The sequence below is a fragment of the Lutra lutra genome, chromosome 16 (genome assembly GCF_902655055.1).
Source record: "Lutra lutra chromosome 16, mLutLut1.2, whole genome shotgun sequence".
NCBI classification, from domain to species: domain Eukaryota; kingdom Metazoa; phylum Chordata; class Mammalia; order Carnivora; family Mustelidae; genus Lutra; species Lutra lutra.
Genome location: NC_062293.1, coordinates 21,692,132 through 21,744,066, shown reverse-complemented (window position 1 = coordinate 21,744,066; position 51,935 = coordinate 21,692,132). Strand labels below are relative to the sequence as shown.

The window sequence follows — 51,935 nt, the reverse complement described above, 5'->3', positions numbered from 1 at the left end:
GGAAGACCACACAGGAAGCTTTGGGGAGAGCCGGGCGGTATCTCACTGGAGAGGGGGTACATGTGGTGGGAGAGAGGATGGCTCCAGCCTGGTGGCTGAGAAAGGTCACTATCAAGAAGACTAGGGCTGGGAGCAGCCTTTAAGTTCTTCTCCAGTTCACCCATTACACAGATGGGAAATGGAGGCTTACTGGGGTCTGTGACTGGCTTGTCTAAAGCCATAAAAGAGCTGGTGGCAGAAGTGGATTAGAACTCAGGGCGATATTCTATTTGCACCATCTCCTAGTAAGTGCAGGGGGAATGTTTGGGCACCTACCCTTTCCATAGGAAACTCTTCAGATACCAGAAAGGAGAAGTTAACTAAGGGCTCTAGTTGAAGAGGAAGGAAGGTGGCCTGGGGGAAGATTCTGGGATTCTGGGTGGGAGATTATAGGGGGACATGTGCCACTTTCCAGGCAGGAAGGAGGAGGGGTGACTTTGTCAATATCCTGAGCAGCCTGGGGTTGGGGACCTAATCCCTGATTTGAGAGGAGGGGTTTGGCCGAGACACCAGAGGAGTGGCAGACAGCCCTATCCTGGTGTATGTGGGGATTGAACTTGATGACCTTGGGTTCAATAAACTCCAAATATCATTCTTATTGTCATCATCACCATGGGTTTGGGTCCAGATTGCTTGGTCAAATCTCAGTGTGCTACTTATTATGGTTGGACCCCAAGAGGCTGACTTAGTTTCTACTCCACAGTTCCATATCCATCAGATGAGCATAAATAATAGTACTTATACAGTATTGCTGTCCAGGTTAAATGAGATGGGGTGCCTGAATGGCTCAGTTGGTTGAGTGTCCGACTCATGATAAATCATGAAGCTAGTCAATGGCAGAGGGGACCTGCCACCTACATCTGCCTGACCACCCAGGCTTCTAATTCTTGATGCAGAAGAGGGAAGTTGTGATGTGTGTGTGTGTTTGTGTGTGTGTGTGTGTGTTGGTGAGAGCGGCGAGAACTGGACAAATGATATGTCCCATCTCAGTGTTCACGGGTGTCACATCTCATGCTGTGGAGGATAGAACATCTGTGAGGCACATGCAGACCTCTTCTCCATTCCCTGCCCAGCCCCAGTATGGCTAATGCTGTCCTGTTCAGCAGATGTTTGGTGAATGAGTGAATGAGGTGAATGAGTGAATGTTTGGTGAATGAGTGAAGTGAGTAACATTCTCCCTTCTCCTTTCCCTCCTCCTGGCTCTCCTCCCTGACCTCCAGGCCTGCAGCAAGCCACGCTCCACTTGACTTCCTCAATAAGACCTGATTGCAGAGAGGTAAAGGCTGAGATGCCTTCTAGGAAGCAGAAGCTTACATAACAAGGCCCTGGCTGCCTCTTAGGGCAAGGTTCAGAAAGAAGACAGCCCTGGCCCAGCCAGCACAGGGGAGCTATGGGAGTGGGGGATGTGGCTGGGGCAGGATTGAATTGTGACCCTCTAAATTCATAAGCCCTAACACCCAGTGTGATTGTATCTGGAAATAGTATTTTTAGGAATTAACTAAAGTTAACTGAGATCAGAAGGGTGGGGTCCTAATGCTAGAGGCTTGGGGCCTTGTTAAGAAGAAGAGAGATTTCCCTCTCTAGGAGCCCATACTGAAGAAAGGCCATGTGCGCAAACAGCGAGAAGGTGGGCATCTACAAGCCGAGAAGAGAGCTCTCACTAGAACCCAACCATGCTGTCACCTCAGGCTCTGGAACAGGGACAAAGTTTAGGCATCTGTTGTTTAAATCATTTAGCATTGCATTATGGTGCCTGAGGAGACTAAGACCAGGGGGACTGGGAGGCCCTGGTCCTGCTTTTTCCCACGTGGCCCTTCAGGCCTGAAGAACCCAGGACCCAGGCCTAGATCAAGCAGACTCCTGTCCCAGCCTATCTCCTTAGGCTCTTATCCTTTTCCTTGCCTGAAGTTCCAAGTTCTCACAGCTTTCTCTTCTGATCACACTTCTCCTCAACCCAGGCCTCAGGTCTTGTCTCCTGCCCCACAGCCATATTTCTAAAGCACAAATCTGGTCACTTACTCCTTAGCTAAAAAGCCTCTGATGTCTCCTCGTTGCCTACAGAATGAAATCCAAGGAAGGTGCCATGTATGACTGTGCATTGCACAACCTATGCAACGGTACATGAGGGGTCTTGAGTTCAACCTCATTCATTCATTCACTCACTCATCCATTCATTTAACAAGTATTCATTCCCTAGACATTCTCAGCTTAGAACCCAAGGTTCTTGATAATCTGGCTCCAGACTCCCCTTTGCTTCCTCTGTCACTTATTTCCCTGGGTACCATATACTTTAGCCACACTGAACATGGTACTGTGTCATACCTGTGTGTTTCACACACAAATTCATCCATCAGCTTGTCTGAGACTGCTGAGGCAGCATGGGCCCAGATCAGGAATCCCATTTCTCTGCCATTTCCCAGCTAGGAGAATATGGGCAAGTTAACCCTCCAAGCCGCAGTAAAATGGGATTAAACATATATAATGTGCCTCACATTAGACTTAGCACATAAGAGCCTCCCAATAAAAGTTGGTTTCCCCACTTCTTTGTGTGCTAAACTCCTTTTCATTCTTGAAGATCCAGCTCGAATGTTACCTCCTTGGTAACATTGCCCTCATTCCCTCCAAATGGATAAAGTTTACATTCCCTGTTTCTACTTTTCCTGCCAGTCCCACATGGCACTCACATACCTCTGTTAGAATGCTGTTGTACTGATCTGTTTTCCTGGCTCACATGAACAAAGCATTCAGCCAGAAAACCCTTGTTGCATGAACAAAGCACCAATGTCTAGGTTGGGAACCCTTCACCTCCCAGGCCTGTCCTGGCTCTAAGCCCTGAGCCTGTTGGATAGCTTGAGAGTCCAGGACAGGAGGCAGAGGATGAAAGAGAAGAGATGGGCAGACAGAAGAGGGGGTGGGGTGAGGTTTGGTAGAGGGGTGAGGGTGTTTCAGCCTTCTGGGGAGGTTACCCTGTAGCCAGAAAGGAGGCAGGGCTCAGAGAGGGTGGCAGTCTGAGGCTTGCAAAATGGTTGGCAGTGCAGGTAGCTGCCCCTGTTCCTTCCCATTGACTTGAGCTAGGCTTTGCTGTGGGTCCGGCCACCTGCGGAAATTACAGGGGACAAGAGGGAGAGGGAGGAAGGTTTTTCTGTAAAGAGGGAAAAGACAGGTTTGAGGCAGGAAGGTCAAGAAGGAATGAGTTGGAGAAAGATGAGGGAGAGGAGAACCTGGGGAGGGAGGATGAGGGAGGACTGGGTAGGTGGTGTATGTGTGTGTAGACAGCGGGTTGCAGAGAGCTAGAAAGTTGGGAGGGGTGACATTAGAAGGTACTGGGGAGGGAGGCTTTAGAACAAGGGCTCCAAAATCTTGGGGTATGAAGACTCCTCCCCTCCTGGCTCCAGGCTTGGTGGCTGTCCTTTCTCTCTTCTGCTCACCACCCCCCCCCCCCCGCCCCCCCCGTATCCTTGCTGGGCTGGCTGCTCTGTCCATCGGCAAAAGTCTAAGTCAAGTTCTTTCTTAAATCTTCCTGGAGGGAAGATGAGTTGTTGTAAATGTAGCAGAGATATGACCTTCCATGGACTGGGTCCATGGCCAGGTCGAGGGGGCTGGGGTGGGAGGATGGAATTCAAGTTTGGTCGTGGGAGGGGAGGCAGTCTCCTCAACAGCCATTCAAGGTCATTGGGAGGGTCTCTTTGCAGGCCCTCCAGGGCAGCTCCTGCCACTGAGTCACAGAACCCGGCTTAAACAGAAGCAGCAGCTCTCCTTCGTAAGGCCCTTCGGAAAGCAGATTTCCTGAGGCCGCTTTATACCACTTGCCAAGGCTTGGACTGCCGGCTGGCAGAAGCTGGTGGTACAACCCCCAGGCCCAGGGCAGGATGAGGAAGCCATTGTCTATTTCTCTAGGGCTGAGCTGGTAGCTTAGGGCTCATTTGGGTTTGGAGACCCTTCCCAACTCCTGCCCATGTTTTTCCTGCCTCTCCTAGGCCCTCAGGGAGCCCAAGTGAGACCTTGGAACCTGACAGGGGGGCCACACAGACTCACCTTCAGCTCTGGGACATGGGCGAGATCTCAACTCGTCTTCCTGGCAGAAAGGCAACCAGGGAGTCACGAGGGAGAAAACCGCGTGTTTGGGCCATGTGGGGGCACAGAATGGTTTGAAGAGATGGTTTACGAAGGGAAGCCAGTGCAGACTGTACTGCTGTGACCAGGGGTGTTGGAAGGAGTGTTCTCTACGACACAGCCACCGCCTGCCAACTCGGGTCCCCTCTCTGTTCAGGTCTCCACCTCTGAGCGGGCTGCCCTGAATGTCTCAGAACCGATTGTTTTGTCAAGACAGACGCTTTATTTTCCACGGGAACTACACAGCCACCCATGGGTAAAAGGGGGGCTCTCTGCCCGCCTCCTGAATATGACCTTAAGAACCTGTCTAGTGCTTTCTACTCTCCAGGGATGGGGCAGTTCCTGAGCACAGGCTGGGTGGGCTTCTCTCAGCCAGTTGCACCAGCCCAGGGCAGCCTCAGTCTGTTTTGGTTTCCTGGGTTGAAATCACAATCCGCCAGACCCAACTATGGCCAAAGATAATGATAACGATGGGTGGCAGGGCCCACAGCTGGGAGGGGGCAGGCACTTGCTCCTTGTAGAACAAAAGCGGGCTTCTTCTCTGAGCCTTCTCTTCCATCCTCACGGTATGGTTTTCTTAGGACCCCAGACCTATTGCACAAATGATTCCAGCTTCTTGGGAATCTTGATGGAAGTGGGGGTGGGGGAAAGACCGCCCAGCTTCTCCAAACTTCTTGAGTTGGCTGCCTGCACGCATTCATGACTCTCTGCTGCCCCCGTGTGGCTGTAAGGACAGTAGATGCCTTCCTGTTGGGCCTGTCTATGTTGTCTAGGTGTGTGTTTTGGAGAGTAGGGGACAATCAGCAGGTCTGGAGCTGAGGCAGAACCAGAGAAAGCTGGTCCTTTTGTCTGCTCCGGAGAGCGGGGGGATCTCCCTGCCCCCTCCTACCTCTTGTGGGTTACATAGACAGCACGAGGGCCATTGTGACGCCTGCTGGGGGACACTTGCTACCCAAAAAATTGAGAGAAAAGATGGGGCTGATACTCATTTGCAGTGGTGGGGGTTAGACATCAAGAACGTGAGGGCAGCTGGGTGGTCTCTGACCTTGGGGACAAGTTCCCCCTTGCTAAGCTGCCCTGAAAACCGTGTCCACATTGTCTTAAATAAGAGTCCAGGGCAGACAGATTCTGCTTTGTCCTGGGAACAGCTGCCCAAGAAGCTATTATGGGATTGGGGAAAGGAACAGATCTGGAGGGAAATAGAGTCCATCTATCCATCCTTCGGTCGATCCTTGCATATCACCTCTCCCAGGTCAGCCTTGTGTGAGGGGCCCATGGGTCCTGACCCAGCACCTGCTGTTCGCCATGATAGAGAGTCACAGGTCTCTAACTCTGTGCTATGTCGGTAGTGTCCCAGCTGATGGAGGCAGGCGTCCTCAGAGGTTGTTTCCATGCAGGGTCCTCAGATGTGGGCATGCTTCTGAATCGCAGGGAGCTTGTTAAGATCTCATCAAAGTCTGAGAAGCATAGCTGGTCCTGTCTATTGGCCTCTTTTTATGGTTGAGGAAACTGAGACAGCTGGGTCTGGATGAAGGTCACTGCTGATGGTCATAGGGTTTCCAGGGTTTCACTTGATACCGTTCTCCTCCAGCCCAATAGATTAGCTCATTAGTGTGGCCACAAGCTCCTGCTCAGGGGTTCCAGCCCTCTTGGGATGTCAGGGAAGGTGTGCGGGCAGCTCCCTTCCTCTACATCCTTTCTGTGTCCTGCAGTAGGGCACCCACGAGGCTGATGACCTGGGAGGCTGGCTGGACTGGGTCGTACTCCGCAAACAGGTGGCACACATTCTCTTGTGACTCTGTCTGGCTCTTGGCCACAAACCCGAAGATCCTGGTGGGAGAACATAGCCTGAGTGAAGTGGTGGGTCTCAGAGAGGCTGGGAGGGGTGAGATCAGTTTGGTGCTCTGCCCTACCCCTTCCCCAGCTCTCTGAGGGTGGGATGGACCTCCTCTGTCAGACTGGGAGATCCCTGAGTTTAAGACCTGGGTTTCTCTCCTTTCAATGAGAGCTCCCTCAGGACAGGACCTATGTATTCCTTATCAGAGTAGAAGCTTCCTGAGGGCAAGGACGTGTTTTGACCATCAGACTGCAGTATCCCCATCAGTTAAGGCTCCCTGAGATTAGAGACTGTGCCTCCTACCTAAGACCAAGGGCTCCCAGGCTCATGTCTCCCCCTTCAGACTGGAGGATCTCTGAGGACCTATGCTACCCCCATCAAACCATGGGCTCTCTTAAGGTCTTAAGAAGGGCCTCCCTCCTTCCCCGAGTTCCTTCTCTTGTTGGGTCCCAGTTTCTGGCCCAGGGAGACCTTTCAGGGTGACTGACAGGGTGACTGACTGAAGGCCTTACCAGGAGGGCTTGCAGTACTTTTGCCACCTGTGGGAAAGGAAGATGGACAGGAATGAGTACTGAGGCTTGTCTGCATTCCACAGGACTCTGGCTGAGGAGCTGGAGACAATGGCCAGCTGTGACCACGCCCCACCGGGTCCCCTCCCTTCATCCTGTTGTTCCTGGCCACTCGAGGTTCACAGGCTTTGTCTGTGACCCCAGTCCCAGAGTCAGCAAGAAACTTCAGTGGGCAGCTGGGCCCTGGATGGCTTTTTGAGCTTGGCCCAGCCTTGAACTTACTTCCGTTGCTCGGGGTCCATGCCACAGAAGCGGAGGGTAGTGAGGGGGTAATGGCGCCGGAAAAACACCCTGGAAGAGAAGGACAGCTGGTGAGAGTTGGTCCCAGTGCCATGTCCTACCTCCATCATCTCCAGCTTTCCCAAAGTTTAGATGCCCCGCTCTCCAAGAAGCCTCCCAATTAGACCCCTTACAGCCTGGTACATACTTTCCTACTACTGGGCCCTGGGGCATATGTTTGCACTTCTCTCTTTTCTTTTCTTTTTTTTTTTTTTTTAAAGATTTTATTTATTTATTTGACAGACAGAGATCACAAGTAGGCAGAGAGACAGGCAGAGAGAAAGAGGGGGAAGCAGGCTCGTTGCTGAGCAGAGAGCCTGATGTGGGGCTCAGTCCCAGGACCCTGAGATCACGACCTGAGCCAAAGACAGAGGCTTTAACCCACTGAGCCACCCAGGTGCCCTTCCTTTTTTTTTTTTTTTTTTAAGTTTTTTTATTCATTTGAGAGAGAGAAAGAGAGAATTCAAGCAGAGGGGTAGAGGGAGAGGGAGAAGCAGACTCCCCGCTGAGCAGGGAGCCTGGCGCAGAGCTGGATCCCAGGACCCCGACATCATGATCCGAGCCCAAAGGCAGACTCTTAATGGACTGACATACCCAGGTGCCCTGAACTTCTGTCTTTTCATGGAGTGACTCTGCCTTGTGTCTTATATATTTAGGTTTTCTGCCCTCTCTCCGCCCTCTGCCCACGGTGTCATTTAACGGCTTGAGGATGGGAATGATGTCTTGCTCATCTATTGTTCCTCTAGCCCAGGACCAGGCGCCTGCTAGACTGGGAAGCCCTGAGCCCTGGGAAGGAGGGATTCCATCCACTGTGTCCCAGTGGGCAGCCAGAGTCTGGCCTTCTGCGGTCGTTCCATCAGGGGATGCCGATTTAACCAGTACCCAACGAATACTGGTAAATTCCATCTCCATCAGTTTCGGGGAAGGGGGACTTTGGTAGCAGGTCATTGGCATGAGGCCCAGAGAGTGCAGAGAACTTGTCTGGAGTCACTCAGCAAGCCACCGACCATATGGAGTCCAGGATCCTGGATCGTACCTTCTTTGTGATCCACAGCCATCTCAGCTATCCCCTCCAGATCCCCCTGCCCTGCCCAGCAGCCCCAGGGCAAGGGAAGTCCCTTACTTCCTCTGGACATCGGTCAGGGTGATGCCTTGATCAGTGACTTTGAAGTGGACCACAGTGGGTGTGGGGAGGACGTCCCTCTCAAAGGTGGTTGAGATGGCCTTCCGCACGGCCAGGGCTCCGCTCAGGGTCTCCACGCTCACAGAGGTCAGGTACAGGGCATGGCAGCCTGTGGGAGGTAAACGCTGTGCTCAGGCCTTGCCAGATCCACCATGCAGGGGCAGGAAGCGTTCCCCCTTGCCCTGGTCCTCCCTCTGCCCAGAGCCAGGTGTCTGGGCTCTTCCTTGTTCAGGAATCAGGGATTCCTCTGAGCCACCAGGCAGGCAGGCAGGAGTTGTGGAGTTGACTGAAATTCAAGGCCAACTCCAGTGGACGTTGCTCTGCATTGCTCTGGCCTCTGGCCCTCTGGGGCTGAGTAAAAGAGGGGCTGTTGCTCTCTGTATAGGGATGTCCAGGCAAATCTTCCTTCTGTCCAGAAGCATGCTTAGCCCTGCCACCACCTCCTCCACCCACCCTGCGGCCCTGGTTCATTGTCAAGAGAAGGTGCAAGACAAGAATGGGGTGGAGGCACTCAGACAAGCGCTGGTCTGTGCCTGGTGTCTGGCTGTGAAGAGGAGCAACCTTTCCCCTATTGAAACCCCCAAGACTTGGACCCGACACTCCACAGAGGATCCCGGACCCAGAGATCTCCTCTAGGGCAGGTCCCTTAGAACCAGAGAGACCCCAGCACGTACATATGTGCCCATGTGTGTCCAGGATGGGGTGTAAACCCACCAACCCCCCCTCTCTTGCCACCTCTGCACTCCTCACCCCCAGGCTTGCAGACTCTCACCTCTAGGTTTATAGGGACGGGGAAGACCGCAGGGCACCTCTTTTAAGGACGAAGAAACAGAGCTGGAGTGGGAACATGTGTGGACCTGTGCATGCACGTGTGTGTGTGGGGGGGCTGGGAGGCACCCTCCGGGGGTGCAGGCAAGCCTGGAGCCTCCCCAACACCGCTCACCTGCAGATTTCTTCAGGCAGGAGGCCTGGCTGTCTGTAGTGTCCGAGGAGACTCCACCTCCCAATTCTGAGCCAAAGCAAAGTAACAGGCCCCAGAGGGGGCGGGGTGGGGGGGGGATGGAGTGAACGAAGGAACATTAATCCCTTTGAACATCTCCCACCTCTGCCCCCAGGAAGCAAGCCATTGAGAAACCTGGTGTGATTACCCTAATTAGACAAACAGGGCCACTTGGGGCTCCCCAGATGCCTGACTTGCAAGCCTTTTGATCCCCCCCGCCCCCACACTCCTCCAGTCCCAGGACTGGGCAGTCACCTGGTCCTCAGACGCCTCTGATCCTTCTTTCAGACCCCACCCCAAACCCACACCTTTCTTTGCGGAATGTAGGGAGGCTTTCCCCATCACTACACCGGGGGATCCCCCTGCTCTATGTCCTCTCCCAGAACCCCTCAGTTGCTTGTCCTGGACACTCAGAGATTATCTACTCTGGCTGCTGGCATGGCGGGGCTGGGGGCTCAGGATGGGACTTCCTGATCTTCGTTTGAGGTCTGATCTGTGTGTCTTTGGGCAAGTTACTCAGCTCCACGAGCCCTCCTTTCCTCATCCATGAAATGGGGATAACACCTATTTGACACAGTTGTGGTGAGGAACATGTGAATGAGGGAGCGCCCAGTAAAGGCTGGATCTGGGAGAAAAAAACCCTGCCCTCTCCAAACCGGCTGCTTTATGCTCCTTTCATCCTCTCGAAGAAGGCTCCTGTTTATCAAATATATACTCTGTGATAAGAGCCTTGCCTGGACCAGCTCTTTTAACCCCCAGCCAATCCTGTAAGTAAGTATGATGATGGCTGTCTTCACTTCATAGAAGAGGAAACAGAGGTTCATAGAGGTCGACATTCTCAAATTCTCAGGCCAGGAAGTGGAGATGCTAGAGGATGCTAGGCAAATCACTTTTAATTGTGACACTAATCCATAAATAAGGTGGGATGTGACCACTAGGAGTCTTTCTAGTGCCCTGGTGTTGCCTCTTGGGGGCCCAGACCCACCTTTCTGTGGGATGGTGAGTTTGCAGGGTAGGGCCAGGGCCATGATGGAATGCTGACACACAAAGGCAGAGAGGCTCCCTGCAAGGAAACAGATAGCCCTGTGTGAGAAGGCATTCCCCAGATCAGTCTCCCAGCTCAGAAGAGCGCCCCCCCCACCCCCAGTGGCCTGCAGGCTGGAGAGGCTCACCAAAGTAGGGTTCCTCGTCTGCTCCTTTGAGATGCACCCCTTTGGCAGAAGACTCGATGAGGAAGTGACGGATGAGGTCGCTGTTGTCCTCACCTGGACAAGGACAGAGGAAAGAGTGCATGAGGATGGGAGTTCCAGAGCCCAGTGTTCAACGAACACTGACCCATTCATTCCCTGACCCGCCTCCTCTAGGTGCACCCAGAGGTTAATTGGTTCGTCACCTGCCTCGGGGTGGGACTGCTAGGTGGGACCCTGTCTTCAAGGCCTCCCACAAAGGAGGTCCCAACATGTTTGCTCTAAGGCTTCTGCATCCAGTAATTCTCCTTTTAGGAGAACTTTCTCTTGGTCTCAAGGGCTACCAGGGATGGTCCCAACAACTACTGGGATGAAATCAATCCATCAGCCTGATTTCTCTCTCCCTCTACCCAGTCCTTCCCAGGGGCTGTTATTCTCCACCAGATGGTCCCTACTGGAACTGGTTGGCCCTGGAGGGAAACAGGACCCCTCTGCTCTTCTCCACCAGCCCATGGCTTCCTCATCTCTGGGCTTGTTGGCAAGGCTTCCTTGAAAACCAGCCCTGCTCCAGATCTCATGTTCTGATTTAACCAGAGCGGCATAGTGTAGAGAGCACAAAATTGGGGTTTTTGTCTTTGCTCTGGAGGGGGTGGGGCGGGCGGTAATTAACTAACTCTTGGAGCCCCGTTTACCTGACCCTTTTGTTACATGGAGCTATACCCTGGGGCTTGGGGAGGGGCTGTAACTTAGGTACCTTGTATTATAATGATCTTTCATTATAGTACATTTCGTTATACCTCTTTCCCCAGCGAGGTATCCCAGGGCAGGAGGGACGCCCCAGAGATGTGTGTTGTGTGTGTGAGACCATGGGAAAACATGTGATAAGCTCTCACAAGTGTGATAAACCAGCACATATGTGATAAGCTATCATGCACATGTAATAAGCCAGGGCATACCCTCGATAAGCTATCACACTTGAGAAACCCTCGCATACATATGACAAGCTGGGACACATACGTTATTACCACATCAGGTTCCCTCACAATAAGGCTGGTCTGGACAGCTGGGTGGGGTGCAGAGGAGAGCATCCTGAAGAGGGGCTGGAAACTCCCTCCTCTTGCTCCCATGAGAGCAGAGCAGGGAATCTGGGGACTCCTGGAGGCAGAGGAAACTCAGGCTTGCCGTGGAAGGAGCTCCTTACAGAGCCTTGGTGCAGGAGGTGGGCCTCCTCCCAGGAGTCCTTGCGGGCTGGCTGCAAGGTAGCGGGGGAGCTAGGACTAGAACCTACCACAGCCCCTTGCCTCTGTGAGGCCTTGAATAAAGAGGCGGGTGCATACCTGACCGGTTCGCGGCAGGAGCAGGGGCCTCCTGGACCTTCAAGGCAAGGCCAAATGAGCCTCGGTAGGAAGAACTGTCCCTCACGACGAAAGCCCCAGGCTCCTCTTTTCTCAGCAGCTCGATTGCTAGAACAATCCTTGAGTCAGAGAGAGTTAGCCACCCACCCCCACCTGCAGGGGACACCCCCTGTCTCCCAGCCCCATAGAATCTTCATAGAGCAGACATTACAGAATCACCTTGCGTTCCCAGGAAGTCCTTCCTGTTGTCTAATCTCCACCCTTCCTGCTGCAGCCCCTATTTCCTCAGGACATGGGGTTTGCACGATATCCCCCTTCCCTGGACCTACCATTTGCCATTCCCTCCCCTACCGTGACCCAGGGCCCCATCTGCCTGATATAAGGTACAAGACCCAGACTTGACTCCTGGATCACTCATCCCTTGAAACACAGCACTTCCTTTTACCTTGTTCCCGGGTGATGCTTGGCTTAAACCAGTATTTAGACGTGTCCATCACAAACTTCATGGTGGGCTGCATGTCCCTGGTGGGACCTGGAGATAGAGAGGGGAGAACACTTTAGGCTGGACAGAGGGGAGCTGAGACACCCTTCACCCACCTCTGCCCAGTGGTCCCATTCAACCCATCCTACCCTATCCCAACCCCATTGTATCTCCATCTGCCTACAAGAGGCAAAATCCAACAGAAGAATTCAGGGCTTGGCACATCTAGGACCTAGGAGTCTCCGCTTGTATCCTTGGTAATGAATCACAAACAGATAAAATCTCAGTTTAATGAGAAACAGTTTCTCAAATCTTGTGTTGTCTGGTGAGGATGGAAAGAAGAGACAAGGGATTCTGAGAGGCATCGTGTTTGGTTTTAACCTCTCTTCCCCCTTAAGAATCCTACAAGGGTCTTTGGGGGCATGTTAAGTTTGGAGAAGAAAATGAAAGAAAAGTTTGAGGAAAGAAAGGCTGCAGATTTGGTTGGATGAGCCTGAGCGGAAGTCAGGAGACAGGATTCCTGACTCTATTTGGGACAACAGTCTTGCTTCTAAAGCCCAGAGGGGACTGAGTGTACTAAGCAGTCTCTGAGGGTTTTTGACGTTCCAATAGCCTAGGCAATTAGGGTGGATTTTGTTTTGAGAACAGTTTGTGGAATTTGATAAGACCCCAGGGTATAATTAGTGATATCCCAGGGCATCACCAAACCAGGATGGGAACATCACCGGACTTAGTAAATGTGCTCTCTGCCATGACACAATGGCCATCTCCCCAGGTCCCTAAGGCAGAGAACAGTGGTTCTCAATTTTGGCACCTTGAAAAGATGTGTTGTGGCCAGCTGAGAGTAACTCATTATTAAAAAAAAAAAAAGTACTAAAATGCAAATGATTTGTCCTGGGAAAACAATCAGAGCAGATTCAAAGGCACACCTGTCGTGCCATTTTTGCTTACATTGACATGGCTTCCTGCATGGCAGTGCGGGCCAGACTGAACCTCACACCCCTAGGAGTCACCCTGATGCTTGTGGCTGAGCGACGGGGGAGAGGGGGGACAGTGTCCCTGGGGCTCTGCCGGGGCGGGGGGGCTCTACTCTGGAGACGTGTACCCTGCGGGTGCTAAGCCTGAGCCTCTGTGTTTACGGCTTTGGGTTCTGGCTGGTTTTGTTCTTTTTGGACGCCTGTAGTCACAGACTACGGGAAGGAGGGTGTTTTCTGCTTTGTGGTTTTTAGCTGTCTGAATTGGAATGCATTGTCTCCGTCTGCTCTCTGTATACTCGTCATCCATGAACGTCAGAGGTAGGACTGACTCTCCTTCTCTTTCTCCCTCTCTTGGATTAGTCATCAAGCCTGCTGTTTTCATATCCTGAGGGTCTCCTGGCTCTGTCTTCTCCCCTCCGCCCTGCCCTGCCCTGGTACAGGCCCCCGTTACAGCTTGTCTGGACCACTTCATGATGAAAATCAAAACAAAGCTGCTCTCCCTGTCCAAGCCGGGCCCTGCAAGTCAACTGCCAGCTGCTGGGGTGATCTATTAAATGTATACCTCTGACCCCATCACTTTCCTGTTTGAGACTCCCGCTAGACCCGTCCTCACCCCCTACCCCGCAGTCTAACAGGGAAAATCCATCCTTTAGCTTGGTGTTCAAGACCTTTCCCAATCTCGCTCCAGATTTCTCAACCAGTTCATCCCACACCCAACACTCCAGTCATTCCTTGAACATGCTTGTTCTTCTACACCTCCATGACCATGGACTTGTTCCCTCTGCTCGGAAGGCCCCTCCTGTCCTGCTCTGGCTCTAGACATTTGATCCTCTTTTCCAGATCCAACTCAGATGTCACTTCCTCCAAGGAGTAAAAAACTCCAAGGAGTTGTTTAGAATAAAAAGATCACCCCTTCTCTGTCTGTCAAATAAATAAATAAAATCTTAAAAAAAAAAAAGATCACCCCTTCCTTTGTGGCCCCATAAGACTTAGGACATCTCTACTTCTGTGTTTGTTCTACTCTATAGTGATCTTTGGTTTTTGTCTCTTTTGAAGCTGTGTCCGTCTCTGTCTCTACTCTTTGGCAAACTGCCTGGCACACAGTAGGTATTTAGCACATGGACCTGCTGTTGCAGAAACCCACTGATGCTTTGTCTATGCCCCCAAGCCAAACCTCACAATGGCTGAAGGACTGGTTTACAACATACCCTCCGAGGGTGTGGTGAGAGGGGCATCTGGCAGGGTCTGGCTGTGGCTCCTGGTGGCTGGACAAGAGTTGCTGGAAGAAGTGGCCCCAGGTCGGACAAAGTCCTGGTGTCCTGGGATCTGCTGGGTTGGGGGAGACCCCGGTTCTGGACAGCCATTGATTAGCACGATGGGTATGTCCACCATGGAGTTGGTGATGGATGGTGGACAGCTGCTGGCATGCTCCTTGGCCGCTGGCGGGGAATGAGTTGTTCTGGGTTGGCCCATGTTTGAGGTGGGATTGCCGGGGACCTGAGAGTCGCTGGCTCTTGTGCACAGGGACACTTGGCCCAGGCTGTGGAGGCTGGAGGAAGAGCTGGCTGGGCTTTCCAAGGATCTAGAAGATGACTGATGGCTGGAAATGCTGGAGTGGATGAGGGACTGGCTGCTGCAAGGAGGACACCAGACAGGCAGGGTATTAGGGTGTCAGTGGACATGCAGGAGCCAGAGGCAGGCTCCAAAATCTATTGATCTGGGTGCCCACAGCTCTGGTTAAATTGAGTATTGCATACTCCATCCCCCACAGCCCAGAGCAAAGTACATGCCCACCTCATCCCGAAGGGATGTTGAAGGATACAGAAATGTCCCTGTACTGCAGAGTCTTTGGTCATTTAAAGTAGCTAATGAGTTGATCCCTTGCAGGTCATGTGGGCTTAGGCTGGACTGGATATCCTCCGTCTTCCCAGCCGGGCAGGTCTGACTGAGCTATCACACAAGTACCCGAAATTCGCAAGAGCGAGCCCTGCATGCTGGCTGGACCACGTCCATGGCGGATGCAGAGGGAACTCCCCAGCTGGAGGAAGAGGAGGAGGCCAGCTCTGCATTCAGCTAGACTTTTCTCTGAGCTTGGAGGCCCATGCCAACGGCCATGGCTGTGGAATCCTGGCCTCCTTGCCAAGGACTGCCTTGGCACATCGGCTTTGGAGTCGGTATGGGGGACAGAGGTCCTGTGGTGTGGTCCTCATGTGCAGGTTGGGTGTGTGTGTGTGCAGCTCTACTGTGAGGTCAGCAAACTGGGCAGTTTCCCCTCCCTCCTGCTAGGTTTTGCTAGCAACAAATAATGCCCAGGCAAGCTTGCCTCCCTCCTGCTAGGGAAGAAGGAAGGAGGCTTTTCTTTCCTTAATGGTTTACCCTAGACCTCCAAATTTTATTTACATCCCTGTGTTTTGACGTTTTAAAAAAAGCCCTTCTTTTTCTGCCTACCTTTCTGCCTACTTGTGATCTTTCTCTGTCAAATAAATAAATAAAATCTTAAAAAAAAAAAAAGGAGAGAAAAAAAATCCCTTCTTTGAGATTGGTTGTGTGAGTGCTGGAAAGGATACAGGTGAGCCTCATGAATGTAACCGTTCTCCTCCCAAGAGGTCAGCATAAATAAAAAATTTTGTGTTTTGAGTTATAGTCTAAGTGCTTGAGGAAAGCTTGAGGTCCAAATGGCTGTGATGGCATAAAAGAGAATATTCACTCTTTTGTTTTTGGTGTGCACCCTGATTTTGCTCAGCTAGAACGGGGTGCCTGTCTGATTTTAGGATGTGTGTGAGTGTGTGTGTTGCAGAGACAATATCAGAAGCTATAGTGGGAGCGACCTACCTTCCGAACACATAGCTGCCATCGGACACTGGGCTGGCTGACAGCACGGAGACCCGGCTGCCTCGCTGTGGGGCCAGACCCTTCTCCAAGCCTGGAGAAGCCGCCAGTGGGGATCCCAAGCCGTGAGAGCCCGAGGCCTTGCTCCTCATGCAGGGGATGGAGATGCTGGGAGAGGGTGGAGGATGGGAAGAGGGAGCCCCTGAAGGAGGAGGGGTGCGTTGGTGCCCCCTGCCCTGGCTCCCAGAGAAGATGAGGCTCTCACTGCTGCTTCGAGTCTCTCGAGGGATGTCTCTGGAAAGGAGGAGGCCACCACTGCGTGGGGAGCCAAAGGGCGGGGTGGCAGATGGGCTGGAGCAGCACTGGGGGCCATCGGGACCCCTTGATCTGGTAGAGCTCACCTCGATGTACTTTATGTCTGGGGAGAGAACAGAGCACTGGTGAAACCTAGGAGCCTGGACTCCTAGACAAGAATTCTGGAAGAGTCTTCCAGAACCTCTGGTCTCCCCTCCTTTAGGCAGATGAGGAAACCAAGAGAGGACAAGTTTGCTGGGTTAGGATTAGCACCCGGCTCCCCCTTCTAGGCACAGTTCCAAAGTCACCCTCCTTGTGATTCCTCCTTCTGGTGGGGGATGCAGTGGAATGAACACAGGCTTGGGGGTCTGATAGATCTGGGTTTCAGATCTGGTTCTGCCACTTAATATTAGAGCACTTGGCCAAACGACTTCACCAACCAGAGCCTCGGCTTTCACACTCGTGAATGGGGCTGACTATATCCAGTCTCTTGGTAAGTAAGGATGAAATGAGATGAATGCAGGTGGCATAGCACTGTTCTTGGCACACGGCAAATACTTTAAAAATAGCAAATCCTTTCCTGTGTGAATGTCCCCCTCCCCAGGTTGAAAGGACTGCTTATAGAGGGTGCCAGTCACATCTTCTGATGGCTCCATTGTTCAGGGTTGGTGAAGGCTGTTTCTACATCTGTGCCTACAGTCAAGGCACAGAGGGGTTTTCATGCTTGTTTGCACACTAGAATCACCCGATGAGCTTTTCAAAGTCCTGATACTCAGGCTACCCTCTGTGGCAAATAGATGAGAATCTCCAGTGTGGACCCAGACATCAGGCTGGTTTAGTTCCCCAGCCGATTCCACTGGGCACCAAGCCACAGCTCGGTGGCCCCCTGCCCAGCAGCGCCATGTCACCTGGGGGCTGGTCAGATGTGCAGAATCTGTTTCCACCCCAGACCCGCTGAAGCAGAATCTGCATTTTAGCTAGACTCCCTGGCATCTAAGAGCACTTTAGAGTCTGAGAACTCTGCTTTAGAGCAGGGGCTCCCAGAGGCCAGGGTTTGCTACACTATCCAGCTGTGGACCTCCCAGGTCATGCTTTTAACTGGTATGTAGTTGATGGTTATCAAACACGGCCCAGGGTGGTGACTCACTCCAATGCTGCTTCTATTCCCCAGTGTGGGCACCCAGGGCTCTTGTTCTGAGAACTTGCTCTTCCCTGGAGTGGAGTGCCCTGTGGTTTTCCCCATGGTGAGTGTGGACACCCCGCCTCCTGACCTGGGGGAGGGGAACTGTCCTTGGTGCTGTTCCAGCAAAAGTGGAAGGAGATGGGGGCTACCTAGCTTCCCTCCTAGAGGCCTGTCGAGTCCTGTCTCTGGCTTCCCAGGATGGAAACTGGGGCAAAGTCAGCAGGAAACTGCACCTTCAGCCCCTGTCTGCCAGCCTCCCATCCCCCTTGGGCTTTGGCCATGAACCAACTCCCTCCTACTCTGTGGAATCCCTGCCTGCCCCAGCCCGCTCCTGGGTAGGACCTCAGAGCCTGCTGGCGGTTACTGCTTCTGTCTGAGCCTGCTTAGGCTGGGGTGGGGGTGGAGGATTACATCAGATGAGGGGGGGCTGGCAGGCTGACCCAGGCATGCTGTTCCAAGGGGTGTAGGAACAGGCCTGGCTTTGCCATCAGACAAACCTGGGTGTGAGTTCTCGTTTTGCACTTTCCCGCCAAGAGGCATCAGGTAACTTTCCTAGACACTGTGAGCCTCAGTTTTCTTATCTGCAAAGTGGGGATCGAAAACTAACCTCCTGAGGTTGTGGTAAGGATAAAAGACACTGATGAATGGTGCCTGGATCCTGGCCCATGGTGCGCTTTGGAGAACTCCTCCTGCCTGCTTGCTTTTTGAGGCCAGTATTGGCCAGAGGCTGACACTGTCCAGCTAAGGGGGGGAGTCCCTCTGCCAAGGGTAAGAAAAGACTATATGGCACAATGTGTTGTGGGTTCTGAAAGAGTAGAGGTCTTGGAATGGGGTGGATTCTTCTGGAAGGTTGGCAAGCCCAACTTCTATTTTTATAGGACTTCATCGTGTTTTTACCCACAATCCTCTTGGCCCTTATGCCCAATGCCAACATTCCTCAGGAGGAAACTGAGGCTCAGAGAAATGTGGCAATGGGGCTGGCATTTACTGCAGAATTTTTAAGGCTGGTATTTACTGAGTGCTGTGTGCCAGCACTGTTGCAAACACGTTACCTGTACTAGCTCATTTAACCCCCACAACAACTCTATTGAACTAGAAAATAATATGAATTCCATATAATAGATGAGAAATCAAGGCTCAGAAAGGTTAAGGGAGTTATCCGATGCCACACAGCCAGAGTGGAGGAATCTGACTCCTGCTCCTGTGCTGTGTTTGGAGGGCCTCTTCCAGGACAAGGGACTCCTCAGGATACTTTCCCAAGGCCTTGTGCTCTGAAAAGGTGCTTGGCTGCTTTGGGGGAGGGTATCTCCACCTGGTGAAGCTCTGGGCTTCCTACTTACCAGGTCATCCCAACACTGACCAAAGGCGTTGCTCGGGGGACTGAACAAGGAGAGCAGGGTGGGAAGGGAGGAAGGAAGGAGTCCTGGAGCTGTGAGTCACCTCTCCCTGCTGCCCCGAGGTGCATGTGGCTAGGGGAGGTGGAGGCCCCCCCACACCCTCACCTGGGTCCAGCCGCTGTTTACAAGCCCGTGGGGCAAGTCCCAGCAGTGCTGGGTGGATGTAGGCGCCAGTGCCAGGCTGGGCTGGTGGAAGGGGCATGTGGGTGGGGGGCAGAGAGACAGTTATTAAACACCCTTCCCTTGGAATTGGCAAACAGCCTTGCCTGGCAGAAATTGCTGGAAAATGAAATGTGGGTGCTTGTTCCAAAGATGGGGAGGGGAGGGAGTGGCGGAGATGGATATGGTGTTTGCTTGGAATAGCCATGCTCCGTGTGGGTTGGGAGCCCCCCAGGGTCAGTCTGAAGGAAGGTAAGCAAGAGGCAGGGGCAGGGAAGCTGGGGGAGGTTTGTGAGCACTGGGGGAGGGGGAGCCCCAGAAGAGGAGCCTGAAGGCTGCCTTCAAACAGATCTATTCTTCGAAGCTCCGGAGGACAGGAAGCTGGCGAGAGAGAAAGGTAAGAACACAGACTTTGGAGGCCAAAATCCAAGGCTTTGGGGCCTGACCTACGACCCATTGGCTGTGTAACCCTGGGTCATTACTTCTTCTTCCTGAGCCTCACTTTGTCCTCTGTAAAATGAGGCTACTGCTGTTTCCTTCCCAGGCAGAGGCTGAGATCACGCACTACACAATCTATCTATATATATTTAGGGGAGGGAGAAACATAGGATCGCCAATGCTTAATTTTTAATTTTGCCAAGTGAGGACAAAGAGAAACAGTGAACATCTGCTAGCACCACAATTATAGAACACCTTCCCTTTGACACCCCAAGAGAAGGAAGGATGAGAGGCGAAGGGAGGGCGTCCCACACATTTGGATATGTTTGGCCCAGTGAGAGCTCATCACGATGCCCAGAACGAGTTACGCTGCCATGGGCTGGCAAGCGCTCTGTCACCGGTTGTGGTGGTCTGAGGGGAGGGTTTTGGCAGGTTGAGATGCATGGGACAGGTGCCACCCATCACAGTGACACACTATTAGGTATCACAAGGAACGCAGAGAGGGACTTTCTAACGGGGAGCTGACTGTGCCGCCTGTCTCAGGGTGTAGTGAATTTCCAGGTGTCACCGTCATTCAGGCAGAGGTTAGAGGAGAGGATTTTCTTATTGCATCAGAAGATGCTAGGGCAGAACTAGGGGGCTTCATCAAAGCTCTCTGACCACTCTTGGCTGCTCGCTCACCCCCCGAACCCCTCTGCCACCCAGAGTCAGGTGGACACCTCCTCGCCTTGGCAGGTTGTGTCCAGAGCATCTGAGAACACAGACTACTGACCACTGGCCCCTTGGAGGAAAGGGATGTTGCTCACATCTCCACCCCGTACATGTGGATGCTCCACAGAGGCTGGTCTTGCCCCTGCAGGCCCTGAGTGTGTGGAACCCCTACATTGGGGCATGAACATTAAAGCCCTGAGGTTGCTCCTGCCAGTGATAATTAGACCCAAGCCACCTTCCCTGCAGAGACATGCCTGTGACTGGCCTCAAGAGGCAGGAAGATCTTGGGGGGTAGAGGTGGTTCTTTCAACAGCCCTGGCAGGCAATGCTCAGTGGGAGAGGCAGAAGGCAGGCTGGAGACTGGGAACTGGGGCACCAAAGGATCTGGGTGCTGGGCTTACCTCCACCCCAGTCCCTGAGCTTCCCCTGGGGCGGGTCCTAAATGCCACCCCAGTGTTTAATGAAAACAGCTACCATTTATAATGACTAACAGCATGTCAGGATTTCTGATAAACAGCCAAGTGTTATTTCTTTTAAACCCTGCAACCCTCATGGAGGTAAGAACTCATCTCTGTATTACAGATGAAGAATATGAAACAGAGGAGCGAGGTCACTAGCTTGTATGAGGTTTGCCCACCTCAGGGGCGCTTGGGTGGCTCAGTGTGTTAAAGCCTCAGTCTTCGGCTCAGGTCATGATCCCAGGGTTCTGGGATTAAGCCCCGCATGGAGCTCTCTGCTCAGCAGGAAGCCTGCTTCCTCCTCTCTCTCTCTGCCTGCCTCTTTGCCTGCTTGTGATCTCTGTCAAATAAATAAATAAAATCTTCACACACACAAAAAAAAAAGGTTTGCCCACCTCCAGTAGATTAGGCTAGACTGACTCCTTACTGAAGTCTGTCAGCCTCAGTATTTTTCGTCTCTAAAATGGTGATGAAATATTTCATGGGGATAGATTGGGAGGATTAAATGTTCTCCTGTAGGGTGCTTAGCAGAGTCTGGATATTATAAGATCTCAATAAGTGGAAATTCTCATGGACCCTATCACTGATTCTCATTGTACCCCTTAATCCGTGCTGATCCTTTAAAATCCCGGAGACCTCAGTCTTCTAGCCTGTCTAATGGGACTGCTGCTCCTTGACCCTCATCCTCAGAATATACCTGAAACCCTTTGTTTGGGAAACTGACACCAGGTGTAGAGATTTCTAGACTCCCTTGTATGCAGTGGTGTATTGAAGCCGACTTGTACCAGCTCGCAAGAGCAGACTGTTAAATTTTTAGGATTTTGTCCAGCTGATTTCTAAACTCAGATGTTATTAAAAATTAAATTACATAAGCCTACAATGAAATAACTTACAATAAAAACAAAAGTAATAAATACAATTCATCATATACCAGTTATTTAACTAGATGCTGCTATTATCTGGATTCTTTTTTTTTAAAGTTTTATTTCTTTTGGGGGGCACTGGCTAGCTCAGTTGGTTGAGCGTCTGACTCTTGGTTTCCGCTCAAGTCATGATCTCAGGGTCGTGAGACTGAGCCATGCTGAGCATGGAGTTTGCTTGAGATCCTCTCCCTCTGCCCCTCCCCTTCCTTGTATCCTCATGTGCTCACACTCTCCCTCAAATAAATAAATACATAAATACATAAATAAATAAAATCTTTAAAAAAATAAGATTTTATTTATTTAAGTATTCTCTACCCTCAGCATGGGGCTCGAACTCATGATCCTGAGGTTGCGAGTCACACTCTCTTCCGACCGAGCCAGTCAGGTGCTCCAGTATGATCTATACTCCAGAGGTTATTTGGTAGAAATACCGTATATACCGTAATGGCCGTCTACAGGTTATCTCTTTCCAGTGCTACGTTTGGTGACATCATGCTGGTAGCCTGAGACTGGCCATAGTGAGAGAGTCTATCCCATGAAATTTGGTAGATGTTTCCAGCTGGAGCCTTTAGCACCCCAGCATGGAGCTCGTTGTTAAACCTTTACCAGCACACCACTGCTTACCCACAGCAGGGTTCCGCCCTAAACAGACTGAATTCTGTGTCTTTCCAACCCTACTGCTTCCAGCTCTCCAGAGAGATAACCCCTAAAAAGGGACAGAGGCCCAGAGAGCAATCCCATGAAAGTTTCAGGGGACCCAGGTTAGGACTTAAAGAGATCTACTATGGAACAGTGAGGTTCAGGGACTCCACATTTCTTGAGCTCTTATTTACATGTATGGCATTGTATGACATTCATTCATATATATATATATATATATATATATATATATATATATATACACACACACATTAGCTTATTTAAAGTTCCTGAAAGATCCCATAAAACAGGTATTCATCACTTTTCCCAAGCACCCCCTCCTGGCACTGTGTCCCAGATCCTTACCCAAGGCTTCAGCGTCGTCTTTCTTTTTCCTTGAGGTAGTGCTCTGGGTCGGCTCAGTCCAGGGGCTACCAGTTCCTGGGGGGAGCAGCTGGAAGGTGGGGTCCAGTTCCAGAATCATCTGGTTGAGGCTCTCCAGTGAGAAGTCAATGTAGGAGTTGAGGTCCTCCAGGGTCCCCGAGGTCTGCTCAGCGGGGGACTGTAGGAGGCGGCTGGTTTTGGCTCCAGTCTCTGGGCCCTGCTGGAGCCTGCTGGGGGGCCCCTTGAAAGGCGTAGGGGCCATCAGGCCCTGGGCTCCCCAGCCTTCTGTGGTGTAGTAAGGACATTGGGGTGGCAGGCCAGGGCTGGGTGCTGGGTGCAGGGTCCTCCTGGGTTCTTCACAGGGAGTCAAGCCAACTGCATGGCCTCCTGCCAGCAGGGGGCTGGACATCACTTGTGACATGGTGGGGGTAATGGCTGTCTGTTTGCCTCTAGCTTCAAACCAGCCTCACTTACACCCCAGATATGTCACTTGCCAACCAGGAGCTTCCAGAATCTGAAAGAGGTCAGGGTTGGGAACTGAGTAACTTTGGTAGTTGAAGTTCCTCCCACTCCTCCCCCCAAGCAAAGGCATGTTTATTCATTCATTAAAAACATGGGTACTGGAGCCAGATTGCCTGGGTTTGCATTCTGGCTCTACCACTTACTAGCTGTGCCATGCTGGACAAGTTAATTAACTTCTCTGTGCCTCAATTTTCCTTAACTATAAAATGTGTTGAGATTTGTAACATGCTTAGGATGGTGCAGGGCACGTAATAAGCACTATGCAGGTGACTGTCAAATAAAATCACTTCAACAGAGGTTACCGAATATCTGCTCTGTTACAGCCTTCTTTATTAAATAAATACCAGCTAATATTTATTGAGCGATTACTATGCACCTATATTACACATAAAGTCTTTTAAACTCCTCCTAACAACCCTCTGAGGTAGATACTATTATTTTGCATTTTATGATATGTGAATGGAGAGACAGAGAGGTTAGTGACTTGCCCAAGCATCATGCTGTGTCATACAAGTGTCAGAGCAGGCCTGGACCTCAGGCTGCCTGATGTCAGGAACCCTGCATTTAATAGCTACTACTGTGTGTGGGCCAGTTAGTGAAACAGACAAGTAAGCAGGTGAGCAATTATAAACAGTGTTACCATGGAGGGGCAAAACAGAGGAGACTCTGTAGCACTGGTGCAGAGGTCAGGGAGGACTTCCTGGAGGAAGGGACCTGGATTCCTAACTCCATATACCTCATGGGGTTCAAATGCGGAGGGATATCTAAGGTCCAGAGAGGGCGTATGATTTGCCTGAGGTTGCATTTTAAGTTAATGGGAAAAGCCAGGCTCCCTTGTCCCCCATGGTTCCTGTAGGCTCTGTTGCCAGACCTCTCCTCGGCTGAGACCTGGAGCGGGCGGTACGTCCCAGACACCGGCCTGTCTATAAATGGCAGTGGAAGGGACTAGGCCTCCGAGCAACTTCCTGGGGGCAGCTGAGGACACGGAGCTGTGGCTCTTTCCACACATCCTCCAAGGGGTCTGGGTTTCTTGGGGCAGGATCTCGGTGCATCCTGTAGGGTTTTTGGCTGGGCCCGGCAGAGGAGGTTACTGACTTGGAGAGCACACTGGGGGCCTGGGTCATCACTCAGGACCAGAATCTAGGATGCCTCCTTACTGACTGGAAACTGCTATTGTGCTACTCTTTCCTCTACAGGCCTCAGTTGTCCCATCTGTATGATGGGGATATAATAATAACAACTTTAAGTTTACTTGTTACATTTTCTCAGTGGTTCTGTGCGGAGGGTACTTTTACTGTGGTGCTGGAGAGGTTCAGGGATTTGCTTAAGGTCACAGAACCTGCAGAATCCACTGGTGGAACGCGGGTTTGAACCCAGTGGCTTTGAACCTGGGCTCGTAGCTCCACAGTCCCAAACTCTTTTTTTTTTTCTTAAAGATTTTATTTATTTATTTGACAGAGAGAGAGAGAGAGCACAAGCAGACAGAGTAGCAGGCAGAGAGGGAGTGGGAAGCAGGCTCCCCACCGAGCAGAAAGCCCGATGCGGGGCTCGATCCCAGGACCCTGAGACCATGACCTGAGCCGAAGGCAGAGGCTTAATCCACTGAGCCACCCAGGCGCCCCCACAGTCCCAAACTCTTAACCCTATATCGCTACTTCATAGATTTAAGACCCTTTTCATGTCTGCCCCTTCTGGGGTTCTGGAACCCAGACAGGGTTCCAGACAAACCTGGACAGGCCTGGGATTGAGCAAAAGGCAGGCACTCAGGCTCTTGTTCAAGCTCTTCTCCCTTTGAATACTCCCTGAATCACGCCACCAGTGGTGTGGGGCTGAGTCTGCGTCTCATTCCTTTTTTCTGGGCACCCTCACCAGCCCACTTCTCTAGCTCTTTCTTTCCTGCTCTAAGGAGGAGGGGAGTGTCCCTGGGGCTCCAGACTTTGCGGGCGGGGAGGGGGGCGGCATGTGTGTATGCGTGTGTACTTGCCTGTGTACATGGGAGGGCTCCAGCCAGCTCTGCCCTATTCATAGGCCTCTCCCATATATTCCCCCTTCAGATCGACTCAAATATCTTTCTTTGTTCCCAAGGGCTCCGGAGGGAGAGATCCTGAAACCTTGGCAAACTCCCATTGCCACTTCACTGACTTACTCTCTCCCTCCTATCTTAAGCCCAGGTCACGGAAGGGAGAGGGGACAGAAGGTGAAGCCTGAGCCTCCTCAAAAGCATTTTGCCTCAGTAGCCCGCTCCACTGCCTCCCTCCCCCCATCCTTGACAAGTGCCTTCAGATTGTTTCATCCCTTCACCCAGATCCAGTGAAACAGAACCTGGCCACAGCCCCCACCCCTGGATTCCTGGCAGCCTGGGAAGGGCCCAGCACCGGTGAAGGGGGGCCAGGGGGGAGCACTCAGGGCCAGGTTCTGGGCTCTGTGCTGGGAGGCAGGAGGCCTAGGTTCTGTGTCCATTCCCTTCCCAAGTCTCTGTGACCTCGGGCAAGCCTCTTCCAAACCCCTCTCCCTGCCCCCCCCAGACCTTGGTTCTCTCATCTGTGCCCTGAGGGGCATAGATTTCATTCTCTTAAAACGCTGACCTCCAGGGTCTGTGGTCCTGAGACCACCTCTCTCATCTCTAGCCTCCTCCCTTTTCTCTCTGCTTTGACTTCTAGCCCCCAGGGACAGGTGGAGAAGCTGAGGACAAAGGGTTAAATGAGTCAGGTTGGCTTCGGTGCTGAATCTCCCTCTCTTTTTGGAGAATAAAGGCACGTACCTGGAGTCCGGGCAGGCAGATTGCTGTGTTCACTCCTGGCTCCTGGGACCAAGGCTGCTCAAAGTCCAGGTGTGGAGTAAGGGGAGGTGTGGTTCACCTCCAGACCTGCCTTAAGAGCGGACGGCTCTCCTCCCTCCCTCTTCCCCTCCAGCCCTACACGTGGCTGATAGCCTGCAGGCCGGCCCCGCCTGTGTCTGATGAGCTCAGGTGGGGCTGGCACGGGCACCAGCCCTGGCAGTTGCTGGGGCTGTGTGCATGCGTGCGTGTGTGTGCGTGTGTGTGTGTACGTGATTCCCAAGCTTCTTGTTTGCCTGTCCCGCTCACCCCTCCTAACTCCCTTGTGTTGTGACGGGAAGAGGGGTCCATGGACTGCATGGTCAGCGGAGTCCTGCTTGCTAGAGACAAGCTCTGTCACGGGGACAGGGCCTTGTTAGGACTAAGGGGCGATGTGGGCATTCCGCCCACCATGTGCCAGCCAGGGAAAGCACCACGGGGTGCAGAACGAGCGGACAGTGAAGGCGCTGGCTTAGGAAAGCAGGATGCCAGTGGGCAGGAGCCCCTTCCCCCACCCCCTCCTGTGCTGTCCAGGGTGGGTTGCCCTGCGGCAGGCGTAGGGTAGGGGCCCACTGGAACTAAGACTGGGCATAGATCTTACATTTTCTTTTTTTTTTTTTTTTTTCTTCTTCGCCTGGGAATGGGGCTTCTGACTTAAGGGAAGGAGGCTCTGAGTGTCCGGAGGACTTTGAGAAGGGGAGTGTAGCTTTGCTTCACTTCATTAATTCACTCATAGCTAGTCTTTTGCACGGTCTGGTCTGTGCCCCAGGGCAGAAGCTCCCTGTGAGGGTGATGGCAGAGAGACCAGAAGTCTAAGCATCCCTTCTCCCTGGCCCCAACTCCCTCTTTGTTCCGGACCGGGGTCCCAGAGTGTTGCGAGGGGGCATCCCGTCATGGTGGGGGAAGGCCCCGGTGCTAGAGCTGAGCCAGGTCTGGGTAGGTTGGTCTGCAGTGAGGGAGCCAGCCAAGTCTCTAGCCCAGGGACTCACGATGATCCCAGCAGTGGCTGGTCTCGTGGATAGGCATGTGGGCTGCTCAGTGCCCCCATTATGCTCAAGGGAAAGGCTTTTGGCCTTCAAGTTTTCTTTTTTTAAGATTTTTAAAATTTATTTAAGAGAGAGACAGAGTGCATGAGCCTGTGAGCGGGGTGGGGAGGGAGGGGTTGCAGAAGAGGAGGGACAGGAAGAGGGAGACAATCCCAAGCCAACCCCACGCTGAGCCGAACCCCATCATGGTGGGATCTTACTACAACCCTGAGATCCTGACCTGAGCCGAACCCAAGAGTCAGATGCTTAGCTGACTGAGCCACCCAGGCACCCCAGCCTTAAAGTTTTTGATACCCCGTGGCTTCGTGGAGGCCTGATGAACCAGGGTCATGGGAGGCCAGGGAGCCCAGCCGGCAAAGTTATAAAAAGGTGTCCCTCCTGATGGCCGCATTGAAAGTCATCTCTGGACATCTGTGCGCCCGGCGGGCACGTGACTTGGTGAGCAGTTGTGTCTTTGGACAAAGAAAGTGGGGAGGATGCAGGCTGCAAGTGACAAGCCAGGGTGCATGGCAAACAGCGGCTTCGGCGGCGCTGCAGCTCTGGATGGGGGGCAGGGATGGGGAGTGCGTGGGAGAGGGGGGTTGGCGGAGAGGAGAGGACCTGTGGAAAGGGCAGGTCACGGGGAGCTGATCGTGCTGGGCCAGGACTGTAGGGTTCTCCGTTAACCCTGGGGGCTGGCACAAAGGGTAGTCTTTGTGGCAGTAATTCAGGGCCGAGAGGCCCCCCCAGCCTTATGACCCTGTGCCTGAGGTCATAGTCTTTCTTGGAAGGTGTGGCTTTTTTGTTTACATTTGGTGGCCACTTCCTACACCTTCAGTCAGTCCTAGGAGCACCAATTCCAGTCTCAGCTGCCATCCCCATGCCACCTTGCCTCTCTCCCAACCTCTCTCTGCTCCTCTCCTTCCCCCTGACATGATCAGTGTCCCCAGGGGGCGGGACAGAAATGCAGCCATGGATATGATTGTGTGATTTTTCTTCTTCAGCTTGTGGGTGGGATGGAGTATGTTGATTGATTTTCAAAAAGGCAGAACATGCATTTTTCTGTATTTTTCACATTCCTTTGCCTCTGAAGTCCTGGTGAGATGACAGGTTGTGTCAGTCCTGTGGTCTTGGGAATATGGCTTGTTGCTGCCGGTCCAGCATGGATGGGAAGACACTGGGATGCTGGGGCTGCTGTCTTCTGGCATCCAGGGTTGGGCTTTGTGGGTGTGGAGAGGTTGTTGCTGAAACAGCTTCCTGATCCTGAATCAGTGAGGTGATGGTTCTTGAGGTCAACAGACGTTGGGTAGCCTCTGATTCTTTACCTTCCTGAAGGGAGCAGAGGGAGCAGTTCCTAAGCGGGGGCCTCATGTTTTCCTGGGAACCATTCCTGCAGGTGCAGCCTGTTCCTCTAGGCTTTCGGATGATTTTGTAAGCACAGAACACATGAAATTCCTTGCTGCTTAAATTAGCTAGTGTGGTTTCTGTTTCCTGCCAGTGGGTGATGCTGGGCCAGGGGAGAAGGGTATGTGGGTTGGCCTAAACCGCCTGGCTGTTCTCTTGTGGGCAGTGGAGATACAAGGGGATGCTTTGAAGCAGAGTAGGACCAGGGGAGGAATAACATGAACATATTTGTGCCATATAAAGGTATTTGCTTCAGGGAGGTGCTGAGTGCCCTGATAGTATGGCACAGGGACAGGCCTCACTTTTCTCTGGAACTCTTTCTTCTTCAGGGTTAAGACAGATGTGAAAGATGCTGGGGAGGGATGTTGTTTGCTACGGTGGAGGCAGAGAACTGACCTGAGTGGTTAGCATCCCGAACATTCTAGGCTTTATTTGCGGCATGCAAGACCAAAATTAAGAGCAGGAAGGGCTTCCCAAATAGAGATGATAGTTAGAATTTTGGTACCTAAAAACCAGGTTCTGCATCAAGGTCCAGAGAGGCCAAGTCAGGTAAAAGGCTGGACCTGGCCCTCTGGATCCCTGAATTCACACTTAGTCTCCATTGCCAATTTGCTGTGATGCAAATTGCTGTGATGCTCCAGGAAAGACAGTTACCCTCTCAAGACTTCCTGATTCCCTCTGAGCAGGAGGAGAATAGTTTTGTTTTCCTTCCGCTGTTACAGTGGGAAGGATGAGGAGGAGAGGAGTGAGGTCCTTCTCAGGCAGGGGTAGGCATTCTGGTCCTTATGAAGGGACTGCCCTCAGAAGGTGGGGTGGGCTCAGGTCTTACTCTTCCATACCTCTGGCTCCTTAGCTACAAAATGTGTATGCCTGAAACTCCATCTGCAGACCAGGTGAGGCCCAGTCCGGGAACATCTTTGTTATGGATACCCCTACCCAGGACAGAGGGCGCCCCATGCTGTCTCTAATGCCAGAGCTAGAGGAAGGGTCCCCGGCCCTGCAGACATCCTTGAACCCAAACTTTACGGTTCATACATCCATCAGTAAGAAATATTGAGTACCCCTGGTAACTACGAATTTATAAATTATATACATAGAACTTTATATACATGAACTGTATACATGAATATATGTTAGTATGTATATTACATAAACCTATGGACATTACAAAATGCATCACGTACATTATTCATATATGTACAAGTCAGATATCATGTATATTATTATATCATGTATATTATAAAGCCATATACATAGAAATGAAAAATGTAATAAATAAAAACCATGTTTTAAAGTCATGTTTATGACCTTTCATTTAATCATGGTGTAGAATCCCTTTTTTTGTTCTCACAGCAAGAGCAATGCCTTTCAAGATGCTTCTTTATTTTTGAAAAGCCTGGTTTAACACTTTGTAGAGCAGTGACTTGAATGTCTGGTACTAAATTCGGTTTACTTAATATTCAGGTTTCAAGGCTGTCACAGCTGAAAAGAGGGCCTCACCGAGATACCTGGATCCAGACGGGTGGGGTGCATTTTGGGCTCCACTCATTAAGTCTTGACATTCATTTTTCATTTTTCAGTGCCATCCACCAATTATGCAAAGGTTTTGTTCAAAATTGACTTTCAAATTTCCATCTTCTCTCATGTCAATCAGTTGTTCTTGCAAAGAAATTGGAATATGTTGCATTTTAATACTTCCAGCAAATGGATTTTAAACCCACTCAAACTCTTCATTTGGAAGATTTTTAAGCAAGTTAAAAAAACTCCTTTTTTTTAAGGCGCCAATATGAAAGATCATGGCACACACAAGATTTTCAGCAACAAAATCTTGCAACAATGGGAACGCTTTCAAATTTTATTTCTAAATGCTCTCTATATTATTTTCCTTCCAAAAAAGTTACTTCCTCAACAACTGTTTAAAGTTCACCTTTATCCTGATGAAAGAGATTGCGTTTTTGGAAACCACAACCACAGCACTCAACAGAGAGCCCTTGTTTTCTCTTTATGGAATGTCACATGAAATCATGTCCTAGGATTAGGGGGAAGCACTGCTCTTTTCTTGCTGTTTCTTTGCAGAAATCTTTTTAGGTCACTTGTCCTTTTTTCCCGAAGGAGGGTTAATTTAGTTTGCATCAGACATTACAATCTGCAAATTCCACTGAACTGGGCATATGTAAGAGTCAGTCTGCTACAATCTGTTGCAAAGTGAGCAACAGAGAGAGTGTGCCCCTCTCCAGTCATGGCTGGAGGGGGCACCTGCCCCTCCCTCCAGATACTGACTGATGCATGGGGATATGATTAGCCAAGAAGGGGTACATAACATCTGTGTGTTAACTATTACGACGGCCGAAGTCCTTTCTTACTTTTAGATGGGAATACTGCATATACCTTGTATTTTTTTTTTTTTAAGATTTTACTTATTTATTTGACAGACAGAGAGAGATCACAAGTAGGCAGAGAGGCAAGCAGAGAAAGAAGGAGAAGCAAGTTCCCTGCTGATCAGAGAGCCCGATGTGGGGCTCGAACCCAGGACCTTGGGATCATGACCTGAGCTGAAGGCAGAGGCTTAAGCCACTGAGCCACACAGGCACCCCTATACCTTGTATTCTAAAATTCTTCTTCCCATATGTGAGCAGATCTTTCTGTGTTACCCTAGGGGTATGTTTTACTCTGTTTTTAAATTAAATTAAATTAAATTTATTTATTTGACAAAAAGAGAGAGAACAAGAGAGGGAATATAAGAAGGGGAAGTGGTAGAGGGAGAGCAGGCTTCCCACCAAGCAGGGAACCCAATGCGGGCCTCGATTCCAGGACCCTGGGATCGTGACCTGAGCTGAAGGCAGACAACAACTTCACCCAGGCACCCCCATACATTTTACTTTGAAGGTTGGATCTCGCTGGAATGGTGTGTCACTGAGGCTCAGAGAGGGACACCAGAGGGGAAAGGGGTGACTTGAGGGTCCCATGGCAGGTGGTGACAGAGTCAGACTGAAACTAAGGTTCTTGCCCACTAGGGCTCTCCCCTGATACTAAGAGAGGCATGTGAAAGCCGTGCAGGCTGGTCTGTGCAGTCCACATCCCCACTGCCCAAGGTCCTGTGGCTCTAGGAATTCCTACCCTTTTGGGGTCCAGGGTGGACTTCTCATTCTCCCTGGGGGAGTGGAGGTGGAGGGACACTCCTAGGGACATTGGTGCCTGTGCCCCATCCCTGACCAGGAGCAGCAGTGACCCAAGCCAGAATGCTCCAGTTCCCTCTACCTCAGGACTTATCTCATAGGAACTCTGCTTAACCCAGAGCAACCACGGCCCACCTCCATGCTCCAAATGCTCCTCCAAGGACCTGCTGAAATGCCACCTCCTCCATGAAGTCTTCTGCCTGAGCCTCAGGCAGAATTAATCTCCCCCAGGGAGCACTTTGCTGGTACCCCTCCTCTATGGCATGCCCCCACCTGCCTGGGGTTAGAGCACAGAGCTCTGAGTCCTCCTTACCCACTAGCCAGGATCAACCCGTGACCGGTGTCTCCAGGCATCTGACACTGTACCGGGCACAGCAGAGATCCAGAGAGATGAACCTTATATGGTTCCTGATCTGGAGGAAACTAATCCCCAAAGAGATCCCCGGACAGCTGGAGGAGGGGGAAAGGTGCTGTGTGATCCTGCATAGCCCTAGGCGCCCAGTGAGCTCATTGCATGAGCAAGGCTTCCTGCTGAGCCTAGTAGGTGAGTAAAAGGACACACTGTGCTCTCACACCTCCCTACACCAACCCCTGCCAGCATGCCTACCCTTGTCTTCACTTCTCGTGCTCAGCTCTGTTGCCATGGATTGCACCTGGCCAGTCCTGGAGCCACGCGTGGCCAAAGGAGCGTGTTTTCTTCCGCAACACCATGCTGTCTGTTCCCCAGATTCAATTTCCTTTCCCTCCTGGGCACATAGTGTGGCTGCGTTTCCTGGCCTCCCCTGCAGTGAAATGGGACTATGGACTGAGTTCTGGCCAGTGGGAGTTGGCTAATGAAATGTCAACCCATGTCTTACCCTGGTCTGACCCCTGAAAAATTCACCTTGGTTCACTTTCTCGCCTGTCCAATGGCTGGATGTGGAGGACCCAGGCGAGGATGTTAAGGCCTTCATGAGACTGGGGTGGGGAAAGTGTCCCGGTCCCCGCAAGGCTGTGAGGAACGGAGCCCACACCCACTGAACCTGTGTGAGAAAGAATTTTTATGTGTAAAGCCATGGGAATGCTGGAGTGGGTACAGCAGCGGCAACCTGATTAACCCAATGTCTGACCCCAGATGAGAAGTGGAGGGGTTTGAATTCAATAGGATCTTGTGAGGCAACTCTGTGTAGGAGTTAGACTCTACAATTTCTCCAGTTGGTGGGCCATGTGATTCTGGGAATATTAATCAATGTCTCCGAGCCTCATTTTTCTGGGATGTTTGAAAGGTATGTGTAAGGATTCCTGTTTCCCCCACACTAAGCATTTATACATGGTAATTACTATTAGGCTCATAGGCCCTGCTGAACTTGGCTTCCTCCAGAGCAGGGACCACATTTGGTTCATCTCTCTGGATCCCTGCTGGGCGCAGTACAGAGTCAGATGCCTGATGACACCTGCCACGGGTTGCTCCTGGCTAGTGGGTAAGGAGGACTCAGAGCTCTGTGCTCTAACCCCAGGCAGGTGGGGGCATGCCATAGAGGAGGAGGGGTACCATCGAAGTGCTCCCTGGGAAAGATTAATTCTGCCTGAGGCTCAGACAGAAGACTTCATGGAGGAGGTGGCATTTCAGCAGGTCCTTGGAGGAGCAAGGCTAGCATTTGGAGCATGGAGGTGGGCCATGGTTGCTTTAGCTTAAGCATAGTTCCCATGAGATAAGTCCTGAGGTAGAGGGAACTGGACCCACCTGGCTGAAGCAGTTGCTCCCTAACATTTTCAAGCCTGGAGAAAGAAGCCTAATAGATGCAGTGGTAGGCAGATTTCTAAGATGCCCCTATCTCAAGATCCCATCCTCTGCTTATTCAGTCTAATACTAATCTAGGTCCCTTATGAAGGATTTTATATATATGAAGTCCCAGATCGGTTGGTCTTAAAATATGGAGGTGAATTAGATGGGCCAGGCCTTATGGGACCAGTCCTTTAGAAGAGAGTTTTCTCCCGTCCGATAGCAGAATGGGAAGTAATAGAGATTTGCAGCATGAGAAGGATTTGACTCCAGTGACCCTTAGTTGACAACCAGTAAAAAAACGGGGACCACCTCAGTCCTACACCCCATGGAACTGGATTCTGCCAACAATCTGAGTGAGCCTCCAAGTTTCTTCCCCAGAACCTCTAGAGGAGAGCCTAGCCTGGCTGACCCTTTGGTTTTGTCCTTGTGGGAGCTCAAGCAGGGAACCCAATTAGGTCCATTGGACTCCTGACCTGTGGAGCTGTGAGTTAACAAATGGATGTTCTTTTAAGCGGCCATGTCTGTGCTCATTTGTTACACAGCAATAGAAGACAAATACAGGTACCCAAGTATGCTGAGTCTAAACATTCAAAAGCTGTAAGTCAAGCTTACACACTGTTAATAAAATATGTTCTATCTGTCCATCTTGACATATATATGTTCATAATGACCTTGAAGGCCAGGGTCAAATTCATAGTTCTCTGATGACTTAAGATTCGGTGCCAGCAGGCAGCTGCCCAGAGAGGGGTGGCCCCTGGGTCCCAGTCCCTGGTTTGTGGTCTGACCCCTCTTCTCTTTCATTCCTGGCTCCATCCTACACCGGAAGGGGTGGACAGCCCAGCCAGATAAGCTAAATTCCAACTACTCCCCAGCAAACAGCTGTCCCTTGTCTGCCCCTTGGGCCCAGGGTGCAGTTTGCCTTTGGGAAAAGGAACTTGGAGAAATCTCAGGGTGTTTAGGCAGGAAATACATCAAGTGCATCAGCTGTGGTCTAGAAGGGAGGCCATGGCTTTCTGGTAGGTACATCCACTCAGATCTTTGGACCCATCCTTCCGTGGGGGGCAGCTAGAGCAGGATCCCTCTGCAGCGGGAGACCCAGGGAAAGGGCCTTTCTTTTCTCCTTTCAATGTGGTAAAATAGATATAATACAAAACTTACCATTGGGCACACTTAGTTCACTCACAACGTTGTGCAACCATTCTCTCTACCTAGTTCCAAAACATTTTCATCATCCCCAAAAGGAAACACTATTCCCATGAAGCAGTCATTCCCCATTCCTTCTTCCCCCAGGCCCTGGCAGCCACTGATCTGAATTCCATCTTCGTTCGTTTACCTTTTCTGGATCTTTGGTATAAAGGGGGTCACACAATATGTGTCTTTGTGACTGGTTCCTTTCACGTAGCATTATGAGTTTAAGAACCATCTGTATTGTAGCACGTATCCGCACATCACACCTTATTAGGGCCAAAGGATGTTCCCTTGTATGAATACATCACGGCTGCAGGGGGCCTTTTTTTTTTTTTTTTTTTTTTGCCAGGATCTAAGACGATATTGGGCAGGGGATTGGGGAAATCAGCTGGTGGCTCTGCTTCTTTGTTCTCCTCTCCTCTGTGCCTCTTGGGATCTGTCACTCTAGAATATGCTTCTGGGGCCTGGGGACCCAGGGAGACAGCCAGTCTCACCACGTCCCCTCGTCTCTGCAACCTGATCCTGAAATCCCGCCCAGTGGTGGCGGCATCAGACACAGCTGGTGTGGACCCATCCCAAGAGGATCCTCCTGTTTGGGGGATTCTCGGCTGTCTTGGATCATGGTGCCCCAGCTGAGTCCAGGGAAAGCTGGAGGCCTTCTCTGGTGACAGTGCTGAGGTCACGCAGGGTAGGGAGGCTGCTGGGGGGAAGGGTGTGTGTGGCTTCAGGAGCTAGGATTGCTCAACTGCTGGGCCTGGAAGGCAGTGGGAGTCCAGCCTGGCACCCGGCGAAGTCGGCCCCACGCCCAAAGGGATGCTTAGATCTTCACTCGCAGAGCCCATTTTCCAGAGAAATTTAATTCCACATTGTTTGTTCTCTGCTCCGCAGACGCCTCAGCTGAGGAAACCACGGGAATCTCATTTGAAGAAGAATTTGGCCCCTGGAGCCCCCTCCCCACTTGCTGGTGGGAGGGTGCCAAGCCTTTGGTCACGGGCCACCACCACTGCAAACCGCAAACCACAAGAATGCAGCGGGGTCACCTGGGGACAGAGGGAGAGTTGCTGGACCGTGAGTGGGCAGCAAGCCTGTGGGCCTGGGTCACCCGGGGGTCTGCTGTCCTGGCATGGGAGCTCTGGGCTTGGGGGCCACAGAACTCAGGGTGAATCCAGGCTCTGCCACTCTGGTCTAGGATCTCGGTGGTCGCATCCGGGGCTCACCAAGCTTACCTGGCCGCTCTGGCCCTTAGCCGGATGGAGGCAAGGAGCTGAGCTTCAGGGTGAGGGAAGCCACATAAGGGGTGGGGGGAGAGGCAGACATGGGAGGAGGCGAGCAGGGGAAGAATTTTCTAGGCTGGTGCTCTGGAGGCTGAGCTGGGACACACCCAGCACTAACAGGTGACGTCTAGTATCAGGGGAAGGGACCCGCATCGATCGTGGTATCACTTATGGGTCGAGCGCTGCTCCAGGCACTTTACTGATTCACAGCGTCTCTCCTTACAGCAATCTTTCGATGTGGAGGCCGTTATTCTCTTTTATAGACGAACAACCTGGGGAAGGTGAAGGGATTTACCCAGAGGAGCAGACTGCAAAGCCAGAGGCTGGACAGAGGCTGTCGTCCCCAGATACTGTTCTCTCCACACCCTGTCGTGGGTACCTGACTCGGTCCTCAGGCTTGTTTCTTGCTGGGATAACAGTCAAAATCCCAATACTTTTTTTTTTTTTAAAGATTATTTATTTATTTATTTATTTGACAGACAGAGATCACAAGTAGGCAGAGAGGCAGGCAGAGAGAGAGGAAGCGAAGCAGGCTCCCCGACGAGCAGAGAGCCCAATGCGGGGCTTGATCCTAGGACCCCAGGATCACGACTCAAGCAGAAGGCTTTAACCAACTGAGCCACCCAGGCGCCCCCAAATCCCAATACTTTTGAACTAGAATAGAACCTGGTGCATGTTGCCATTCTACAGACAGGGAAATTGAGACCCACAGAGGGGGAGGGACTTGCCCAGAGTCACCCACCAGGTAGCATGCTGATCCATTGCCCGATGCTCACTGACCACTTGGCCCACATGGGTAGAGAAATGTCCAAGGCTGTCTGTAATACCCAGCGGGACAGAAACTTTTTCCTCTGCTGGGTTCAAAGCCTGTCTGCTGGTCTGATCCTACCTCCGGTCCTGGAGAGTGTGGTCGGCTCTGTGCACCCTGGCCTCACCAGCATGACAACAATTCCAGCTCTGGTTGACAGGATTCTGGAAGGCAATGCTGGTGGAGGAGGGCCCACTCTATGCTGTCTTGTCCTCAGAGGTGTATGTCACCTGTGCTGACTGCTTTAGCTCAGCCACTGTCTGAAAGGGTCACCTGAGCCTGGTCACCTGATGGGTTGGCCAGTGTGTATGGAGGGCTTTCTGGGAACAGTCTACACTCTAGGTGCTGGGGAAACAAAGCTGAAATAACGTCCCTGGCCTCAAACAGTTCATGGTCTGGTGTGGGGGAGGCAGATCTTCGGAGAAACCATGACAATTTCATGACATCCTTGCTTTATAGGAGGGCGTGTAGGCACAGTGTGGGGAGGCCAGAGGGGGCTCCCCAGAGGACACAGGCCTGCATTGATACTAGAGAAGTCACTGGCCAGGTGGACAAAGCAGAGGCTACTGGGTTGAGAGTGGGGGTATGAGTGCCGAGGAATGGGTATCCGAGGTGGAATTAGGGATTATCTGAGTAGTTGGAGTGGATGAGGTTGGACGATGGTAATGACAGCGTGGGGACATGAGGAGGGCTGGGGGTGATGTCCTACGTGGAAGCCTTTGTGTGTAAGCAGGTGTCCTTGGGGCAGTGAGGAGGCACAACAGACTTTAATCAAGGGACTGGCACAACCAGATCTGTGTTTTGGAAGGCTGACCTGGGAAGGCCTGATGGGGGTGAGGAGGGCAGCCAGTGAGCTGATGTGACCTGGTTGAAAGGAGGGGAGGAGACCTCAGGCTGGTCAGTGGTGGTGTGGACAAGGGAGTGGCAGGCCCAAGGGACTGTTGTCTGTTGGTTGGGGAGAAAGGAGTGTGTTTGTGGCTTGGGTGACAAGGTAATTGAGGTGCTGTTCCTCCCGACAGGGAAAATGGAGGGGTAGGTCTGATGGTGGGGATGGGGACTCATCTGAATTAAATTTAGGGCTTGATGATTTCAGGTGCTCATGGTTGGTTGATATAAAGACTTGAAGATGAGGGGGAAAGTTAGGAATGGAGTTAGAGATTTGGGGGTAATCCCTAGATCAAATGCAGATGCGTTAAAGGACCACAGAATGCTCTGGAAGCAGTACAGGATGACTTTGGCAGAAATGGTCAGTGCCCTGTCCATATCCCTCTGGCACAGCGACCCTGCAACCTCACCAGATGGCTTTCTCTGCAGTGAGAGTGGCCCAGCCTGTGTATGGGACAGGCCAGCATGTCCCCAGGAGTATGGAAATCCCAGCTCCTGCCCCTTAGGAAGTGTGCCCCTCACCATCTCCCAGAAGTTCTCACATTGGCCCCCCAGTCTGGGCTACCTCCCTAGCTCTGGGCCACTTCCATTTTCCTGTCAGTGCTTCCTGGGCTCATCTCCCAAGCAAATGACTTGCATGCTCGTTCTTGTCCTAGAGTTGGCTTCCGAGGGAACCCAACCCAAGACATGGGTTTACTGAAATAGGATGGGAGTCTGCCTGTTGGAGTCATGGCTTCCCACCTACCAGTACCCTGACTCTCAGTGGGCCTTGAGGTGGCCTGCAAGTGTGTTCCCCTCTGTGCTTCCAGCACCAGGACAGCCAGGTCGAGGGATCGCTCAGCAAGCTGCTGAGTATAGGGAGGAATAAACCCACCAGTGGCTTCTCTTTGCTTATAGGGTCAAGAGCAAACTCTTCAGCAAGCCCCACGAGGGTCCTTCTTTCCTCTCTATCCTCATGTCATGCCATCTTCCCCTCCACTTGCCAAATTCTGGGCCCCTTCCCTCTCCTCCCCTTACATTTTCCGCGCTCCTTCTCCCAGATGGCACACGTGGTTTTCTCTGCCTCTGCTCCTTTGTCCCACCCACACTCCGGCTCAGGGAAGACATCCCTGTCCAGCCCTCTACAGCCCAGCCCAGCCCAGTAGGGTCCTACTGCTCTACTCCCCCACAGCACTCTGGGTACCTCTGCATGCTCCTTAGCAGACATGTGAGTTCCAGGCTTCTGGAATTACTTAAATATGTTTAGACTGGTATTTTTCGAACTTTTTTGGTTGTGACGCACAGTGGGAAATACATTTTGTGCTGGGACCCAGTTCACATAATACATCAATAACTGAAACAGTGCTTTTCCCTACTCTGTCGGGGCATGCTGATACTTTCCATCCCATTCCATCCCGTCTCACTCCATTCCAGGCTATATTTCGTTTTTAAATATGTTGCCTGTGACCCACTAAATGGATTGCAGGTTCGCAGTTCAAAACTCATCTGGACACTAAGCAGAATGCCTGTAAACTCAAGATGATAGTGGCTGGATCTACTTTAAAAAAAAAGATTTATTTATTTGAGAGAGAGAGAGAGAGAGAGAGAGAGAGAGAGAAAGCATGAGGTGGAGGGGCAGAGGGAGGGGAGAGAGAGAGAAAGAGAGAGAGAGAGAGAATCTCGAAGCAGACTCCCAGCAGGAGCCCGATGCAGGGTTCCATCTCACGACCCTGAGACCAGGACCTAAGCGGAAACCAAGAGTCAGACGCCTAACTAACTGAGCCACCCAGGCACCCCCAGGCCCATTTTCATTCTGCACTGTATTTGCAGGGCATAGTACAGTGCCTGGCATGGAGAAAGGTCCTCCATCAATATTTGTTGAATGACCAAATGGTAATGTACAAATACGTATGAATAAGTGAATGAATTGTCTACCCCACCCAGACAGGAAAGTGTGGCTTTGATCAGATTCTTCCGTTGCTGAAAAAACCAGCCCACTTCCTGTGGCTTTGATCTGCAGCCTTCATTCTAAACTGCCCGGTCTCAGCCAACAGCTCCCCACACACCTTATCTCTCTCTCTAAATATTCTGCACCTTTCCTTTTCCGGGTGAGTATGCATTGCACCCCCCACACCCCGCCCCCGAGTTCCTTCGCCCCACACCTTTGGCACAGGGTGGGGCTGACCTCTTGGTTCAAGTACTTCCGGAATTCCATCCCCCTGTGGAACGGGGCATTTCTAGGTCAGGTGCGTCCCTGGGTTGGGCTGGGCATTGGACCACATGCTGCTGATGGTCTTTGGGGTAGGAGCGACACAATGATGGTGGATAGACATTGATGGAATAACCATGCAAATGCATAATTACAAACTGTGAAAAATACTCTGAAAGAAAAGCTAAGGTTGCCTGGAGGATATGTAATGGGGAACTTTCCATCGGGGCATCAGGAAGGGCTTCCCCATGAAAGAGATAATTCATCTGAGGTCTGAAGAGGACAGGATTTAGGCAGGTGAAGAGGAATAAAGGGGGAGAAAGAGCTGGTAGGGAGGAGACTGTAAATGCAAAGGTCCTGAGGTAGGAGTGCTAGCAATTCACTTGACGTGCCAAAGGAAACTCAGTGTCCCAAAGATTGAGGGGCTTACAATGACAAGGCTGGACAGGTAGCCAGGCATCAGTCCCTGTGGGCCAGGTTAGAGATTTTTGATTTCTCCCAAGAGCAGTAGCAAGCAACGGTGTTTGAAGAAGTAAAATGACACTGTGTTTTGCAAGATCCTTTGACTATATTATGGCTGAAGGATGGAGGTGGTGGTCAAAGTGAGGAAACCAGGGGACCAGTTCAGAGGCTGCGACATCTCTGAGATGGAGTGGAGAAACACCGCCTTAAGGAAAACTGCACCTGGTGGGTCATTGATTCATTCAGCACTTTTAAACACCTACCGGGAGTCTGCTCTGTACTAAGCACCTTGAGCCAGAGTCAGGCTGGTCTCTGCTTTTGGGTAACTCAGTCTTTCTCGAAGGACAAGCCAGAGGCATCTCAGCTAGGTTGAAAGTCCAAAGTGCTCTAGGAGGTTCAGACAGCACATGCCCCAAGGCACACGCCCAGAGGGAGAGTGGGTACCTGGAGTGGGTGCTCTCTGCAAACGCTGTTTGAGCTTCTGGCGGAGAGAGGGCAGGGTTCTGGTAAGGGATTGTTAAGGTCCCCTCTCTAGCCTGCTAGCATCTGCAGGAGTCTTGACCCTAGGAATCTCCCTGGCACCCCACCCTGAGGAGGCCCTGGGAATAGGGGAGCCTGAAGGTATGGGAGGACATAGGGTCCCCCCAAGTGCCTTGGGCAGCTGCACCCACCAGGCCAGGTGAGGACCCAGCCCAGTTCTCTCTTCCTGTCTCTGAGTCACTTTCCTTGGAAGTGCCATCCTTGGCAAACCTGCTTACTCACAGTCTCCACCCTTAGCCCTGCCCTTCCCTGGAGGAGGGAGCAGTGCAGTGGCCTGGGATGTCTCCGCTGGGAAGCCTGGCCTCCTATTCCAAGTCAGGCCTGAGTCTCCCCCTTGGAGTGGGAGCTCCTGTAAGGCCTTGAGAAGAGTTCCCTCCCAGAGGCCCATCTATCCTTTGGGTGCTGAGGATTGGACTATCAGGGGGTTCCAGCAGCGCTCGGGGCTTGGGCTGTGGGGAGCATTTGCAGCCTTTGGGGTGCTTCCCCACTCTGCCCATTTCATCCATAAAGCCCCAGGACCCACTCCCTGCTGTGACTGGGAAGGGAGCAGGATTTATGGGACTGCTGGGGATGCATGGCATGGTATTCAGGCTTCTGATCTCAGGGTGACTTCTATATCTGCTTTGGGGTGCTGACAGCATGCACGCCCTCGTTCACCTCCTGCCCAGCCTCATGGGCCTCCTTCTTAGACCAGGAAACAGACCTGCAAGGGAGAAGAAGAGCTACCTTCTGGAAGGTCAGAGGGAGAAGAGACTCTGTTGACCAGCACCAGGGCCTTGGGGCAGCCCCACCATTGTCCCCCAGGGCTAAGAGTTCAAGGTTATCCAACCTAGCTCTCTGTCTTCCTGCCAGGGATGGAGTCTTTGCAATGCAAGCTGTGGACTGACATGCCCTCCAATTCTTGTTCAGGTCTTACTGCCTTTAGCTGTCTCTTCAACCTCCTCAGATCACAGGGAGGGGGGCTTGGGAGAATAAGATACCTGGCCCCCCACTCCTTTTCCCCGGTATTTGCATCTTTGGGTGGAGTATCATCGGGCTGTGGGACTTTCAAGAAGGCAACGGGTTTAACGGCTGTGTAGAGGTGATGAAGGGAAAAGGGAATTAATTGCCAACAAGCATTCGACTGGAATCTTCTACAAGTAGTGGGGCCGGGAGATAGCTCCACAGACGTCAATGTGCAGGTGAGTCCAGAAGACCCTGTGGGACGGGGGAGGCACAAAGGGCAGTGAGAACGTCTGAGGGCCCAAGCAGAGCCTATGTTTTTGAGTATCAGCAGTATCCCCCACAAACTCCCTTCTTGAAAGACTGAGGAAAAAATTTGGGAATAGTACCTAAATTTGGCATAGCGGGACCACAGGGAGTTAAAAAAAAAAAGAGACATTCAGGGGTGCCTGCATGGTTCCATTGGTTGAGCATCTGATTCTTGGTTTCTCAGGGTTGTGGGATCGAGCCCTGCATTGGGCTCAGTGCCCAGTGGGGAGTCTGCTTGAGATTCTCCCTTCTCCTGCCCCTCCTCCTGCTCTCTCTCTCTCTCTCAAGTAAATAAATCTTTAAAAAGAGAGAGATGTTCAGAAGTTTCAGATACTGAGGGGGGAGGTGTTTGGCGGAGATGACCTCAAGGAGAAGCCACATTTTCAAGATTCCTGAGATCGACAGTGGGGGAACCCAGGAGCAGCGAAGGTGAGAAGACTGCCCTGGTCCATTCCAGCCCCCTGCCTGGGAACCTCCTCCTACATGGACAGGGGACTCCTGGTTTCAACACATGCAACAGAAAAGGATTGCCAGCAAACCCTATACAAAGTTTTTCCTAGGCAAGAAGACAGGACGCCAGACCCTTTCTTCAAACAGAGGCCTGCCAGTAAGTGTGGATGAGTAAACCAGTTAAGTCAAAGCTAATATAGTTGAAGGGGGGTGGGGATTGAAGAAAAGCATAGGCACCCCAACTGTTTGGCCTGCTCTATCCTCCTGCCCATCCTCCCCCCTTCTCGGGGTTCTGTGCAGTGTGACGTTCTCCTGCCTCCTCCCAGGCTGTCCTGGGTGTTGAGTTGGGGAAGAGCTGGAAGAGGTCGCTATGGGCTCCTGCTCAGCACCCATCTCCCTATACCATCTGTCGTCACTCCCTGCACCCCTCCATTCACTGAGTTCCTTCTCTTTCCAGATCCTGCAAGAAACCATGAAACCACCCAATGAACCCACGTCCAGAGTCACTTGATGGCCCCTGAAAGAAAAGACGGAAGTGTCAAAGCCCTGTCTGACCTACGGTTTTCGGGTGGGTTTGGGGCATGGGAGTGAGCTGTAGAACCCTTTGCTCCTCCTGGGCAGCCTGGGCTGGCTGCAGGGTGTGGTGGGATCAGAAGGTCTGGGTATAAGCCTGGCCCCAAGTCCTCTGCCGCAGTGAAACTTCGATAGGCCCCAGTTTCCTCGCTTGTAAAAACCCTCCCTGCCCCAGCATCCTCTAGAGACAGAGTCTCCACGTTCTGTGACAAGATGCCCTGAGTGAATTCTATTCTCAGGAGTCCCCCCTGGCCCACTCTGACCCCTCAGTGAGCATCCCTGTGTATCTTCCTCAGTGTGGGAGGTGTCCCCACAGCCCTCCCTGCATTTCCCCGGGATGAGTGGCTCTGCATGAAATGTCCTCCCACCCCGTGAGCTGTAAGAAGTGGACCGTGGCTGAGGGGAACTCCCTTTGGTCACCACACCTGTCTCCCAGACACATACAGACACAAACGCATACATTGCCTGAGGTCTTGAAGAATTTGCCACACCCTGGAGAAGGCTCTTCACCATCAAAATCCTGATTCACCCAACTCCTGCACTCTGGGCACCCTGCTGACTGGTATTTGTGCTTTGAGTGACCACGTGTCCCTGTGCAAGGGAGCCCCACAGTCGCAGTGGGGGCACGTCCTCATTCTGCCACTTTGCAATGGCACGTCGCTGGCCACAGGTTATTTGCTAACCTCAGGTTTTTCCATCTATGGAATAGAGATGCTAGCTCCGACCTTACAAAGTGGCTGTGAGACTTAGATGCGATATGTGTGTGACAGGGTGGAAATTATTAGGGCATGAGTGTTTCTTCCCAGGCGTTCCCTCCTCCCTACGCGTTGGAGCAGATCCTGCTTGGCTTACTCCATGGCTTTGCCTCCCTCAGCCTCTCAGGATGGTGCCGACTTGTCAGAATAATCGTTGGGCAAATGCGATGTGGAATGGAGAGGAAAGAGGGTCGGGGCAGGGCTAGGAGAGGAGGGACGTCTGCAGGAGGAGAGGCTGGGAGAGCAAGGAGGTCTACACGGCAGTACTGTGGCCTGTGAACCCCTTCTGTGGGGCTTAAGGCATTCGAATCGACAAGCTGAGTTATTTTGAAATTATTGTTTTTTGGGGTTGCCTTCGTGGACGATAATAGGGCTGGAGGTTGGACCCCTCCGGTGATGACCTTGAAAGTGATACATATGTCAAATGCTTGGCACACGGCAGGGACCCAGGAGGTACTGCGACCTGTGCGGTGTCCACTCGGTTTTGGATGACACTTGTGTGCATGCACTGTCTCCCACTCTGGACTGGGTGTTTCCTGATTGTGGGTGTGACCACATCAGCCTGGGAGCTATGCTTTGTCTCCTCACCCCATTAGACTGGGGCTTTTAAAAAATTTTTTTTTTAAGAGAGGGAGAAGGAGAGAGATAATTTTGTTTTAAAAGATTTTATTCACTTACTTGAGGTAGAGAGCAAATGAGAGAGCAGGAGTGGGGGAGGGGAGGCAGAAACAGACTCCCTGCTGAGCAGAGAGCCGGTTCCCAGGCCGGTCTGGGGACTCTAGGATCATGACCTGAGCCCAAGGCGGACACTTAACGGACTGAGCCACCCAGGTGCCCTGAAGAGACAGAATCTTAAGCAGGCTCCACACCCAGTGCTGAGCTTGATGTGGGGCTCCATCTCATAACCCTGAAATCATGACCTGAGCCAAAATCAACAGTGGGACACTTAATTGAATGAGCCACCCAGGCGTCCCTAGACTGGGGGCTTCTTGAAGATAGGGACTTTGCGTTCTTCATTAGGCCAGAGACTCCCAGTGTGGGCCGTGTTCTTCCACCCCCAGGCTCTGTGTGAGGCCCTGGAACAGGGTCCTGCCTACAGATTGTGTCACATCTCTGTTTTGCCTGACTAATGGCCTGACCCTGCCTGGGTAGGAGGGGAAGGTAGAGGGAAGAAGAGGGAAGAGGTCCAGGTTCAAGATGTTTTCTTCCGCCATATGCTGCCCGGGGAAGGTAAAGAGAATAACAGAGAAAGCGTCCTGCCTCAGCCCAGCCCCAGAGCAAATCATGTCATTCTTGAGAATGAAAAATCCTATCCCCACCCAGTGGGTTCTCATAAATCCAGGTGAGCTCTGTCTAGTCTTTCTGACTCTGTCTCATGGGGCAGGGCAAGGGCCAAGCCAAACCAAGATTCTGTCTCGTGGAGTTGAACGTGTTTACTTGTGTTTGGCCTAGTGGCAGGGTTGAAAGCCCAGGTCATTATGACAACAGCTCAGAAACTCCTGCAAGAAAGGAACGGGATGTTTGCAACGTGGACAAGTTTGAATCTGTCTGTTTGGGTCACGGCTTGGTTTTTGAGTCTCCGCTTGGCAGTTGTTTAAGGTTGTCTATAATCCAGCAGAGTTTGTTGCAATTCAACTAGTTATTTATTTAAACATTTATTGAGTGCCTACTGTGTCCCAGCTACCAAACTGGGTGCTAGGGAGGAATCTTAAGAACCAGATCAAGACGCTGTCTTTCAGGAATCCTTTACCAGAGGAACAGGTGTGTGCACAGCAATTTCTGTAGCAGAGAGATAGGAGCTACAACAGAGGTGCAAACAATGAATCTTCTGGCTGGTCAGAGAAGACTCTTGTCAATGTGGGAATGTTTCAGCTGAACCTTGAAGACTGAGCAGGCACTCAAGAGGTGGAGAAGAGGGAGGTGGGAATGGTGTGAACAAAGGGGGACATGAGGAATAGCTCAGCATGAGGTGCGAAAGAGGAAGAGTAATTAACATTTGCTGGGTACCTACCAATCTTCAGGTTCTGTGCTAGGTGCTTTGCACATGTATTATCTCATCAAATCCTCCCAGGAATGAAAAAAGTAGGTAATGATGAGGAAACTAACATTTGGAGAGAACAGATGATTGAGCCACGTTCTGAATCAAGTTGGTCTGAATCCAAATAATCATGTTCTTTTTAATAGACCAGTGGTTTCTTGAGCATATTCTACAAAACTTAGGATTCTGAGGAGGGGGTGCTTTAGGGACGTGTCTGATTTGAGTTTCATATTTAAAATATATTTTAATCAACACACACTCAAATGTTGTGTAATAAAAAAAAGTTTTCCTTCCATGTGTGTGCATATTTTGGAATTTCTTGTAAATGTGTCATTGATTAGGAAGACTGCACAGTCTGTTGAGGTCCATCCATGTAAAATTGTGAAAGAGAACACACGCCCACGCCCACCACCCTTCATTACAAGGCAGATGGGACTTCTAGTCCATGATAGTCAGCTAAATGCACATGGTCTCCTCTTTCTTCAGAAATGTCTTAGAAGAATAATAAACATATGCACCTTTCCAAAGAAAAAGGGTTAGGGGAAGGGTACCTGTGGACAAGAGAAACCTCAGCACATTTCTGGAGGAGTGGTTTGATGGAGGAGTGGGGACCGAGGAAGCAGGAGAGAGGGAACTGCAGTCTGAAATGCACTTGGCAGGGTCTGCAGCCAAGATGGGGGCTGAGCTGCCCATAGAAGCCTGAAGAAGCTTGGGACTTGGAATTGCTGCTTGCAATGGAGGGTGGCAAGGGGATATGTGGTTGAAGATGGGGGCTTAATTGAAAGTCTAGAAATGGGGCAATCAACTTCCTTGACCCTTGTAGGCAAAGTGCTCAGCCAAGCATGCAGAGTGCTTAGCCCTACCCTGTACTCCTATATTACTCCTTCCCCCTAAAATGGAGAGTCTTCTTTAAAGAAATTGAATGGTTTGAGGAAGACTAGGAAAGCTGGATTCGAAAGTGGTATCCTCCAGTAAAGCACATTGTATGCTGACATTTGGATGTCCCAAAGCATAAAGACCAGCTCACTCTGAAACAAAGCCTGCCGTTCATCTCTTTTTACCCATGTGCACAAAGCTTCCAGGAAAATTTTCTACTGCTTGATTCTTAAATATGAATGGACAATCACAAGCCAGAAGCTATTTAAGGAAAGCTGAAATATGAAAAAGAAAGACAAAGATAAACAAACTGAAAATAAGACCTCTGAGGCAATCAAAAACAATTTATAGGTAGAAGCTAAAAAGAGAATTGAAGAAGGCACTGAATTTATAAAACATTAGTGTTAAGAAAAGGGAACAATTAGGGAACAAAATGGCCCCAGAACATGAAAAACACAACTAATGTTCAGCAGAAATGTTGAAAGTTAAAATTCGGGTAATTGCTCAGAAAATAAAGCATAATGGAAAATAACCAAAATTTTATTAGAGAATAGATAAGAGAAAAAAATGCAGGAAGTCCACATTTGATGAGTAAGTATTTTAGGGAGAAGGGAGCAAGCAGGGGAAAGAATTTTCAAATAAATAAATGAACAGAGTTTCCCAGACCAAAAAGACTCAAGTCTTCAGAATAACACAGCTCATCAAGCCCCCTGCATAAAGAATACACAAGATTTGGAAATTTCTGAATACTCAGGAAAATGAGAAGGCATCTCCTAAAATTTTCCAGAGAGAGAAAAAAGTAACCTGTGAAGGAATGAAAATCAGAAAGGCACCAGATTCTCACCAGCAGTGCTGGGTGCCGGAAGAGAGTGGAACAGGATCTTCAGAATTGTGAAGGAAAGTGACTTTTACTTTTGAATTCATTACCCAGCTAAACTGTCTATTAAGCACCAGAACAAATCAAAGACATATGGAGACAGATAAGGAAGTTTATTTACTGAGGAAGTTGACTTGCCATATATTCTTTCTTAGGAAATTATTTGAGGATGAGGTGAAGTAAAACAGGGGAAACCAAGTAAGGGGAAAACATAGAATTTTTGTCAGCCTGCAGGTTAGCTTGGTATGTGGTATTAATTAATTAATTAATTATGTTTTCTTTTTGTTAGGTTTAGGCAACAAGGTTATGCAACTGTAAAATGAACTAAATTTCCAATCTTTTTATGCTCTGACAGTGTTTGCATGTGGGATAATCTCTCTCTTGAATGTCTGCCCTTTCCTCAATAGGCCCAACCCATCATCCATCCATCCATCCATCCATTCAAGCAATCTCTCCATCCAATGTGGGACTCAGACCCATGATTTCAGGATCAAGAGTCTCATGCTCCACCAACTGAGCCAGCCACCACCTTCAGGTTTTTGTTCTATTTTTTAAAGAAGCAATTCTTTATGACAATATTTTCCATGTTTTCTTTCATCATTGCTTGGTGACCTTTGTAGCAGGTTATTCTGCTATCCAATATTGGAACTTAGTCTTCCTTTATTTGAAAGAACTCAATTTTTCCCAGTTAGAAATTAAATTTCACACGTCCTCTTGCAGAAAGGTAGGGCAAGTGACAGTTCAGGCCAATGAGAAAACACACATGTACCGAAGGGGCTTCTCGGGAAAGCTATCCTTTTTCTGATAAAAGGGACAGGTGAGACTGTCACCAGTCTGTCCCTGACTCACCTGTCCCTTTGCTCTTCTCCCTTCTGCCTGGAATGTAGATGGCATGTCTAGACATGGAGTAGAAATCCTGTGAGCACGGAGGACAAAGGTCATTCAAGAATGACCTTTCACTTGCTAAGAAAGTGCATCAGAAAGGCAGAATGAGCACTGGTCTGGGGTGCATTGTGGATCTGCACACCAACCCAGGACTTCCCACCTCTGCATTTCCAGTTGCATAGGAAAAATGTATCCCTTGTTATTTAAGTTCAATTTTCTGTGCCTTTTTTTTTTTTTAACCCCCCAGCAAATTCATCTTTCAATTGACCCCATCTTTAACCTCAGAACTGCTTTCTGGAACACAGAGGTGTTTGGGTTCTATGAAAAGGTATTGGGGCGAATTGAAGGCTGTCATTAAAGAGGACAATTTTTTCTTCTCCCCATTCTCTCATCTGCCCATAAAATAGGAATTTACATCCTCTTGAAAGTATTGGGAAGAAATCTTCCGACTTTCTCGCCATCCCCTTCCTGGTTCCTCCGTGTGAGAGGGGGAGTGACCTCTTGGGTTGGCGTGGCAGGGAAAAAGGATCCAGGGTGCATTGCTTAACCTGTTCCTGGCTCTCGCTCTGGGACTGACCTAAGTGCAAGCGGCATGTTGCTCTCTCTGGTCCTGCCTCTTCTAGGCGATGAGCACCAGGGCAGGCCCTGGATCGAGAGGACTTCAATAGTCCAGCTGCTCTGCTGTGAGTGGGTGGGTAAGGTCAAATCAGGGGAGAAGGAAAAGGAAGCCCATTTGGGTCTTGGGTCCAAGCCACATCCTCCAATCCATCTGGACCAGCAATAAAGCTGACATTTTAATCCCTACTTGTCTCCTGTGACTATTTCTCAATTGGACCAGAACTTGGAAAATCGAGGGGTGTGATTAACTAGCACCCGCAATACCCAACATCTGTTGACTACTCAGCCCCAGTGGGAAAAGCCACAGTTAGATGAAAACAGTGGTTTAAAATTTTGATAATTATTAGACAGTGCTTCCCTATACTTAATTGGTTATGTCTTGATCTCACTATAAAATGCGTACATTTTGTTTTTCAGGGACAGAGGCTGGATTGAGAGCGACGAGTCTCTTCTAGGTGTTGCTACCACTCACTTGCACTGTGGCTTGACTTTTCGGGGCTTCAGTTTTGCCAGTTTTAAAGTAAGTGGGTTAGACTACGTGAAGGATAGGAGCCAACCCAAGCTTTGATATAATGTCATTCATTCAACACAGTTTTATTGAGCTAATTAATATGTGTTGAACATTGAGATGGAGGTTGGTTATACAATATTGTACAAAAAAAAAAAAAGATGACCCCATCATCTCGGGGTTTAGAATCTAGTAGGAGAGATAGACATAAAATAAGCACATAAATAAATGTATACAGTTCCAAGTATCTCGCTCTTCATCAATACAATTTGAATAAATGAGTGACCGGATTGTATAGAGACTTCCTCCCGGGTATCACTTATCTACACCCAGGGAAAGCCTTGATGGCTGGTCCGACAGCCCCACAAGTCGGTGCCACAAGGTTTGTGACTGTGCTAGACCACTGTGCTCAAGAAGACAGCAGCTTCCAAAGGGATGACCTTTCGGATTAAAAAATGGCTAAGCACTTTTTTTGAAAGTTACAAATTAATAACATGCTTGTTATAAAAATTCAAGCAGTACAGAAAAAATAAATTGAAGAGAAAACATCTTTCCTTCTCCATCTCCAAGCTCACTTGGAAATAAAAACAATAGCTAGATGTGTTTCCTTCCATCAAGCTGCATACCCAGTTGGAGGCTCCCAGAAGGCAGGGATGGGATATGCCTTATTCACTGCAATATTCCTGGTGGGTGCTCAGTGACTATTCATTGAATGAGTTAACACGTAAGTAATAATCACACATAAAGGCTCAAATTTAGGTTTTGTAGAAGATCATGAAGGGGATCACGCGATGTATGCTTTTTCCCTTGGCCTTGGTTTTTTTTTTTTTTTTTTTTTTTAACACTCGAAAGTCCATAATGAATTTCCTTCCATGTTCTGATTCCTAATTTATCTGTTCTCTTTGTTATGGGTGGAATTGTGACCCCTCACTCCCCAAAACGTATGTTGAAGTTCTAATCCCCGGTACCTGGGAATGGGTACTTACTTAGAAATAGGATCTTTGCAGATGGGATTGAGTTCCGATGAAGCCACACTTGATTAGGATGGGATTGAGTTCCGATGAAGCCACCACCCAGTATGACTGGTATCCTTATAAGAAGACAAGAGAGGGAGGGGCACCTGGGTTGCTCAGTGGGTTAAGCCTCTGCCTTCGGCTCAGGTTATGATCTCAGGGTCCTGGGATTGAGCGCCCATTGGGCTCTCTGCTTAGCAGGGAGCCTACTTCCCCCATCTCTCTCTGCCTGCCTCTCTGCCTACTTGTGATCTCTTTCTCTGTCAAATAAATAAATAAAATCTTAAAAAAATATATTTAAAAAAAAAAGGAGGAAGACAAGAAAGGGAGATGCAGGGAGAATGTCATGTGACAACAGAGACAGAGACTGGTGAGACACAGCCACAAGCCAGGGAGCACCAAGGATTGACGGCCATCCCTGGAAGCTAGGAAGAGGCAAGGAAGGATTCTGCCCAGAGTTCCAGAGGAAGCATGACCCTGTTAACACCTTGATTTTGGACTTCTAGCTTTCAGAGCTGTGAGGCAATGAATCTTTCTTATTTTAAGACACCCGGGTTATGGTATTTGTTACAGCAGCCCTAGGAAACGAATACTCTTCTTCTTCTTTTTTTCTTTTTTAAAGATTTTATTTATTTATTTGACAGACAGAGATCACAAGTAGGCAGAGAGGCAGACAGAGATTGGGTGGGTGGGGAGCAGACTCCCTGCTGAGCAGAGAGCCCGATGCGGGGCTCGATTCTAGGACCCTGAGATCATGACCTGAACCGAAGGCAGAGGCTTAACCCACTGAGCCACCCAGGCTTCCCACGAATACCTTTCTTGAAGGATATTTGGCTTGCTTCTAATGTTGTGTGGTAATCATGGTGACTGCCGCCATTTTCTGAGCAGTATGGCTGGGGTCTGGCCCTGTTTGGAGAGGGGAGCCATAGAATTAGTTCTTTTCTCCAGAACCCCCTTGGAGCAATCAGGTCCCAGCCTCAGTGCCTCAGACTCTGCTCATACCTTGGCAGGGTTGCCAGATAAAATACAAGATGTTTGTGTCTTATTCGAGATAGAATTATTCAAAAAGTTATCTGTTGCTTGCCTGAAATTCTAATTTAATGGGGCGTTTGTATTTTTATTTGCTGAATCTGGCCACCCTAAGTCTCAGGGCTGTGGGCAACCCACACTGTACCTGAAAGAACCCAAAGATCCTGATTTTCTGCAGGAATTCTGGAAGATCTCTCTTTGTCTTAGATCACTGACTCTCCCCTAGCACCCTGCAAGTTCTCAGTGGAACCCAGATGTCCTGCAAGGCCCGCCTCTCCCAGGACCAAGCTGAGCCTTCCTCCCACCTGCACGGGAGAGATCAGTGCTCCTTTGCTTCCCTCCTCCCCTGGCCTTTCTCCCTCTGGCCTGCCCCTTCTGTTCCCCATTCACCCCCACTGGGCTTGGACAAGACACACGTGGACCTGGCCCTCAGGCAACTACTTAATCAGTCTCCCACGTGCCCAGTGAGATGGAGAAGGAAGTGCTGTGGGAGCCTGTGACAGCCGTGGGCAGGGTCTCCCAAACCTGTACTCCTTAGCAAATCCCCCAGGGCTTGTAGAAAATGTTCTACTGAG

General features: G+C 50.7%; 1 protein-coding gene across 1 annotated transcript; it reads right to left on the bottom strand.

Annotated features, from left to right (window-relative positions):
• Positions 1-4,358: 4,358 nt before the first annotated feature.
• Positions 4,359-25,870, bottom strand: TNS4 (tensin 4). Its single transcript, XM_047707108.1, has 13 exons — positions 25,719-25,870; positions 22,418-22,949; positions 15,853-16,267; positions 14,229-14,653; positions 12,008-12,094; positions 11,545-11,670; positions 10,193-10,285; positions 10,006-10,083; positions 8,964-9,029; positions 7,961-8,129; positions 6,781-6,849; positions 6,502-6,528; positions 4,359-5,982 (listed from the first exon to the last, which is right to left on the bottom strand). Exons 2-13 carry the CDS (start codon positions 22,854-22,856, stop codon positions 5,841-5,843), a joined length of 2,136 nt encoding a protein of 711 aa, XP_047563064.1. The 5' UTR covers positions 22,857-22,949; positions 25,719-25,870; the 3' UTR covers positions 4,359-5,840.
• Between the last annotated feature and the right edge of the window lie 26,065 nt (positions 25,871-51,935).

What these genes read in the sequence shown, in the direction of transcription:
- TNS4 (XM_047707108.1), bottom strand. Translation starts at nt 22,856, where the DNA reads ATGTCACAAGTGATGTCCAGCCCCCTGCTGGCAGGAGGCCATGCAGTT. An exon ending in AGACGACGCTGAAGCCTTGG is followed by an intron (nt 16,268 to 22,417) that starts GTAAGGATCTGG and finishes TTCTCTCCCCAG; the next exon opens with ACATAAAGTACATCGAGGTG. An exon ending in GGCAGCTATGTGTTCGGAAG is followed by an intron (nt 14,654 to 15,852) that starts GTAGGTCGCTCC and finishes TCCTCCTTGCAG; the next exon opens with CAGCCAGTCCCTCATCCACT.